At 44.8% G+C, this 72,089-nt stretch overlaps 1 protein-coding gene across 1 annotated transcript; it reads right to left on the bottom strand.

Annotated features, from left to right (window-relative positions):
* Positions 1–44,398: 44,398 nt before the first annotated feature.
* LOC120992329 (granzyme A-like) lies at positions 44,399–54,560 on the bottom strand. The gene is made up of 5 exons (XM_040421245.1): positions 54,480–54,560; positions 52,408–52,555; positions 48,188–48,338; positions 46,758–47,015; positions 44,399–44,676 (listed from the first exon to the last, which is right to left on the bottom strand). The coding sequence occupies exons 1-5, from the start codon at positions 54,532–54,534 to the stop codon at positions 44,518–44,520; spliced, it is 771 nt and encodes a 256-aa protein (XP_040277179.1). The 5' UTR covers positions 54,535–54,560; the 3' UTR covers positions 44,399–44,517.
* Between the last annotated feature and the right edge of the window lie 17,529 nt (positions 54,561–72,089).

Below are 72,089 nucleotides of genomic sequence, written 5' to 3'. Positions count from 1 at the left end.
ATGCAATGTCTTTGGCTATACGGTTGGATAGACGTATCAGAGAGAGGTGTAAGGGTCCCTCGGTGCAAGGGATCCCTTCTGCATGTGGTTTTGTCTCACCTGCTGCCCAGGGTGATATTACTTATAATTCTGGGGTAGGGGAGGAACCCAAGCAGTTGGGTCAGATATCTTTTCGTTCTGGTAGGAGAAACTTTAGGAGATTACATAAACTATGTTACTACTGTGGTAAAAGTGACCATCTTGTTTTTGCTTGTCCTTTTGTTAAATCACGTGATGATATGAAAGAAAGAGAAACCGTCCTGACTCTTGGAAGCGTGAATGGAGTAGTGGAACAAGCAAATATGCAAGCTCCCTGTAATTCTCGTTTTCTCCTTCCAGCCATGGTGGTGCTAGACTCAAGAAAATTCTTTGTTGAGGTATTCATTGACTGTGGTGCTGGGCTAAACCTTATTGACTTTCTTTTCCTTCAAAATCTGGGTCTAAGTACATGCACTTTGGAAAGGGAGATTCCGGTGTTTGCAATAGATTCTTCATCTCTTTCTCAAAGGAGTCTCACTCATATTTCTTGTTTTGTCATGAGGAATTTGCCTGCTCCTTTAGTCCTAGGTTTACCTTGGTTGACAAAACATAATCCAATTATTGATTGGCAGGCAAGACAAATTATTGGTTGGGGAGAGTTTTGTTCGGAGAATTGTCTTGGCACATCTATCTCAGGGGTGTCCACTGCGGTTCTACCTCAATATCTCTCAGACTTTGCAGATGTCTTTTCGGAGGGTGGGACCCAGGAATTGCCCCCTCATCGTGACTATGATTGTCCAGTTAATCTCATCCCAGGAGCTAAGTTGCCAAAGTCTCGCCTTTACAATCTTTCCCAACCTGAAAGAGAGGTCATGCGAAAGTATATCGCCGAGAGTTTGGCAAAAGGTCATATTAGGCCATCTAAGTCTCCGGTGGCAGTAGGTTTTTTCTTTGTCAAGAAAAAGGATGGATCACTGAGACCGTGTTTGGATTTTTGGGAATTGAACCGTATTACGGTTCGGGATCCGTATCCCCTTCCTTTGATCTCCGATCTTTTTGATCAGATTGTTGGTGCCAGGGTGTTCTCCAAGTTGGATTTGAGAGGGGCCTACAATCTGATCAGAATCAAGGAAGGGGATGAGTGGAAGACGGCCTTCAACACGCACGAGGGTCATTTTGAGAATCTGGTTATGCCTTTTGGGTTGACGAACGCGCCAGCGGTATTTCAGCGATTTGTCAATGACATTTTTCATCACTTGGTGGGGAGGTTCGTGGTGGTTTACTTGGATGACATTTTTATTTGCTCTCCTGATCTGAAGACCCATCAGGATCATGTGAGACAGGTTTTGACGATCCTTCAGGAGAATAAGTTATATGCCAAATTGGAAAAATATGTGTTTTCTGTGCAGGAGCTTCCGTTTTTGGGATATCTGCTTTCCGACTCTGGTTTTCCTATGGACCCCGAAAAAGTCCGGGCGGTTCTGGAATGGGACCGACCAGAGAATCAGAAAGCTGTTTGGTCGGAGGAGGCATTGCAGGCCTTTTCGACTATTAAGGAGTGTTTTGCGTCTGCTCCCATTCTGGTGCAGCCCGATGTGTCTCAACCATTCGTGGTGGAGGTGGATGCATCAGAAGTGGGGGTGGGAGCGGTGCTGTCGCAGGGTTCATCTCCTGGCAAATGGGTCCCGTGTGCTTTCTTTTCCAAGAAGCTCTCGGTCGCCGAGAGGAACTATGATGTGGGAGATAGAGAGTTGCTGGCTATAAAATTGGCCTTTGAGGAATGGTGTCACTGGTTGGAGGGGGCTTCTCACCCCATTACTGTTTATACAGATCATAAGAATTTGGCTTACCTACAATCTGCCAAGCGTCTGAACCCTAGACAGACTAGATGGTCACTGTTTTTTACCAGGTTCAATTTTGTTGTCACTTTTCGTCCGGGGGTCAAAAATATCAAGGCAGATGCGTTGTCTCGCAGTTTTCCTGGGGGAGGTGATTCAGAGGATCCTGCTCCGATTTTGGCCGACGGGGTTGTGGTTTCTGATCTGTATCCCGAATTGGAGATAGAGGTGTTAGGAGCCCAGGAGGGGGCTCCTAGTTCCTGTCCCCCAGGGAGGTTATTTGTTCCCGAAGAACTGCGATACAAGGTTTTCAAGGAACATCACGATACTGTCCTTGCCGGACATCCTGGTGGTAAGTCCACCTGTGACCTTGTGTCCCGGAGGTTCTGGTGGCCCGGGTTACGTAGGAGCATTGAGGATTACGTGGCAGCTTGTGAGACCTGTGCACGATCTAAGGTTGCTCATACTCGACCGGCTGGTTCACTCCTTCCTTTATCTATTCCGTCTCGTCCTTGGACGCACTTGTCCATGGACTTTATTACGGATCTGCCGAGTTCCTCGGGGAAAACAGTAATTTTGGTGGTAGTTGATCGTTTTAGCAAGATGACTCATTTTATATCGTTAACTGGTCTGCCTAATGCCAAGACTCTTGTGCAAATTTTTGTTGACAATATCGTGAGATTGCATGGTATTCCTTCGGATGTGGTTTCTGATAGGGGCACGCAGTTTGTCTCCAGGTTCTGGAGGGCGTTCTGCTCTCAGCTTGGCATTCAACTTTCGTTCTCTTCGGCTTTCCATCCACAGTCGAATGGACAGACGGAGCGTACTAATCAGAACCTGGATACCTACTTGAGGTGCTTTGTGGCGGAAAATCAGGAGGACTGGTCCTCATTCCTGCCCTTAGCGGAGTTTGCTTTGAATAACCGTAGACAGGAATCCATGGGTTGGTCGCCATTTTTTGGCGCATATGGTTTTCATCCTCAGTTTGGTACCTTTTCTGGGAATAGTTCCTCTGGGATGCCAGAGGAGGAAAGGTTTTCTTCTACCTTATCCTCTATATGGCGAAGGATACAAGTGAATTTGGAGATGATGGGTGAGAGATATAAGCGAATGGCTGACAGGAGACGTGTGACTGGTCTGGACCTGTGTGTGGGTGATCTGGTGTGGTTGTCCACTAAAAACATTAAATTGAGAGTGCCATCTTGGAAACTGGGTCCAAGATTTATCGGCCCGTACAAAATATCTGCGCTGATCAATCCAGTAGCGTTTCGACTGGATCTTCTGCAGACTTGGAAGATCCATGATGTGTTCCATAGATCGTTATTGAAAAAATATGTGAGACCAGTGGAACCATCGCCATTGCCCCCTCCTTCTGTTCTGGTCGATGGGAATTTAGAGTTCGAGATCTCCAGGATTCTTGACTCTAGAGTTCTTCGGGGTTCCCTTCAGTATCTGGTACACTGGAGGGGATACGGCCCCGAGGAGAGGATGTGGGTTTCCGGCACTGGAGGTCAACGCCAGCCGACTGGTTAGGGCTTTTCACAGAGCCCACCCGGATAAGGTTGGTCCAGGGTGCCCGGAGGTCACCCGTAGAAGCGGGGGTACTGTCATGCCCGGCTCAGACAGTGTGCGGAGGTCTGTCAGATTGGCAGCACGTGTCTAACCTTTTGTTTGTTTTGGAATCATGCTGGATCCGCCTTCCTTCAGGTGCTCTGGGTGGGGTCATTGGCTTAAATTGCCTTCAATCCCAGAGGGCCGTGCGGGTTATAGCTTTCAGTCTGGCCTTGGATTCAAGGAAGGAAGGATTGTCTGTTCCAGCTCAGATAAGTTTGATTTCTGTTTGTGTTGTTTGCGGTCTAGGCTATTTGTGTGTCTTCTGCCCCTTCTCCCCTTTCACCATCTCATGGATTCTAGGGTGTTTGCAGTCCAGGCACGAGGACACTTCATTCCTACCATTAAGGTCTGAATGTGGGCTTAGCAGCATAGGGAGAGAAGTCAGGGATGTGCTAGGAGGTTAATTTGTCCCCAGCATCTAGCCTAGACACTTGTGTATTTGGTTGTCTGTGTATCTGAGTTCCTGTCCGCCGTGACACTATCATCATCAACTGTGCATAACATCATCCGAAGATTCAGAGAATCTGGAACAATCTCTGTGCGTAAGGGTCAAGGCCGTAAAACCATACTGGATGCCCGTGATCTCCGGGCCCGTAAACGACACTGCACCACAAACAGGAATGATACTGTAAAGGAAATCACAGAATGGGCTCAGGAATACTTCCAGAAACCATTGTCAGTGAACACAATCCACCGTGCCATCCGCCGTTGCCAGCTGAAACTCTACAGTGCAAAGAAGAAGCCATTTCTAAGCAAGATCCACAAGCTCAGGTGTTTTCACTGGGCCAGGGATCATTTAAAATGGAGTGTGGCAAAATTGAAGACTGTTCTGTGGTCAGACGAGTCACGATTCAAAGTTCTTTTTGGAAATCTGGGACGCCATGTCATCTGGACCAAAGAGGACAAGGACAACCCAAGTTGTTATCAACGCTCAGTTCAGAAGCCTGCATCTCTGATGGTATGGGGTTGCATGAGTGTGTGTGGCATGTGCAGCTTGCATGTCTGGAAAGGCACCATCAATGCAGAAAAATATATTCAGGTTCTAGAACAACATATGCTCCCATCCAGACGTCATCTCTTTCAGGGAAGACCCTGCATTTTTCAACAAGATAATAATGCCAGACCACATTCTGCATCAATCACAACATCATGGCTGCGTAGGAGAAGGATCCGGGTACTGAAATGGCCAGTCTGCAGTCCAGATCTTTCACCTATAGAGAACATTTGGCGCATCATAAAGAGGAAGGTGCAACAAAGAAGGCCCAAGACGATTGAACAGTTAGAGGCCTGTATTAGACAAGAATGGGAGAGCATTCCTATTTCTAAACTTGAGAAACTGGTCTCCTCGGTCCCCAGACGTCTGTTGAGTGTTGTAAGAAGAAGGGGAGATGCCACACAGTGGTGAAAATGGCCTTGTCCCAACTTTTTGGGGATTTGTTGACAGCATGAAATTCTGATTCAACATATTTTTCCCTTAAAATGGTACATTTTCTCAGTTTATACTTTTGTTCCGTGATTTATGTTCTATTCTGAATAAAATATTAGAAGTTGTCACCTCCACATCATTGCATTCAGTTTTTATTCACGATTTGTATAGTGTCCCAACTTTTTTGGAATCCGGTTTGTATAATAGGGACTCCTGACTTTACATTGAAAGTCAATGGGGGACGGATCCATTTGAAATTGCACCATATTGTGTCAACGTCACACGGATCCGTCCCCATTGACTTGCATTGTAATTCAGGACGGATCCGTTTTGCTCCGCACGGCCAGGCGGACACCAAAACGATCCTCCAAAAATCAAGGAAGACCCACAGACGAAAAAACGGTCACGGATCATGGACCAACGGAACCCCGTTTTGCGGACCGTGAAAAAATACGGTCGTGTGCATGAGGCCTTAGAGGGTAGAGTCCTGACCAAGTTTTCACCCCCAGTAGAAGAGGGGATGATCCCAACTGGACCCCCTCTTTCGCTGGGCCCCATAGCAGGCCCCAAGTGGACCACAATTTGCTATCATCAGATTACAATTTTTACAAAATAATGGAAATTGCTCCATTATTCTGTATAGAAATCACTATATCACAGTTCATTGCTGCCAACTAGTGGCCTGAACTGGGATATACCAATAATAAACAGGCTACGGCTCATTATCAGAATAGGGTGCTTTCCCTAATCTCCGCTAGGGGAAAGCGCGTCTGAACAGGAAGCGTCCGCTTCCGGTTTTTAACACTCTCAGATTCCATGGTGACATTTGACAATGGCATCTCAGTGGATAAATGTCCAGGGTCAGCATTACCGCAGATTGCATACATTGGCCGCAGGTGTCTGCTGTATGAAACATCCGGTTTCTATGGCACCCGCTCTGCTCCAAAGCGGGCACCGTCATTAAAGACCCAACATGCGCGGTACATTTATGGCGGATGTCGGGAAGGAGTTAATGTCACATGACCAAATGTGTCTAGGACAGAGCTTTCTTTCTGCACGGACACTGGAGCTCGTCCAGGTACTTTGGGAGAGAGGGATTATGTATGCCTGTGAGCGGCCATGTGAGGGAAGGTCTAGTGGTGTGCAGTGAAGTCCTGGGGTACATGCTGTATGATGAGCTGCTCCGTTGCTATAGCTTTTTGTGAGGGAGGAGAACTCATTGCTGTGTGGGGAGGGGGCATGTGGTGTATTTTGCCATGAGGGTGCAGATCTGTGTGTGTGGGGCTGTATAGGGTGTAAATTTGTGATGGGGGGCATTTGGTGTATTATGGGCCATGAGGGCACAGATCTGTGGGAGGAGCTGTGAGGGAGGGCCGGAATCGACAGAATGTAACTGTGTTGTTAGTACATAATTACAAGATTTGGGGAACCACTTTTGATTTTGCCCAGGGCCACATTTTGTCTAAAACCATTCCTGAACATAGGCCCTGATTCATCAAGACTGGCGTTTGCTATCCCAGTCTTGCTGAGGCCTGCATGAGGAACCATGTAATTTATGATGAGGCACAGGCCTAATCTTTGGGACTTTCTGTCAACTTTTCAAAAGATCTTCAAAGAACGTGACCAGACATCTCCTGTTGCCTGTTCAATTATGCGACTCAGCTGGAGTAAATTTAGTGTTGGACAGTTTTGTACTCTTGCCTCAGAGATGTCCTAGAACAAGGATCAGCAACCTCCGGCACTCTAGATGTTCTGAAACTACACCTCCCAAAATGCTCTATTAACTTCTATGGGAGTTGCCAGAACAGCTGACCATGTTTGCATGCTGGTAGTTGTTGTTTTAAAGCAGCTGGAGTGCCGGAGGTTGCTGATCCCTGTCCTAGAACAACAAAGCCCTGATGGCTGCCTGGGTGCATTAAAGACAAGCTTTCAGGTCGGGATGTACAGGCAACTCTGGATGATCTGATTTCTCTGGTTACCATATGACCTTCAGTTTAGGGAGCACCTCACGGAGACAGCACTAATGAAGGTAACCCCTAGACTGGCGCCCACATTCCATAGGTCCATGCTTGCTTCTACTTCAACTCCTGCCAAGGAGTCCATGCAACTGGACAGTTAAACTGTCTGAAGAGGAATGTCAGTGTAGCGGTCAGGGGAGGAAGAGACTGAAGGGCAGGGTTCAAATACAGTACAGCAGACGAGGAGGCTGAAGCAGATACCGGCTTTATTAAATAAAAAAGTATAACGGCCGGAATATCGGTTTAACAGTTTTGTGCCGATGCACCAGGGGCGCAATCGACAAATGACAAGTTAACAAGTTTACACAAATTTACAGGAAGGGTAACTGATCCGTGATATACTAAATGCGCTCCAACCAGAAAACACATAAAAATACAGGCTACTCTCCTGTCTGACCCCTGCTACCCAGGGCACGTTTCTACAATGCTCTGACTAAAGATTCCTGCTCTATGCCCTATAGCAGGTTAGCACAGGTGCACACTCACAGTTCTGTAGATAGCTCGGCAGAGATAAGTCATGTCACATTCTCCCACGAGGTAGCTGCTTGTCTTGGTCTGGTACGTGGGGGCAGGTGTCGTCTGGCTCCTGATACAGTCGCTTACTTGTTCCAGTGCGTGGTCTTTTCCTCTCTCTCTCTAGATTGCAGGTGCAGGAATCCACATAAGTTCAGCTCTGCCAGGAGTCCCCATCCTCTGCCACGGTCCAGCTAACCTATAGCATGTTAGCCAGGCCCCATGTACTGTCACAAGTCTCTCAATTGGACAATATCACTCTTCTCAGAATCACTTTTTAGTCTCTGTGCGTCTGTCCAACCGCAGCCAGACTCTCAGCTCACCACCAGCCAGGAGGTAACACACAGCCTGCCTGGGAACTTCAAACTCCTCCTACATCCTCTGGGACCAACAACTTCATTTCTTTCTTACTCAAATACACAGTGGTCTCTTGTGGCTGGAAGAAGGCATAACAGTCAGTGTGAAATATTATCACTAGAACTGCAACTTAATAATTCGAGGGGCTGTCCCTTACATCAGCACAGGTGCAGTAAGAATTTTTGTATGTACTAAGGTGGCAAGGGCCACTACGTGACATGTCTGCTCATGGCAAGAAATTCCAGTGCCTAGAATGGAGAATGGAGAGACGACCCTAGGTGAGAATACTCTCCAAATGTAACTGTTCCTGTGATCTTGTATTGTGGTAATGTCTGGTTTACCTAACAGGCCTTCTTGGATTCTGGTTAGACAGGTTACTCCCTGCATCAGGCCTTGATTACCCACCACCAGTGCTTGGAGTAGTCTTTGGTGGTGGTGGCATCTGTCAAAGAAGTGCCTTTTCTGGAACGCATTCAGTACGCCATTGTGCCCATGGGCCTCCAGGTGGGACTTCTTCGCTCCGAGAAGATCTCATTTTACGGTCTTCCTGAACCTTACAGTCCCTGTTGAGGTTACCATGGCTATGCTTTTGCGACACTGTGACAACAGTGACGTATTGTGATGTATTGTGCCTCCTGCAACGTTCCACTATGTACACATACAGTACAGACCAAAAGTTTGGACACACCTTCTCATTCAAAGATTTTTTCTTTATTTTCATGACTTTGAAGGCATCAAAACTATGAATTAACACATGTGGAATGATATACATAACAAACAAGTGTGAAACAACTGAAAATATGTCATATTCTAGGTTCTTCAAAGTAGCCACCTTTTGCTTTGATTACTGCTTTGCACACTCTTGGCATTCTCTTGATGAGCTTCAAGAGGTAGTCCCCTGAAATGGTCTTCCAACAGTCTTGAAGGAGTTCCCAGAGATGCTTAGCACTTGTTGGCCCTTTTGCCTTCACTTTGCGGTCCAGCTCACCCCAAACCATCTTGATTGGGTTCAGGTCCGGTGACTGTGGAGGCCAGGTCATCTGGCGCAGCACCCCATCACTCTCCTTCATGGTCAAATAGCCCTTACTTTCAAAGTTTTCCCAATTTTTCAGCTGACTGACCTTCATTGCTTAAAGTAATGATGGCCACTCGTTTTTCTTTACATAGCTGCTTTTTTCTTGCCATAATACAAATTCTAACAGTCTATTCAGTAGGACTATCAGCTGTGTATCCACCTGACTTTTCCTCAACGCAACTGATGGTCCCAACCCCATTTATAAGGCAAGAAATGCCACTTATTAAACCTGACAGGGCACACCTGTGAAGTGAAAACCATTTCAGGGGACTCCCTCTTGAAGCTCATCAAGAGAATGCCAAGAGTGTGCAAGGCAGTAATCAAAGCAAAAGGTGGCTACTTTGAAGAACCTAGAATAAGACATATTTTCAGTTGTTTCACACTTGTTTGTTATGTATATAATTCCACATGTGTTAATTCATAGTTTTGATGCCTTCAGTGTGAATCTACAATTTTCATAGTCATGAAAATAAAGAAAACTCTTTGAATGAGAAGGTGTGTCCAAACTTTTGGTCTGTACTGTATATGGTACATAAAGCAGTGTACTGACATGTGAGGTATGAGGTATAACAGATGCACTACACAGCACGTGACACTACATATAGAGGGCACAAAGCATATGGCACTATATACAGAGGGCACAGAGCATATGGAGCTATATAAAGAGGGAACAGAGTATATAGCACTACCATTGGGGGCCCTGTGTTTAGCACTATTATATTCAGGGCACAGTATGTGGCACTAAGGGTGGGTTCACATCACATTTTTCCTGTCCGTTTAATGTATTCAAAAAACGTATAAGTTAAACGGATGCCTCAGACTGATGCCATACAGTGGCATCTATTCCCTATAGATTTCTATTGTAAAAAAAAACTTATATTTTTTTTTTACAGGACTGTGCAGGATACAAGAACTTGGTGTGCTGTGTTTTTGTGTAATGTGTACGTCAAACAAAGGCATAAAAACGTGATGTGAACCCACCCTAAGATACGTTTGTGTTAGTATGTAAGGTGCCAATGTGTTGGTAAAGCGAGAAGCAGAGGACATCTTCCCGGCAAAATCTGAAGAACCGAACTGTGGCTGGGAGATGTCATCATGGTGGCCTGAACCAGATGGAGTAGAACTCAGGAGGAGATGTCTCCTGTAAGTCACTAAATGGAAACTGACTGTGCATGATGAGTGCAGTAGTCAACTGGATGATCTACATCTGTTGATGGGTGGCAGCATGCTGTTTTGTGCAACAACAACTCCCAATGGTATCTGTATCGAATTTTTAAAACCTAGTGATGTACACTCACCTAAAGAATTATTAGGAACACCTGTTCTATTTCTCATTAATGCAATTATCTAGTCAACCAATCACATGGCAGTTGCTTCAATGCATTTAGGGGTGTGGTCCTGGTCAAGACAATCTCCTGAACTCCAAACTGAATGTCAGAATGGGAAAGAAAGGTGATTTAAGCAATTTTGAGCGTGGCATGGTTGTTGGTGCCAGACGGGCCGGTATGAGTATTTCACAATCTGCTCAGTTACTGGGATTTTCACGCACAACCATTTCTAGGGTTTACAAAGAATGGTGTGAAAAGGGAAAAACATCCAGTATGCGGCAGTCCTGTGGGCAAAAATGCCTTGTGGATGCTAGAGGTCAGAGGAGAATGGGCCGACTGATTCAAGCTGATAGAAGAGCAACGTTGACTGAAATAACCACTCGTTACAACCGAGGTATGCAGCAAAGCATTTGGGAAGCCACAACACGCACAACCTTGAGACGGATGGGCTACAACAGCAGAAGACCCCACCGGGTACCACTCATCTCCACTACAAATAGGAAAAAGAGGCTACAATTTGCACGAGCTCACCAAAATTGGACTGTTGAAGACTGGAAAAATGTTGCCTGGTCTGATGAGTCTCGATTTCTGTTGAGACATTCAAATGGTAGAGTCCGAATTTGGCGTAAACAGAATGAGAACATGTATCCATCCCCTGATGGCTACTTCCAGCAGGATAATGCACCATGTCACAAAGCTCGAATCATTTCAAATTGATTTCTTGAACTTCACAATGAGTTCACTGTACTAAAATGGCCCCCACAGTCACCAGATCTCAACCCAATAGAGCATCTTTGGGATGTGGTTGAACGGGAGCTTCGTGCCCTGGATGTGCATCCCTCAAATCTCCATCAACTGCAAGATGCTATCCTATCAATATGGGCCAACATTTCTAAAGAATGCTATCAGCACCTTGTTGAATCAATGCCACGTAGAATTAAGGCAGTTCTGAAGGCAAAAGGGGGTCCAACACCGTATTAGTATGGTGTTCCTAATAATTCTTTAGGTGAGTGTATATATATATACTTAGGAGCATTGCTAGGGTCTCAAAAGATCCGGAGCCCAAGCACCAATGCATATGGCCCAATTCTCTAAGTTGAACAACCGCATAATAAGTGTCCCCATAGTAACAGTACTCCTCATAGTCCCACCAATAGTAATTCCCTTCTAGAATGCCCTCATTAGTAATACTGCCCCCTACTGGACCCAACAGTGATAATGCTCCACAAGAGTGCCTCCATTAGTAGAAGAGCCCCCAGTAGAAATAAGGCCCCCTATTATTCCCCCAGTGGTAATAAAGCTCTCTACAGACCCCTCAGTAGTAATAAGGCCCCCATAGTGCTCTTAGTAGAAATAATGCGGATCCCTCCTATAGAGCCCCCAGTAGTAATAGGAACGCCTAATGTCCCCTGGATTTAAAATGCCCCCACAGTGCCCCCAGTATTTATACTGCCCCCTACTGTTATAATGCTTGCCCTAAAGCGTCCCAAGTATTTATAATGCCGCCTGCAGTGTCCCCTGTAGTTATATCGCCCCCTACTGTTATAATGCTCGCCCTGAAGCGCCCCTAATATTTATAATGCCATCTGCAGTGGCCCCCTGTATTAACCACCTCCGGACCGCCTAACGCAGGATCGCGTTCCGGAGGTGGCAGCCCTGCGCACAGTCACGCATATATGCGTCATCTCGCGAGACGCGAGATTTCCTGTGAACGCGCGCACACAGGAGCGCGCGCTCACAGGAACGGAAGGTAAGAGAGTGGATCTCCAGCCTGCCAGCGGCGATCGTTCGCTGGCAGGCTGGAGATGTGATTTTTTTAACCCCTAACAGGTATATTAGACGCTGTTTTGATAACAGCGTCTAATATACCTGCTACCTGGTCCTCTGGTGGTCCCCTTTGTTTGGATCGACCACCAGAGGACACAGGTAGCTCAGTAATATGTTGCACCAAGCACCACTACACTACACTCCCCCCCCCTGTCACTTATTAACCCCTTATTCACCCTTGATCACCCTTGATCACCCCTGATCACCGCATATAGACTCCCTGATCACCCCCCTGTCATTGATTACCCCCCTGTCATTGATCACCCCCCTGTAAAGCTCCATTCAAACGTCCGCATGATTTTTACGGATCCACTAATAGATGGATCGGATCCGCAAAACGCATACGGACGTCTGAATGGAGCCTTACAGGGGCGTGATCAATGACTGTGGTGATCACCCCATATAGACTCCCTGATCACCCCCCTGTCATTGATCACCCCCCTGTCATTGATCACCCCCCTGTAAAGCTCCATTCAGACGTCCGCATGATTTTTACGGATCCACTGATAGATGGATCGGATCCGCAAAACGCATACGGACGTCTGAATGGAGCCTTACAGGGGCGTGATCAATGACTGTGGTGATCACCCCATATAGACTCTCTGATCACCCCCCTGTCATTGATCACCCCCCTGTAAAGCTCCATTCAGACGTCCGCATGATTTTTACGGATCCACTGATAGATGGATCGGATCCGCAAAACACATACGGACGTCTGAATGGAGCCTTACAGGGGCGTGATCAATGACTGTGGTGATCACCCCATATAGACTCCCTGATCACCCCCCTGTCATTGATCACCCCCCTGTCATTGATCACCCCCCTGTAAAGTTCCATTCAGATGTCCGCATGATTTTTACGGATCCACTGATAGATGGATTGGATCCGCAAAACGCATACGGACGTCTGAATGGAGCCTTACAGGGGCGTGATCAATGACTGTGGTGATCACCCCATATAGACCCCCTGATCACCCCCCTGTCATTGATTACCCCCCTGTAAAGCTCCATTCAGACGTCCGCATGATTTTTACGGATCCACTGATAGATGGATCGGATCCGCAAAACGCATACGGACGTCTGAATGGAGCCTTACAGGGGCGTGATCAATGACTGTGGTGATCACCCCATATAGACTCCCTGATCATCCCCCTGTCATTGATTACCCCCCTGTCATTGATAACCCCCTGTAAAGCTCCATTCAGATGTCCGCATGATTTTTACGGATCCACTGATAGATGGATCGGATCCGCAAAACGCATATGGATGTCTGAATGGAGCCTTACAGGGGCGTGATCAATGACTGTGGTGATCACCCCATATAGACTCCCTGATCACCCCCCTGTCATTGATTACCCCCCTGTCATTGATCACCCCCCCTGTCAGGCTGCATTCAGATGTCCGTATGATTTTTACGGATCCACTGATACATGGATCGGATCCGCAAAACACATACGGACATCTGAATGGAGCCTTATAGGGGGGTGATCAATGACAGGGGGGTGATCACCCCATATAGACTCCCTGATCACCCCCCTGTCATTGATCACCCCCCTGTCATTGATCACCCCCCTGTCATTGATCACCCCCCTGTCATTGATCACCCCTCTGTAAGGCTCCATTCAGACATTTTTTTGGCCCAAGTTAGCGGAAATTATTATTTTTTTCTTACAAAGTCTCATATTCCACTAACTTGTGTCAAAAAATTAAATCTCACATGAACTCACCATACCCCTCACGGAATCCAAATGCGTAAAAATTTTTAGACATTTATATTCCAGACTTCTTCTCACCCTTTAGGGCCCCTAGAATGCCAGGGCAGTATAAATACCCCACATGTGACCCCATTTCGGAAAGAAGACACCCCCAGGTATTCCGTGAGGGGCATATTGAGTCCATGAAAGATTGAAATTTTTGTCCCAAGTTAGCGGAAAGGGAGACTTTGTGAGAAAAAAATAAATAAAATCAATTGCCGCTAACTTGTGCCAAAAAAAAGAAAAATTTCTATGAACTCGCCATGCCCCTCATTGAATACCTTGGGGTGTCTTCTTTCCAAAATGGGGTCACATGTGGGGTATTTATACTGCCCTGGCATTTTAGGGGCCCCAAAGCGTGAGAAGAAGTCTGGGATCCAAATGTCTAAAAATGCCCTCATAAAAGGAATGTGGGCCCCTTTGCCCACCTAGGCTGCAAAAAAGTGCCACACATGTGGTATCGCCGTATTCAGGAGAGGTTGGGGAATGTGTTTTGGGGTGTCATTTTACATATACCCATGCTGGGTGAGATAAATATCTTGGTCAAATGCCAACTTTGTATAAAAAAATGGGAAAAGTTGTCTTTTGCCAAGATATTTCTCTCACCCAGCATGAGTATATGTAAAAAGACACCCCAAAACACATTGCCCAACTTCTCCTGAATACGGCGATACCACATGTGTGACACTTTTTTGCAGCCTAGGTGGGCAAAGGGGCCCACATTCCAAAGAGCACCTTTAGGATTTCACAGGTCATTTACCTACTTACCACACATTACGGCCCCTGGAAAATGCCAGGGCAGTATAACTACCCCACAAGTGACCCCATTTTGGAAAGAAGACACCCCAAGGTATTCCGTGAGGGGCATGGCGAGTTCCTAGAATTTTTTATTTTTTGTCACAAGTTAGTGGAAAATGATGATTTTTTATTTATTTATTTTTTTCTTACAAAGTCTCATATTCCACTAACTTGTGACAAAAAATAAAAACTTCCATGAACTCACTATGCCCATCAGCGAATACCTTGGGGTGTCTTCTTTCCAAAATGGGGTCACTTGTGGGGTAGTTATACTGCCCTGGCATTCTAGGGGCCCAAATGTGTGGTAAGGAGTTTGAAATCAAATTCTGTAAAAAATGACCAGTGAAATCCGAAAGGTGCTCTTTGGAATATGGGCCCCTTTGCCCACCTAGGCTGCAAAAAAGTGTCACACATGTGGTATCTCCGTATTCAGGAGAAGTTGGGGAATGTGTTTTGGGGTGTCATTTTACATATACCCTTGCTGGGTGAGAGAAATATCTTGGCAAAAGACAACTTTTCCCATTTTTTTATACAAAGTTGGCATTTGACCAAGATATTTATCTCACCCAGCATAGGTATATGTAAAATGACACCCCAAAACACATTCCCCAACTTCTCCTGAATACGGAGATACCACATGTGTGACACTTTTTTGCAGCCTAGGTGGGCAAAGGGGCCCACATTCCAAAGAGCACCTTTCGGATTTCACAGGCCATTTATTACAGAATTTGATTTCAAACTCCTTACCACACATTTGGGCCCCTAGAATGCCAGGGCAGTATAACTACCCCACAAGTGACCCCATTTTGGAAAGAAGACACCCCAAGGTATTCGCTGATGGGCATAGTGAGTTCATGGAAGTTTTTATTTTTTGTCACAAGTTAGTGGAATATGAGACTTTGTAAGAAAAAAAAAAAAAATAAATCATCATTTTCCGCTAACTTGTGACAAAAAATAAAAAGTTCTATGAACTCACTATACCCATAAGCGAATACCTTAGGGTGTCTACTTTCCGAAATGGGGTCATTTGTGGGGTGTTTGTACTGTCTGGCCATTGTAGAACCTCAGGAAACATGACAGGTGCTCAGAAAGTCAGAGCTGCTTCAAAAAGCGGAAATTCACATTTTTGTACCATAGTTTGTAAACGCTATAACTTTTACCCAAACCATTTTTTTTTTTTACCCAAACATTTTTTTTTTATCAAAGACATGTAGAACAATAAATTTAGAGAAAAATTTATATATGGATCTCGTTTTTTTTGCAAAATTTTACAACTGAAAGTGAAAAATGTCATTTTTTTGCAAAAAAAATCGTTAAATTTCGATTAATAACAAAAGTAAAAATGTCAGCAGCAATGAAATACCACCAAATGAAAGCTCTATTAGTGAGAAGAAAAGGAGGTAAAATTCATTTGGGTGGTAAGTTGCATGACCGAGCAATAAACGGTGAAAGTAGTGTAGTGCAGAAGTGTAAAAAGTCGCCTGGTCATTAAGGGTGTTTAAGCCATAGGGGCTGAGGTGGTTAAATATTCCTCTGTTTAGTGTCCTCAGAAATTATAATTCCTCAGCACCTCCGCAATACAGTCCCATGTAAATAACACTATTTCCCTCCCTCCGCCATAGAGTCCCATATAAATACCATCACACCATCTCTCCAGCCCCCTCCAATATACAGTCCCATGCAAATAACATCCCTCTCTATCTACAGCCCCCTCCAAAATACAGTCCCATGTAAATAACATCACACTATCTCTCCTGCCCCTTCCAACATACAGTCCCATGTAAATAACATCACCCCCTCCCCAGCAGATATCACCTCAGCTTCTGCCCAGGGCTTCTCTTCAGGGCTTCCCTTCAGCTCTTGCAAGGCATTAGAGTCAATTGTATTGCCGCCCCTGTTTGTACTTCACATGGTTCTGGTGCTGTATTTATGTAGTGAACTTAGTACTGGCAAGTGCCCCCCAGTAATATCCCCACATTGTGCCCCCAGTAATATGCCCACATTGTGCCCCCAGTAATATGCCCACATTTTGCCCCCCAGTAATATGCCCACATTGTGCCCCCAGTAATATGCCCACATTGTGACCCCAATAATATGCCCACATTGTTCCCCCAATAATATGCCCACATTGTTCCCCCCATAATGTTCCCTCATTGTCCCCGTAATATGCCCACATTGTGCCCCCCAGTAATATGCCCGCATTGTGCCCCCAGTAATATGCCCGCATTGTGCCCTCAGTAATATGCCCACATTGTGCCCCCCAGTAATATGCCCACATTGTGCCCCCAGTAATATGTCCATATTGTGCCCCCTAGTAATAGCCCCACATTGTGCCCCTCACAGAATGTAAAAAAACCCACCACATACTTACCTTGTTCCTTGCTGCAGCAGCAGCAGCAGCAGCAGCAGCAGCAGGACATCGGCTGCTCTAGTCTGTGAAGGAGGCGGACATTTTTCTAGATGGTTGAGAATCAGATAAGGGTGCATTCACACGTCAGTATTTTTACCTTTCCAGATAAACGTTCCTGTTTTTTGCGGATCCGTAAATCTGGATGACATGAGGATGCTTTTAGCATGTCATCCGATTTTTTGACGGATCCATTGACTAGAATGGGATGACGGAACGCAAAATCGGACAAATAGTAGGACAGGGAACGGAATTCTCCGAATTTTTGCGGATTCCATTGAAAATGAATGGATCCGCATAACATTCCGTTTTTAATCGGAACGGATGTGGAACACCAAAACGGACGTGTGAATGGACCCTAAGGTGGTGCTTGAAAGACAGTAAGGCCCCTTTCACACGAACGATACGGATTAGGTCCGGATGCGTTCAGGGTGCGTTCAGTGAAACTCGCACCATTTTGCAAGCAAGTTCAGTCAGTTTTGTCTGCAATTGCATTCAGTTGTTCAGTTTTTTCCACGCGGGTGCAATGTATTTTAATGCGTTTTTTTTTCACACGCGTGATATAAAACTGAAGGTTTAAAAACAACATCTCTTAACAACCATCAGTGAAAAACACATTGCATCCGCACTTGCTTGCAGATGCAATGCGTTATTCACGCAGCTCCATTCATTTCTATGGAGCCTGGGCTGCGTGAAAAAACGCAGAATATAGAACATGCTGCGATTTTCACGCAACGCAGAAGTGATGCATGAAAAACAACGCTCATGTATACAGACCCATTGAAATGAATGGGTCAGGATTCAGTGCAGGTGCTATGCGTTCACGTCACGCATTGCACCAGTGCGGAAAACTCACTCGTGTGAAAGGGGCCTAAGGTATTTGCTTGTTTATGGCAAAGGGACTTTACTGCTAGAGGAAAGGGCATGTTGCTTCAGCCCCCACCACAGTTTGAGATAGAATGGCCATCCAGATCTAAGATCATCTGCACTCTGCTGCCTGGGCATTGCAGAAAGAGTTAATGAGAATGGAATCGCATGCCTGTGGTTATCTGGAAAGATTGAATAGTTTACTTGGAGTGAGACTCAGGGAGGATTACTACCATCATTGCTACAGCCCATACACAGCTATTGGGAAAATCTGACTCTGTGTTTTGAAGTGGGACCTTCACTATTTACATCAGGGATCAGCAACCTCCAGCACTCCAGCTGTTCTGAAACTACAAATCCCAGAATCTTCCATTCACTTCTATGGGAGTTTAAAAAAAAATAGCCAAGTAATTGTGCATCCTGAGAGTTGTAGTTCACAGCTGCTAGAGTGCCGAAGGATGCTGACCACTGATTTAAATCATTTAACCAGATACCCCAGAATAGGGTACTTGCAATGCGCTTCCTGTTCCGGCCCGGCGGTCATGTGACCGCCGTGACCGGAGTGTGCAGGAGCTGTGTGAGGTCTCTCAGAGACCTCGATCAGCCCTGCTCTGAGGCTGTACAGCGCTGGATTGCTGCTGTACAGCCTCTCTAGGGGTGCATTTGTCCTGTAACTGGGGCTATTATGTCAGCCCCAGTTACAGGAGAAATCAACAGTGAAAAAAAAAAGAAAAAGTGAAGTAAATGTCCCCCAGAGGTCTTGTATGACCTTATGGGGGACGAAAAGTGTAAAATAAAAAAAATAAAAATAAAAGGTTGAAAATAAAAAAATAAAAAAAAGTTTCACTTGTAAAAAAAAAAAAAGTCCCCAAGTAAGGAATGAAAAAAAAAAGTTAAAAATAGAAAAAAAAAAAAAAAAGTATACATATTAGGTTTCGCCTCGTCCGTATAAACCAGCTCTATAAAAATATCACATGAACTAACCCCTCGGGTGAACACCGTAAAAAAAAAAAAAAAAAACTGTGTCAAAACAAGCAATTTTTGTCACCTTGCATCACAAAAGGTGCAACACCAAGTGATCAAAAACGCGTATGTCCCACAAAATAGTACCAATAAAACCGTCACCTCATCCCGCAAAAAATGAGCCCCTACATAAGAAAATCTCTCAAAAAATAAAAAAACTATAGCTCTTAGAACATGGAGACACTAAAACATCATTTTCTTTGGTTTCAAAAATGCTATTATTGTGTTAAAGTGAAACAAATAAAAAAAAGTATACATATTAGGTATTGCCGCGTCCGTAAAAACCAGCTCTATAAAAATATCACATGACCTAACCCCTCGGGTGAACACCGTAAAAAAAACAAAAAAAAAACGGTGTCAAAACAAGCAATTTTTGTCACCTTGCATCACAAAAGGTGCAACACCAAGTGATCAAAAACGCGTATGTCCCACAAAATAGTACCAATAAAACCGTCACCTCATCCCGCAAAAAATGAGCCCCTACATAAGAAAATCTCTCAAAAAATAAAAAAACTATAGCTCTCAGAACATGGACACATTAAAACATAATTTTTTTGTTTCAAAAATGCTATTATTGTGTAAAACTTTAATAAATGAGAAAAAGTATACATATTAGGTATCGCCACGTCCGTAACAATCTGCTCTATAAAAATGTCACTTGACTGAACCCCTCAGGTGAACGCTGTAAAAATAAATAAATAGAAACTGTGCTAAAACAACCAATTTTTTGGTCACCTTGCCCCATAAAGTGTTATAATGTACCCAAAAATAGTACTAATAAAACTGGCACCTTATCCCCTAGTTTCCAAAATGGGGTCACTTCTTGGGAGTTTCTACTGTAAGGGTGCATCAGGGGGCTTCAAATGGGACATGGCATCTAAAAACCATGTGGAGTTCCTTTTCTTCTGCGCCCTGCCGTGTGCCCATACAGCAGTTTATGACCACATGTGGGGTGTTTCTGTAAACCGCAGAATCTGGGTAATAAATATTGAGTTTTGTTTGGCTGTTAACCATCGATGTGTTAAAGAAAAAAATTGATTCAAATGGAAAATCTGCCCAAAAAGTGAAATTTAAAAATTTGATCTCCATTTTCCTTTAATTCTTGTGGAACGCCTAAAGAGTTAACAAAGTTTGTAAAATCGGTTTTGAATACCTTGAGGGGTGTAGTTTCTACAATGGGGTCATTTATGGGGGTATCCACTATGTAGGCCCCACAAAGTGACTTCAGACCTGAACTGGTCCTTATAAAGTGGATTTTGGCAATTTTCTTAAAAATTTGAAGAATTCCTTCTAAACTTCTAAGCCTTCTAACGTCCTAAAAAAATAAAATGACATTTCCAAAATGATGCCAACATAAAGTAGACATATGGGGAATGTTAAATAATAAATATTTTATGAGGTATCACTTTCTGTTTTAAAAGCAGAGAAATTGAAATTTAGAAAATTGCGAATTTTTCAAATTTTTGGGTAAATTTGGGATTTTTTCATAAATAAAGGTGAAATATTTTGACTCAAATTTATGACTATCATGAAGTACAATGTGTCACGAGAAAACAATCTCTGAATGACTTGGATAAATAAAGGCGTTCCAAAGTTATTACCACATAAAGTGAGATATGTCAGTTTTGCAAAATTTGGCCTGGTCAGGAAGGGGGCAAATGGCCCAGATGGGAAGTGGTTAATGTTCTGACATATTGCAACCGACATAGTCTTGTATGGATAAGTCAGGATTAACAATCCTGACTCTTGTAGGAGACATGGAGTTGGACCTAGGTCTGCCCCTAGTTTAGTGCGAGTCTAGAATTAGCTGAGGAAGAGAGAGGAGCTACAAGTGCTCACTTAATCTCTGAGATATTTGCATTAAGAAAACCATCTCTACTTCACAGTGCTCCAGAGAGAAAAGGAAGAACTAGAAGATCAATAATCTCCATGGCCGAGCACTGGAGTCAGTCAGTAAAGCATTCCCTGTTTAAGGCTGATAGAGACTTCACTGTAGTGAGAGGAACATTGCTAAGACACTCTTCCACACATTGACACGGTCCTGGCCCCCTGTTCCCCTCAGCCTGGGAATTACAGACAAGTTTTGGCAAGAACCTTATTGCCAGCCTTAGATTCTGCAAATAGAGAATTTGGAAGGATAGAGAGGAGGAGTGCTACAACCCCCATCATTGCTCATATCCATACATTGCTATAGGGGGAGATTTGCACTGTGAATTGTTTGAAACTGTGTTTTGATACTGTTGAATGTACTACAACTCTTATTCTGCACTTTAGTAAAGAGAGACTTATCTATTTTCTACAACTGGACTGGTTACAGACTCCAGCACCATTCAGCGGCCACAGCACCTACATCTCCTGCCCTGCACCAAACTCATGACCTCAAGGGCACCCCAACTACCATCAGGCAGGAGCCTCAGCATTACGGTGTTCCCCGAGGGAACAAATGGTGTGCCCTCCTGTCACTGCCTGACCCCGAGGAGCATCGGTGTGCCTATTGACACTGTGATTTATGTGAATAACTGCCTCTGCTTTGCTTCTCCTGGGTTTGTGACATTACAAATAAAAAAACAAAACTAAGAAAACATTTTTTAATGACGTCAATATGATTCATGATGGTTTCTGATAGTGCAGGTCACACGGCAGGAACAGAAGAGATCTTTCCATCTTCATCAGATTCTTATATTTTAGACATAAGGGGAGTTTCCAGCTAAAGACAAATCATGAAACTATATCTGGTCTATCTTCTCATCCGTCTGCAGTTAGAAGATTGCACTTTAGCATCTTACACCGGATGAGTCTGTGATGGAGATGTCTGTGGATAATTATTATGTCTTTTAAAGGGACATTGCAAGTAGAACTAGCCTGAAGCCCTGTCAGCTTGTTTAAATCGGTTTTCTGGGGGTTAAAAATGAATGGCCTGTCTTCAGGATAGGTCATTAATGTCTGGGGTTCGTCTCTGAGCACTGCTGCTGATGAGCCAATTGAAGAGTCCACGTCATGTCCATAGGTCACATGGCAGAATGCAGCTCAGTCTCACTCAAGTGAATGCGTTGGAGCTGCAGTACCCAGCACAGCCACTATACAATGTATGGTGCTGTGCTCATTCTAGCACTGTGGGGTCTTCATACAGCTGATCAGTGAAAGTGTTGGGAGTTGGACCTCCACCAATCAAACACTGATGACCTATCCCAGTGATGGCTAACCTCCGGCACTCCAGGTGTGGTGTAACTTCGACTCCCAGCATACTCCATTCATTTCTATGGATATCTAAGAACAGCCAAGCAAGTGTACATTTTGAGAGTCGTAGTTTTACCACAGCTGGAGTGCCGGAGGTTAGCCATCACAGGCCTATCCTGAAGATTGGTGATCAGTATTTAACATCCAGAAAACTCCTTTAAATCTGGCAAAATTGTGTAAACTAGAGGTTACAGGCAGGGGTGTAGCTAAAGGCTCATGGGCCCTTGTGCAAAAGTTCAGCTTGGGTCCCCCTTCCCTCAATGCTTTGTGGACAGGGGCAGGGAAGCACATAGCCTTCATGCTGCCTGAGGAAAAAATTGAAACGGAATCCCCCCCCCATGCCATCTTCTTGACCTAATCTAAAGCCAGAGATTTGGCTGGCTCACCAGCTGGGGCATCTAAGCACTGCACTTTATTTTTTAGGTCACTATGTGCTCTAAAGTTCTACACATTTGGCACTTTGTAACTTGTTGTTCAGGGTGCAGTACCGGTGTGTTTCAGGCAGAAGCCAAGGTTGGTTCGTTCTAAGCTTTGAAGAGAGGAGGCCACTGATCGCCAAATTTTGCATGGCCTTCTGGGATGGGCTATACATTTACAGAGGCATTGATTTTTTTGCAAAGGGCATGTGATGGATTGCATCCTTGTGAGCACTTTTTGTGTGACACAAAAAAAAGCAAAAATTGAAACGGAATCCCCCCATGCCATCTTCTTGACCTAATCTCCTAAAGCCAGAGGTGTAACTTGACCAGCATGCACTTTCTATAATACCAGTGCCTTATGTTCCAGCACACGGGTCTTTGTGCCCCCTCAGGCTTCTAGGCCCAGTAGCGACTGCTACCTCTACACCCCCTATAGCTACGCCCCTGGTTACAGGCCTCTTGTGAGAAGAGATTTTCTCACCTGTGCTAAAGAAAAGTAAGGGGGAAGCATTGTCATGGGCACACAGATACAAAACAACTTTTTTCAACGAATAATTAGTCTAAGGCTACTTATACACTAGCGTTGTTTTAATCCGGCGTTCAATTCCGACACCGGAACTGCCCGCCGGATCCGGAAAAACGTGTGAAAACGGATTACATTTGAATCCTGATCAGGATTTTGATCACAATGAAAAAATGCATTGGAAAAAACTGATCCGCCATTTATGGACTTTAACTTTTTTCGGGTTTAACATGCAAAAGCCGGATCCGGTTTGACTGAACACACAGCGCCGGCGTTAATGCAAGTCAATGGGAAAAAGACCGGATCCGGCGTTCAGTCAAAGTGTTCAGGATTTTTGGCCGGAGGTAAAAATACAACATACTACGTTTTTCTGAAAAGCCTGATCAGTCAAAAAGACTGAACTGAAGACATCCTGATGCATCCTGAACGGATTACTCTCCATTCAGAATGCATTAGGATAAAACTGATCAGTTCTTTTCCGGATTTGAGCCCCTAGGACGGAACTCAGCACCGGAAAAGAAAAACGCTAGTGTGAAAGTACCCTTACATATACTGTAGATGTCCACTTTAAAGGCTATGTACACCTTTGGGGGCAATTTTTTTTTTTAATTATTGCATTGTACTAATTTTGAGCTAATAATCTTTTTTTCATTTGGTCTTTATTAATAGCATGGGATCCTTTTTTGTATACATAGCTGAGAAGCTGCAGTAGCAGCCTGTGGATTTTCTGTCTTTTCCGTCACTTGGGTAGCTGACAGACTCCTTATCTCTGCTCTCTGACATTATAAACACTCATTAAAGCTCAATCCTTATCTTACTGATAAGAATGTGGCTTAAATAAGTGTTTATGACCTCTTAGAACTTTAGAGCTAAGGTTTATTAGATGACCGGCACAAAGTCAAAGTACCAGCCACACAGCTGGAAAAACAGTTAACCCTTTGTGACAAAACGGCTCAATATTTTTAATAAAGGCCAATTGAAAATATGATTTTTAGCCAAAAATGAGTAAAATGCAATCAAACAAAAATTTCCTCCGAAGGTGTACTTAGTCTTTAAACGTTTGTCCATCCTTGCAACTAATTTTGTATTGTATGCATCTGTAATAAAAATGGAAAATAGTCTTGATGCTGCAAACATACTCCCTTACATTGTCTTCTACTAATTACTAATGCACTTAGCTGATTAACTGGAAGCAGGGAACAGATGTAAATGAGCAGGACCAGACTACACCAGGTTTGTTTGTAGTCTGTAACCATGGAAACACATTACAAAAAAATGTGGAAGGGCTCCAGCTTCTAAATTTCGGAGTCTTTATTGACAAATAACTTAAAATCCAGTACAGCAAACATGTACAGTTGTCGCATTTCGGCTAACACAGGCAGGGGCAGATTGGTCATAGACCTTGCAGGGAAATATCCTGGTGGGCTTTTGCCCAAGAGCCACCTGAGCCCGCCTCACTGTCGGCCAGTGGAAGTTTGAGGGAATGTATTTAGTGCTGCTGGGAGCAGTATTTTGTGATGAACTGTGGTATTTTGCTCTGTTGGGGTGGTATAATAAGCTACAATATGGTTGGCCCTGCCTTCCATCAATTTGGACCTGGCTACAAAACGGGGCCACTTTTAGAATTTTTTCCAGGGCCACTTCAAGTTCCCAGTCCGCCCCTGAACGCAGGTAGCCTTAGTCATAACATGAAGGTACCTGGTGAACAAGTCAATATTAAAAGGAGCCAGGAACCAATCATAGCCCTCTAAAATAGCACAGGACTGAATAATTGATTGGTTCCTGGCTCCTTTTAATATTCACTTGTTCACCATGTAACTTCATATATGCAACATAGTTTGGGACTTTTTTATACCGCAAAAGTAAAAGCATAAAAGCTTTAATAAACGTCCCCCCATTGTCTTAAAGGTGTTGTACACCTTTGATCATTGAGGAAATAGAAGTAAAATTGGAACCTCTATATTGGCGCTGTCAGCAGGGATGCAGTACCAGGTAAGTATTGGTAAAAGCAGATAGTAGTTTATTTACAGTCAACGCGTTTTAAGGGCAGAGCGCCCCCTTCACCAGGAAAGTAGTACAAGTGACACACACATTCAGGGATTTAAAAAACACTTTTGGTGCGCAGGTTGAGGGGTGAGAGGGGAACAGTCAGGGGTTTGTTTTTGCATAATTACATATGCTAATAATATATTAAAATATTTAAAATGCCCAGAGAAGCTTTATATACATCAAGCATATTTAATTGGTTTTCCTATTTGGTTTGTAGTTTGGCGGTATGCGCTCACAATAAATGTCTAGCGTAAGGAATCAAACTGAGTGGCTATTCCTATTTCATCGCAGCAGCGCTGGGTTTAACTCACTGGCGAGAACGAGCAACAAATATAATATACTGTTGCTCCTATATACAGTCACGTCCAAAAATATTGGGACCGACACAATTCTAACATTTTTGGCTCTATACACCACCACAATGGATTTGAAATTAAACGAACAAGATGTGCTTTAACTGCAGACTGTCAGCTTTAATTTGAGGGTATTTACATCCAAATCAGGTGAACGGTGTAGGAATTACAACAGTTTGCATATGTGCCTCCAATTTGTTAAGGAACCAAAAGTAATGGGACAGAATAATAATCATAAATCAAACATTCACTTTTTAATACTTGGTTGCAAATCCTTTGCAGTCAATTACAGCCTGAAGTCTGGAACGCTGGGTTTCATCCTTGGTGATGCTCTGCCAGGCCTCTACTGCAACTGTCTTCAGTTCCTGCTTGTTCTTGGGGCATTTTCCCTTCAGTTTTGTCTTCAGCAAGTGAAATGCATGCTCAATCGGATTCAGGTCAGGTCAGGTGATTGACTTGGCCATTGCATAACATTCCACTTCTTTCCCTTAAAAAAAAACTCTTTGGTTGCTTTTGCGGTATGCTTTGGGTCATTGTCCATCAGCACTGTGAAGCGCCGTCCAGTGAGTTCTGAAGCATTTGGCTGAATATGAGCAGATAATATTGCCCGAAACACTTCAGAATTCATCCTGCTGCTTTTGTCAGCAGTCACATCATCAATAAATACAAGAGAACCAGTTCCATTGGCAGCCATACATGCCCACGCCATGACACTACCACCACCACTATGCTTCACTGATGAGGTGGTATGCTTAAGATCATGAGCAGTTCCTTTCCTTCTCCATACTCTTCTCTTCCCATCATTGTGGTACAAGTTGATCTTGGTCTCATCTGTCCATAGGATGTTGTTCCAGAACTGTGAAGGCTTTTTTAGATGTCGTTTGGCAAACTCTAATCTGGCCTTCCTGTTTTTGAGGCTCACCAATGGTTTACATCTTGTGGTGAACCCTCTGTATTCACTCTGGTGAAGTCTTCTCTTGATTGTTTACTTTCACACACATACACCTACCTCTTTTTGGATCTCATCTTGATTCCAAATGCAAATAGCACACTTGAAATGAACTCTGGACCTTTTATCTGCTCATTGTAATTAGGATAATGAGGGAAAAACAAACACTTGGCCATGGAACAGCTGAGAAGCCAATTGTCCCATTACTTTTGGTTCCTTAACAAGTGGGAGGCACATATGCAAACTGTTGTAATTTCTACACCGTTCACCTGATTTAGATGTAAATACCCTCAAATTAACCCCTTAGTGACCAAGCCTGTTTGGGCCTTTATGACCAAGCGTTTTTCTTCCTTTTTTCATGGTCTCGTTCGAAGAGCTATAACTTTTGTATTTTTTCGTCTATATAGCTTTATGAGGGCTTGTTTTTTACGGGACAAGTTGTAGTTTTTAATGGCGCCATTTTGGGGTACACATAACTTTCTGATTAACTTTTATTAACTCTTTCTGGGAGGGAGATGGGGAAAAATAGCAATACTGCCACTGCGTTTTTACATTATAAATTTTATGGCGTTCATTTTTCGGTACAAATAACATAATATGTTTATTCTCTGAGTCAGTACGATTACAGTGATACTAAATACTTATAATTTTGTTTACGTTTTACTACATTTTTTGCAATAAAACCCCTTTTATTACTAAAAAAATTATTTTGCATTGCCACTTCACAAGACCCATAACTTCTTTTTTTTTGTATGGAATTGTGTGAGGGCTTGATTTTTGAAAGACGACTTGTATTTTTCATTGGTATGATTTTGGAGTAAATGCCGCTTTTTGATCGCTTGTTATTACGTTTTTTTCAGTGGAAACTATGAATAAATTCGAAATTCTGTCTTTTTTTTTACGGCGTTCACCATAGGGGATAATTTATGTAATATTTATGTAGTCCCGGTCAGTACGGACGCGGCAATACCAAACATATGGGGGATATTTTCTTTTTGCTATTTTTTTCATTGAAAAGCGTATTTTCAATGGAAAAAAAAGCATATTTTTTTATTTAATGGAATTTTTTTTATTTAATAAATGTGTATTTTTTTTCTATTTTTTTTACTACTTAATAGTCCCACAAGGGGACTATAATATACAGTCCCAATGCTATTCAAACATTGACCAGCAGGCTGCGCCAGAGAGGCACAGCCTGCTGGAGGTAACGGAAGACAGGCTCGGGGCCCTGATCGGAAGCAAGGTAAGCTTCCCAACACATCAGCACCCCGCGATCGCATTTTTGGGGTGCTGATGGGAGACAGCTCCCTCTGTCACCACTTTACATGCAGCGGGTGCCATTGCGCCCGGCATGTAAAGGGTTAAACAGCCCGGATCGGCACTCCTGCCAGTCCGGGCTGTTAGAGCAGGGACCCTGCTCTCATGTGAGAGCCAGGTCTGCGCTCCCCGCTGCACGGGGGAGCCGTGCAGCGCTTAGACTGGGCCGCCGTAAAAACTGGGCCGCCTAAGGCCCCTTAGTGACCGCCGTAAAAACACGTATGGGTGGTCACTAAGGGGTTAAAGCTGACAGTCTGCAGGTAAAGCACATCTTGTTTGTTTCATTTCAAATCCATTGTGGTGGTGTATAGAGCCAAAGATGTTAGAATTGTGTCGATGTCCCAATATTTATGGACCTGACTGTAGATATATACATATCCATATATCTCACATCTAACTGTCCCTCCCCCAGTATCCACATCTCTATCTATGTATACACGCTTTACCTAGATGTCGGCATCGCCACATCAGTCCCTCTATAGTTCGGTCCATATGAATATGCTGAACATACACCCAAAAAGGGACACCTTACCCCGCTTTCTCCATATAGAACCTCCTCCCCACACAGATTTTATATGCTAGGTCCCGGCTCCATCAGAGATCCGCTCGTTCTCGTCAGTGAGCTAAACCGAGCGCTGCTGCGATGAAATAATTATAGCCACTCAGTTTGCTTCCTTACACACGGCTCTATCCAACATAGTAACTTTTTTTGAGACAAACACTAAACACAACACAAATCTAGCAATTAGCATAGATCTCCTGCACACAGCCGATCGCACATGCCTCCTGCTAAATGAATGAGGCAGGAGATCACACTAGACATTTATTATGAGAGCATACCGCCGAACTACAAACCAAATAGGAAAACCAATTAAATATGATTGATGTATATAAAGCTTCTCTGAGAAAAATAGGGCATTTTTAAATATTTGAATGTATTATTAACATATGTAATTATGTAAAAACACACCCCTGACTGTTCCCCTCTCACCCCTCAACCTGCGCGTCAAAAGTGTTTTTTAAATTCCTAAGGCCCCCTGCACACGATCAGGATTGCGTGCGGATTTTCCGCGCGGATTTGCGCGCGGAAAATCCGCACCGTAAGTCATGTCCATTGTATTCTATGAGAATTTGAAATTCTCAATGCACACGATGCGGATTTTTTCCGTGCGGATTTTGACCTGCGGTGCGGATTTTAAAATCCGCGACATGTCAATAAATTTTTTTTTTCCTGACCGGATTTTCTTCATTCACTTAGTGAAATCCGCATGCGGAAAATCCGCACCGAATCCGCACGCAAATCTGTATGCAAATCCGCACCAATTAATGCGGATTGACCGCACAGATTTGCCTGCGAACACCTGCGGATTTCAGTGCGGATTCTCCGCACATGAATCCTGAACGTGTGCATGTACCCTGAATGTGTGTGTCACTTGTACTACTGTCCTGATGAAGGGGGCGCTCCGCCCTTGAAACGTGTTGACTCTAAATAAACTACTATCTGCTTTTACCAATACTTACCTGGTACTGCATCCCTGCTGACAGCGCCAATATAGAGGTTCCAATTTTCCTTCTATTTCCTCAATGATCATTTTACCCTGACGGCCGCATCCCCGGCACGGGTAGGAACCAAGGCGACAGCGCAGGCACTCCGTGTGCTGTTCGGACAATACCAGCGAAGCGAGATACAGCTGTTGTGACTCCTCACAACAGCAGAGGGTAAGCGCAACTATTTTAGATATATCCTAATACCAAACAGCACCACACATGAGGCGCTGCCTCCTGTCTCTTTTTCCTCTTTTGTACACCTTTGAGGCAGACTTGCAAAGGGAAGCCTGCTTACCTGCTTCCCGGTGCTGGCTCCCCACTCCTTCTCTTCTAGGCCTCTGCGCTCAAAGGATGTCAACTTCTGTTTTGAGGCCACTGCAGCCAATCGCAGGCTGCAGTGGCGGTGACCTGCTCCCCTTGTGTCATGTCAAATAGTCAGGTGATGCAAGGGGAGCAGGTCACCGCTGTGGCCAGTGATTGGCTGCAGTGGCGTCAAAACGGAAGTTGACATCCTTGGAACGCAGTGGAGCAGCTGAGGATGGGTAAAGAAGAAAGCGGGAGCCAGAGCTGGGAAGCAGGTAAGTAGGCTTCCCTTTGCAGGCCTGCCAAAGGAATGGGTGGGTTTGCCAACCCTCTCCCAAAGTGCACAACTAAAGTTAAGTATAGAAGTGTTATTCCTTACCTTTACTCAACATATACAGAGGTGCGTGGCGCAAGATAAAAAAAAAAAAAAACATGATATGGCGAGATAACTAACATATATAAATATAAGGGTTGTGATGTAGATTGCAGCCTGTCAAGGGTTTGGGTAGCATGTTGGGAGTGCAAACATTTTTGGAAGAACTGTGATTTCTTGAAGAGCGGATATCAGCAGGATCAACCCCATTCAACAAATCAAACCAATCAGCTACACGCTGTGGTTTTTGTCTGGCCACCTCTCGGCATGTTTGCTGTACTGCGGCCGGATCTCTGGCAGGTCCCCATTATAGAGAATGGGGCTGGGCGGACTTCCGGCAGCACATGTTTGCAAACGGTAGTACGGATCCGGCAGACTGTTCTTCTGTCGGAACAGCCTGCCGGATAAGCTTAAAGTCAGTGTGAAAGTAACCTAATATGATAAGCATATATTAGGTATCACTGTGTCTATAGGAAACATCTCTATAAAAATATCACATGAGCTACTTTGTCAGGTGAACACCCAAAAAAAAAAAATGGGCCAGAATAGCCAATTTTTGGTCACCTCGCCTCACAAAAATCTTACTATTGAGGGATCAAAAAGTCATATGTACTCTAAAATGGTACCAATGAAAACGTCATCTATGAGTAAGGACCCGGAGGGGTCGGAGACGTGTTAGATGGTGTGCTACCTCTGCACTTGGACATGCATCACATTTTAACAAGTATGAAATAAATGTTACCTTTTAATACATTTTTCTGGGGTGTTGGATTTGCTCTCTTTTCCTGAATATCCTGGAAAGCTGAAGTGACCTTAATCCTGTGCACCCACTGGAGGTGACAAATTCTATATAATTGCAATGAAAACGTCATCTCATCCCGCAAAAAAACAAAACCTCACACAAGGCCATTACCAGAAAAGTAAAAAAACAACAACATATGGCTGACACGAAAACATGATTTTTTTCTTTTCAAAAATGTTTTTATTGTGTAAGTGAACAAAAATAAAAATAATTGACATATTTGTTATTGCCACGTCTGTAACGACCTGCTCTATAAGAATATCACATGATCTATCCTGTCAGATGAAAGCTGTAAAAAAAAAAAAACCTTCCCGACCTTTGACGTACTGTTACGTCATGGGAACCACTGAGTTCCCGCAATTTGACGTAATAGTACGTCATAGTGATCGCGCAGGCACCGGAGCGGTGCACGCGCGATCACTGCAGGGGCCCGGCAGTCCGTGGTAGCCGGGCCCCTGCAGTATCCGCCAGCATCGCTGTAAAAGCTGATGCCGGCGGATTAACCCCTTCTATGTCGCGGTCCCCGCTGACCGCGACATAGAAGAGGTTTGTGTCGGGTGAGGGAGAGCATCGAGTCCCCGTGCTGCTGTGGCGGGGACCCGATGCGACACAAGGCAGCCTGATGCCGTGCAGAGGCTGCCCAATGCCTTGCACGGCATCGGGAACTGCCTTCTACGGGAGCCGAGGAGATCCAGCCTCAGGCCCGGTCTCCTAGGCAACCTGTTAGTGTATGACTCAGTGTCATACACTAACAGGCAATGCATTACAATACAGATGTATTGTAATGCATTGCAAAGGGGATCAGACCCCCAAAAGAGTGGGACAGAAATAAAGTAAAGTAAAAAAAAGTAAAAAAAAGTGTTTTTAATAAAATTAATAAAGTAATAAAATTAATAAAGTGAAAAAGAAAAGAAACGCCCCTTTCCCCTTATTTTATAATAAAAAACAGAGAAAACAAACAAAACCCACACATATTAGGTATTGCCGTGTCCGTAATGACCGGCTCTATAAATATATCACATGATAATCACACCATAAAAAAATATAAATAAAAACATTTTTTTTTTCATGTTCTACTACTTTTATATCATAAAATCACTTTTTTTAAACATATATTTTTTTTGCATGCATCATTTATTTTTCCGTCAACATAGTTATATGAGGGCTTATTTTTTTTGCGGGATAGCCTGTAGTTTTTATTTATATCATTTTGGTATGCATAACATTTTTTGATCACTTTTTATTCATTTTTTTGGGGAGGTGAGGCAAAAAAACAGCAATTCCGCCATAGTTTATTGTTTTTATTTTTACAGCATTTTCCATGCGGGATTAGTACCATAATAATTTTTTTAGATCAGGTTAGGGGTGGGCGATATAGACGATATAGGCGATATGCGATATAAATTTGTGCCACGATATGGATTTTGAGCATATCGCCTATATCGCCGGACCGCGATATGATCCTGAGCCGGCACAGTGGAGAAGGAGAGAGTCCCTCCCTCCCCACTGTGCGCGGCTGCCGCTGACCACCAATGACAAAAGAGGAGGAGGGGAGGGACTGACAGTAAATCATTGAGTTTTCACGATCTCAGTGAGCGCGTGAAAACTCAAATCCGATGGTATATTCTAACCCCCAGGCGTTCCAATGGTGACAGGGACGCTTGCCTGGGGGTTAGACTATACAGGGCCACGCCGCTGACAGTAGAACATTTAAAAACTAATCAGTAACTTTAACTTTATTCATTGGTGATCTCTTTACTGTATACCTTACTAGGTCTTAGCTCCGATAACAGCAGGCAGTGCGGGCGGGCGGCGCTCACTCACTGACGTCACGCGCCTGCTCCTCCCACTAGGCGGCGCAGGCGCGTGACGTCAGTGAGTGAGCGCCGCCCCGCGCACTGCCTGCTGTTATCGGAGCTAAGACCTAGTAAGGTATACAGTAAAGAGATCACCAATGAATAAAGTTAAAGTTACTGATTAGTTTTTAAATGTATTCCTGTGAGCGTCGGGGAGGGGGGATCTGTGGATGGCACCGTTTAGGGGAGGGGGGTGTCTGTGGATGGCACCGTTTAGGGGGGGGGGAAATCTGTGGATGGCACCGTTTAGGGAGGGGGGGGGAATCTGTGGATGGCACCGTTTAGGGGGGGGGAATCTGTGGATGGCACCGTTTAGGGGAGGGGGGGGGGATCTGTGGATGGCACCGTTTAGGGGAGGGGGGGGATCTGTGGATGGCACCGTTTAGGGGAGGGGGGGGATCTGTGGATGGCACCGTTTAGGGGAGGGGGGGGGGATCTGTGGATGGCACCGTTTAGGGGGGGGGATCTGTGGATGGCACCGTTTAGGGGAGGGGGGGGATCTGGGGATGGCACCGTTTAGGGGAGGGGGGAGGGATCTGGGGATGGCACCGTTTAGGGGGGGGGATCTGGGGATGGCACCGTTTAGGGGGGGGGGATCTGGGGATGGCACCGTTTAGGGGAGGGGGGGGATCTGTGGGTGGCACCGTTTAGGGGAGGGGGGGATCTGTGGATGGCACCGGTTTGGGGAAGGGGGGGGGATCTGTGGATGGCACCGTTTAGGGGAGGGGGGGGATCTGTGGATGGCACCGTTTAGGGGAGGGGGGATCTGTGGATGGCACCGTTTAGGGGAGGGGGGGATCTGGGGATGGCACCATTTAGGGGAGGGGGGGATCTGGGGATGGCACCATTTAGGGGGGGGATCTGGGGATGGCACCATTTAGGGGAGGGGGATCAGCTCCCTGCTGCTGTGTGCACAAAGCACAGGGCAGCAGGGAGAGTGTAAAGTCCTATTCACCCTAATAGAGCTCTATTAGGGTGAATATGACAAGGGTTCTACGTTCTAGCCCTTAAGGAGACTAATAGTTATTAAATAAAAAGTAAAAAAAAGTTTAAACCCGCCCCCCAAATATAGAAAACAATATATCGCGATATATATCGCATATCGCACATGCTTAAAATTATATCGCAATATAGATTTTAGGCCATATCGCCCACCCCTAGATCAGGTCATTATGGACGCAGCGATACCAATCATGAGTATTTCTTTTTATTTTTTAATCTCTTATAAATGAGTGGATATGTAAAAGGTTATTTATTTTCTTTTTCATTTACATTTTTATTTATTTGTTTGCATTTTTTTTTTACTTTTCTTTATTCTCACACTTTTTTTTTAAGTCCCACTTGGATCTTGAAAATCCAGTGGGGCTGATGGTTATACTATACTTTGCAATGCTCTTGCATTGCAAAGTATAGTACTATCAGGTTTCCTGGTAGATGGCAACACAGGACTCCTTTGCTAGGCGACCGGTTGCCATGGCAGCCATTGGGCCGCTGCCATTGAGGCGCGGCAGCCCGATGGTTGAGAGAGGGAGCCCCCTCCCTCTATTAACCCCATGCATGCCACTGACACTTAGTGCTGATGGCGGCGGCTCAGGAACTGAGCTGCTGCCTTGACATTCAGGAGGACCGCAACAGGGGGGGCAGATGGGGGCAGGGGGCTCATATGGGGGCACAGACTGGCACAGTTAGGGACACAGGTGGCACAGTTGTAGACAGGGGCCGCCGCGTGCAGAGCACGGCCGGCAAAATTAAAGGTACTGCGCACAGATTGTGCACAGGGTACAGACCGGGGAGGCAGGAGATATTAGGGAACACATCAGGGGGCACAGATCGGGGAAGAGGACACATCAGGGGGCACAGATCAGCTAATGCCTGAAACCGGCATTTTAACACTGCCGCGCTCCGATTGGTTAGTCTGCACAGACTAACCAATCGGAGCAATTGTCGGCAACAAACCACTCTAATTAGTCCCTTGCTGGCATTACTGGGCTCTGCACTGTCCCTGACAGCAGCAGTGCAGGGGCAGAAGCTTTAATCCAAGCGCTTTGCAAATTACGTTGGACTGATGAACAGCAAGGCTTTTGGAGATACTTTTATAACCCTTTCCAGCTTTATGCAAGTCCGCAATTCTTAATCGTAGGTCTTCTGAGAGCTCTTTTTTGCGAGGCATCATTCACATCAGGCAATTATTCTTGTGAAAAGCAAACCCAGAACTGGTGTGTGTTTTTTATAGGGCAGGGGAGCTGTAACCAACACCTCCAATCTCATCTCATTGATTGGACTCCAATTGGCTGACACCTCACTCCAATTAGCTCTTGGAGATGTCATTAGATTAGAGGTTCACATACGTTTTCCACCTGCACTGTGAGTGTTTACATGGTGTGTTCAATAAAAACATGGTAACATTTAATTCTTTGTGTGATTGTCTATTGTTGTGACTTAGATGAAGATCAGATCACATTTTATGACCAATTTGTGCAGAAATCCATACCATTCCAAAGGGTTCACATACTTTTTCTTGCAATTGTATACCCTGCTTATCAATAGAGGATGCCCGGCAGACAAAATCAATTCTATTATGAACTAGAACTGACACAACTCTGGAATAACTAGAATAGGTAGAATGATACGTCTGCATGGCCAGACCTCTATCGAGCCGAGCAACTGTCTCGCCCATAAGGCGAGTCTCCAGTAGGCACACAATCGCTGGTAAATGTCTCTGAACCAAGTCAAGAACCGCTTGTCTTTTAAGCCTATCCCCCAGGCCCCAAGCATTCCAGGTTAATATTTTAATAGGTCTCCAGGAAAGAAGAAAAAAATTTAAGTAACTAGTAAACCTCTCCCTTCCCCCTCCCCTCCTCCTGAGAGACACATCGCAAACCCTCCCGTAAACCCCCTCAATCCTCTTGATCTGCTACATTAATGCACCATATCTCTTAACTCTGACCACACCTCCCCCTCTCCTCTCACCCCACCCGTATCAAAAATGGAAATTACAAATACAGAACACCAATGCTTAACCCCATCATGACTGCCCACTGTGTATATACAGTGGATATTAAAAGTCTGCACACCCCTGTTAAAATGTCAGGTTTCTGTGATGTAAAAAAAGAGACAAAGATAAATAATTTCAGAACTTTTTCCACCTTTAATGTGACCTATAAACTGTACAACTCAATTGAAAAACAAACTGAAATCTTTTAGGTGGAGGGAAGAAAAAAATTAAAAATAAAATAATGTGGTTGCATAAGTGTGCACATCCTATTATAACTGGGGATGTAGCTGTGTTCAGAATTAAGCAATCACATTCAAAATCCTGTTAAATAGGAGTCAGCATACACCTGCCATCATTTAAAGTGCCTCTGATTAACCCCAAATAAAGTTCAGCTGCTCTAGTTGGTCTTTCCTGAAATGTTCTTAGTCGCATCCCACAGCAAAAGCAATGGTCCACAGAGAGCTTCCAAAGCATCAGAGGGATCTCATTGTTAAAAGGTATCAGTCAGGAGAAGGGCACAAAAGAATTTCCAAGGCATTAGATATATCATGGAACACAGTGAAGACACTGAACGAGCGCATGGTGGGGGGAGCAGAGCCGCTTCCTCTGTTAGTCCCATCGGTCACGTGACCACCGGGGGTGTCTGGAGCAGGGGCAGGAGCAGAGCTGCAGGGTCTAAGGAGACCCTCTGACTGCGTGTCATGCCCCAGTTACAGTGAAAACAGTAAAAAATTAATAAAAAAAAAAGATCAGTGTCCTCCAGAGGTCTAATTTAATGACCTCCTGGGTGACATATTATGTTCAAAAAATATTAATATAAGTAAAAAAAATAATAATATAAAAAATACAAATTAAAAAAAGTTAAAATGCAGTCGCTAACAGAAACCATCATCATAGTCGCCCCGTTTTCTCGAACCTATACATGTTATATATGAAAACGATCGTCACAAAATAGGGTACCCATTGCAATAATAAATTTTTGTGTCAGTTTTAATATTTAAGAAATAAAAAGCTATAATAAAAAAATACGTTTTAATAATAATTAGCGGTTTTCCTCCAAATTAAACCTATAAAAAGAAAAAAAAAACTCTAAAAAAACATTCTAATAAAAAGTCCTACGTGTCAAGTGAAAAAAAAATTCACAAAAAAGGATTTTTGTAGTCAAACAAATAAAAAAGGTACGGTCACTAAACCACCAGGTGCACCAAATCACAAAAAGTTGCCTGGACATTCAGGCCTTTTTTGGACCCGGTCATGAAAGGGTTAAATATTAATTCCGATCCAACCAGTCCGACAAGTGATCAGGGGTATCAAAAAAAAGAGTTTCCCCCTTAAAAATTATCCGGAATTTAGCTGGATAAACAAACAAGTATTTAATGTCCCTTTCTTGTAAACGTTTTTTTTACCGCCGTAAAACTGCGTCTCTTTTCTTGAATCTCTTTGGAAAAATCTGGGAAAAAGGACACTTTACTCCCATGGTATACGATAGGGGGACATTCACGGGCCCTTCTCAAAATCATATCCCTGTCATGTGAAACAAGTATCTTCGCCATTATTATCCATGGAGGCCTTCCAGGAATTGGTTTGCCCCCTGGAACCCGATGTGCTCTTTCTACCAAAAACAGTGGCGAAAATTTTTATTCTCCAAATTTCTCAGTGATTAGGGACTGTATCATTTCAACGATGTTCTGTACTTCTGCGCCCTCTGGCAGACCCATGATTCTTACATTACATTGCCTCGACCTATCCTCCAAATCCACCGCCTTTCTTTTAAGGATATTAACATCCATCCTTGGGGAGAAAATTTGGGTTTTAAATATTTTGGCTTCACTTTCCAAATCCCCCACAGATTTTTCTATAATTGTGAGTCGATCCCGAATCTTGGAGACATCATCCCTTATCAGGGTCACATCGGACTGGATTGCACCAAGTTGCATTGAAATGTCCTGTATCAACTCTCTTTTTTTTTTTTTTACTGCCAACAGAATTTTTTTTTGTGGGGAAAATTCAGCAATAGACAGATCAGAAATATCCTCTCTCTCCCCCCCCCCCATTCTCATGAGTACACTCCTCCACCACCTCCTCCATTCTAGAAACATTGGCATCATAGCTCCCTTTTTGACCTGCTCCTGCTCTTGTATTGGGAGATTTCCAAAGCTGGTAAATTTTTGCTGTTTCAGTAGGCTTCTGCCCTGTTTTAGAGTAGTCCAATGATCGCCTATTCTGCTTAGGACTCCCTTTTTTTCCCTTTTTTTTCCCCTTTCCTTTTTTTTTCCTTTCCCTCCTCTTTCCTCCCCTCTCTTTTTTTCCTACTTTCCTTCTTTCAAAACAGAAGCTGCAAAAAGGAAACAAGACCAAACCAAAAATATGTCCAGTATGGGCAAATCTCACCAGTCTTCATATGACATCAGAATTAGAGCCACAGTTCATTCAGCCAACACAGGCACATTTCAGGTGTGCATCTCAAGGAGGCCCGAGCAGGACACCATGGCAAGGAGGGTGTATAAGAAATCAAAAGCTATCAATAGCTTAATGACAGTGCAGTGCTCCTTCCTCAGAGGCCAACACAGACGGACTGCGGGGGGAGGCGGGGAGAGCCAAAGGGCATCAGGCGCACATACATCTCGGAACACTGACCAGGTATCTGTAATTCAGGGCCCTTCACCCCCGCAAGCATCCACCAAGTCAGACCAGGGCGCAGCACCTCCGGCGCTTAGAAACCAGTCCAGTCGGCTAACGGGCTCGAGCACAACATGGCGAGGTAAGGAGAGGAGGAGCACGCACCTACGTCATCATGTCAACGCATTAGATGCCGGTTTTAATAAGCCCCTGTAGCTGGTGGTGGATCGACGAAGTCATGTAGAGATGCCGGGCCCTACATAACTTCAGCGCATCTGACGCCAGTTCTTAATGTAAGACAGCTTTAGACCATTTTCTATGCAAAAAAATGATGAATGAGACGGGCCTGCCGACCTGTCCCCTTCCCCACCCACAATTTTAAAACTGGTGTGAGCGGAGCAAAGTTGCAGATGGCGGCACAACTAACCGTTGTGCTGCCATCTGCGCCTGAAGTGCACCTAATCTAGGCGTATTTCAGAATAGGAAATGACCCCAATAGTGTATTGTAATGCATTTTCATTGTCAGTATTACTCTTAAAAGTAGCGAATGAGACCCAGCCTGGGGGCTGGCCTCATAGGCATCAGTACCTGGCAGGCCCTGAGGCCTTTGTATGGCCTCAGGCTGCCTTAGCAGTGCAACGTCCGAACGTGCGACTAGGGTCCTTTTAAGATGTGGCAATTGCAATTTTTCGTGACGCCAGTTGCATTTCAGAAACAAGGGAATAAGTCACCCTATGTAGAAGGTGATGGTGGAACCCAGGTGAAGGAATGACAGAGTGGTATAAGGGTGGTCTATAATGTCCCTTTAGGTGTTGTGGCTGTGCACTTGTCACGGTGCTCCTACCTGGATATCCGGGAACCCCAGGCGTCGCCGGACGAAGCAGAGCAAATAGGGTGAATAGGTGATTGGGAGGATGATGAAAGAGATTGAGTCCAGACTTTGTATTTAGTTTAACTGCAGCTTTACTTTGCATAAACGTTTCTTCAAACAGTTTACAGACTTGGTCTTGGTTTCCAGCAAGCTTTAGCATGGAAATGGCAGGCAAACACTCTCGGCTCTGCTACATCTGCTACTCTTTGGCTCTGCTGTGCTGACAGGATTAAATAGGAACTTTTCCTTTTGCTTTCTGTTGCAACTTCTCACTTGTCTGACTCTATGGCAAGGCACAGGGCAACTTCTTCCTGGCTAATGAGACTTCTAGAAGTGGTCTCTCTGCACCAGCAAAACTAGAGGTGTTCTGGCTGGTGTGGGCAGCACACGTCCAGGAGGGACGCAGCACTGCAGACCTGCTCCCTTAGCAGGGGTCAGCTAGCACTTAACTACTAAACTGGAACTAACTGGTGCCCACCCTTCCTGCAGGACCTGGGACTTGCTCACTCCTCCACAGGGGAGGGAGTGTTAGAATGGACTGGAAGGTTCCATTCTATTCTATCTACTGCTCTCCCGTATTCGCTGCCACCTGCTGGTAAACCAGGCACATTACATTTGAACATAAACAGATGCATAACAGGAAATGCACAATATATGGGACCTGGAATAAATGTATAAAATGGCATTGAGATTGCATACCCAGATAGAAACAGGGTGTAGGTGTGGGAATGCCACTCGGGGGGGAGGTGACAGCAGCCATCGGCACTCTTTGATCGCGATGGGTAGAGAGAGGGAGCTTCCTCCCTCTGTAAACCCCTTAAATGCGACAGTCAGCATTGACAGGGGCATCTATGGGGTAAATCCGCTGGCATACAGCAGGGGCCTGGCTATCAGTAAGAGCCGGGTCCCTGACGCTGATCTGGCTCCTGTGTTCCCCCGATAAGTGTGCTGTACATTTACCCATAGCTATATATGCTGGGGTCACTCTGACATTATTTGCTATTGCTGTCATTGTGTTAAAGAGTTTAAAAAGAAGGGTGGGGGGGGGAGCAAAAATGTGCAAAAAAGTGATAAAAAAGAGATAACAAAAAGATATTAAAAAAAATCTAAAACTTAGGAAACCTCAGGGTGTCATATTCTCAGTCCAGTTGGAAAATATTTCATTCATGTGCAATCGATTCGTGTGCAAATCAAATTTTTGGAAGAATCTGACAAAGGAGACGCAAAACCAATTTCAAGAAGTTCACTCATCCTTGTGTCACTTCAGCAAGTGGTATTTATCATGTAGAGAAAGTTAATACAGAGCACTTACTAATGTATTGTGATTGTCCATATTGCCTCCTTTGCCGGCTGGATTCATTTTTCCATCACATTATACATTGCTCGTTTACATGGTTATGACCACCCTGCAATCCAGCAATGGTGGTCATGCTTGCACACTATAGGAAAAAGTATTAGCCTATGTGCACTCCCATGGTTCCAGCCACCAGAGAGGCCGATGCTTTTTCCTATAGTGGGCAAGCACGACCACCGTTTCTGGATTGCAGGGTGGTCGTAACCAGTGTTCTGATTCTGGTGGCCCACCATAGGGCTCCTGCACACAAAAAACGGAAATGACTCCATGTGCATTCCGTGTCTGTATGTCCGCATGGCCGTTACACAAAATGATAGAACATCCTATTATTGCCGGCATTACAGACAATGATAGAACTGTTCTATTAGAGGCCGGCCGTTCTGTTCCGCATAATGTGGAATGCACACACCCGGTATCCATGTTTTGTAGATCCGCAATTTGTGGACTGCAAAACATCCAACAATCATGTTCATGAGCCCTTACAGTGATAACAGAAATATTAAAGATGAAGTATGATGGTAGACATTCACAGCAAAATGCACAAACATACATGTGGCAGAATTTAGGCTACTTTCACACTTGCAGTAGGAGGGTCCGGCGGGGGAACAGCCTGCCGCATCCGTGCTAACGTTAGCCCACCGTGCCGCCAGAAGTCCGCTGTAGTTTTTGTCCAGCTTGGCATGTTATAGTGAATGGGGCCGGCACGGACCTCCGGTGGCACGGTGGGCTAGCGTAAGCACTCATCCGGCAGGCTGTTCCCCCACTGGAACAGCCTGCTGGACCCTGCTACCACAAGTGTGAACGAAGCCTTACACATATATGGATATCCTGCACTTAAGTCAGTCAGAAACAAGACACATGCAGTTCCTATCACGCATAGGAAACACACAATGCATGAACCAAGACATTTTTTGCCTAACCCTATTAAGTGTAGCACCCTTAAAGGGGCTGCCTCACTTCAACAAATGGCATTTATTATGTAGAGAAAGTTAATACAAGGCACTTACTAATGTATTGTGATGTATTGTGATTCTCCATACTGGCTCTTTTCCATCACATTATACACTGCACGTATCCATGGTTTTGACCACTGTAATCCAGCAGCGGTGGCCGTGCTTGCACACTATAGGTAAAGGTGTTGGCCTATGCTCACTTCCAGCCTTTCCCTATGGTGTGTAAGCACGGCCACCGCAGTGGGATTGCAGGGTGGTCCTAACCACTGATACGTATTGTGTATAATGTGATGGAAAGGAGGCAATATGGATAATAACAATACATTAGTAAGTGCCTTGTATTAACTTTCTCTACATGATAAATGCCATTTACTGAAGTTAGTCAACCCCTTTAACCCCTTTAAGCATAAATGTCTGGCATGAAATTTATCAAATCGTTACCTCCTCAGATTGCACATAATCTACCGTATATTTAAAAGGGTTGTCCTACCATGATGACCTATTGCCTTTCTATAGGATAGGTGATGAATATTAGATTGCTGGGGTCTGACTGCTGGAACACCCACTGATCATAAAAAAAGGGGTCCTGAGACATTCAATTACATTACCGCCAATCACATAATTTATCATGTAGAGAAAGTTAATACGAGCAACTTACTAATGTAGTGTGATTGTCCATATTGCTTCCTTTGCCGGCTGGATTCATTTTTCCATCACATTATGCACTGCTCGTTTCCATGGTTACAGACCACACTGCAATCCAGCAGTGGTGGTCATGCTTGTACACTATAGACAAAAACGCTAGCCTCTCTGGTGGCCGGGACCATGGGAGCACACATAGGCTAGTGCTTTATCCTATAGTGTGCAAGCACGACCACCACTGATGGATTGCAGGGTGGTCGTAACCATGGAAATGAGCAGTGTATAATGTGATGGAAAAAGGAATCCAGGCAGCAAAGGAAGCAATGTGGACAATTACAATACATTAGTAAGTGGCTTGTATTAACTTTCTCTACATGATAAATCTGACTTACTGAAGTAAGACAACCCCTTTAAGACCATGTTCCCTTGATCTTGGGGGTCCCAGCAGTCAGACCCTCACCAATCAGACTCTTATCACCTGTCGTGTCATAGCTGTTTCACCTTTCACATTCCCTATCCTTAAAGGTTTTCTTTGGGTGTAAAAAAAATGTTTTAATAAAATTTTTAAATCTGGCCCAAAATATATGTCCAACTAAAATAGAAATGCTGGCCTGTTAAAGGGCTAGTGTCCACTTTTCTAGTTACCCTCTATCCACAGGATCGGGGATAACTAAGTGATCCGTGGGGGTCTGAACGCTGGAGCCCCCACTGATCCCCCTTCTTGACTGAGTGGCAGGTTGAGCTTATGCCCTGCCTCTCCATCCATTCTCTATGGGGTCACCGGAGATGGCGGAGTACAGCGCTGGCTATTTCCAGTGGTCCCAAAGAGAATAAATGGAGCAGCAGGGCATATGTGTGGCCTGTCACACCATAACAAGGGGGAACAGCACCTGTTCCTGGGATCAGTGGGGGTTGCAGAATCGGACCCCACTAATCATATAGTTATGCGATATGGTGTGGAGAGGATAACTTGAAAACCTGCACAACCCCCTTTAAATCCTCCACCACTTTATTACCAGTATCTCTTTACATGACAGCAGTGATGCCTGTAAATACGGAATATCATCACTGCCGCCATGTAAACCATATGTGTCAATATTGGAGAATATGACGCACTGTGCAGAATTTTTCGGGCATAAGTCCAACCCCCTTTGCAGGTCACAACCTTTAACAAAGCCCAAGCAAAGGCGCTAAAGGAGCAACGTGAGCAAAGGGCACAAATGGAGGGTCATAACTCAAACAGTGGCATTAGGGTCACCTGAGGCAGGGTAGTAGTGTGGATCCTGGAGCAGGGGTAACTGGAGAAGAGGCAATATTAGCGGTGCATTTTGAGTGGGGGCATCTGGAGCTGGGGCACTAATGGGGGGGACCTAGGGCAGAGTCATTAGGGTCAACTGAGGCAGGGTAATAGTGGTGATCCTGGAGCAGCTGCAGGGATATTAGGGGGGAAACTGGAGAAGATTCAATATTAGGGGTGCTTTTAGAGTGGGAGCATTGGGGGCATCTGGAGCTGGGGCACTTATAGGGGTGCACCTAAACTAGAGGCATTGGGGGGACCTAGGGCAGAGTCCCCCCAATGCCATCTGAACTCTGCAGAGAGCAGCACACATACACAGATCTGTGTCGGCTATAAACAAATCCCCCATTTCCCCCTTACAGTCTCCTACAGCTCACTACTGTCACACACCTGAGAAATCAGCCCAGCGCCGCAGAGGAGTCCTTCTCTCCAGCAGCCACAGTTTCCACAGCAGGGAGGGCAGGAGGAGGCAGACTAGAAGATACTGCGAGGCCTCCTGTACAATGTACACCAGTAGGAGGCTGCATCACTGTGCGATACTGCCACCTAGTGGCTACAATAATTATCTCTCCTGACAAAGGAGAAATAATTACTCCTCCATCTTATCTCGGGCGCAGGAGACTGGGGGCCTACCGAGGAATCCTCCGCCTCCCCGGTGGGCCAGTCCGAGCCTGGTCGTAACCATGGAAATAAGCAGTGTATAATATGAATCTATCCAGTAAAGGAGGCAATATGGACAATCACAATACATTAGTAAGTGCCTTGTATTCACTTTCTCTACATGATAAATGCGAGACAACCCCTTTAAGGAACATCCGTCAGCAGATTTGTACCTATGAAAATGGCTGACCTGTTGCGCGAGCGCTTGGCATGAGAGAGTGGAGCCTCTAGGAGTAACGGTAACGCCCCCGTTGCTCCTAGAGGCTCATTTGCATATATTAAAACATCACTTTTCTCAGTAACGCGGGCACAGATGAACATGGGACCGACACAGATGCCTTCAGCTGCCAAGCGCACATGTAACAGGTCAGCCAGCGTCATAGGGACAAATCTGCTGACAGATGTGCTTTAAAATCTCAACTACTACTCAAAGCTTTTTTGTCAAAGGTGACCTATCGGATCCCAGTTTATTAAAAAATTTGGCTTTAGGAATGTGATAAAATGAAACAGGAGTAAAAAACATGATGGTGATGATTTATAGTTGATGCCCTGTTTTCTTATTTATCCAGTCTACGTATTCCTTAGTCAGGCGAGTATACACGGCCACTCCGTTTTGCTTCCCACATGGATCAGTTCCAAAAGAAATGAGTCCTCTGAAGACGCCATTGCATATTAAAGGACCACCCGAATCCCCCTGTGAAAGTAAAATGAACACAGCTGTAATAGTGATTTCATGCTTTTTTGGCTCTCAGTATGCAGTGCGCTTTGAGCACTATGTTGACTAGTGTTGAGCAAATCAAAATCCATGAAAATTCCAGGGAAAATTTGATTCGCCGCAAAGCCGAATTTCCTCTTGCTTCGTGGTAACAAATCGATTTTCCCTGAAAGGCGGTAAAAAACAAAACAAAACCATACTTACCTCATTCGTTTGAGTGTGAATAGCTGGACGCTGCCATCTTGATTGAAGATCCCGCACAAAATATTGCGCGCAGTGATGACGCCGACGTGGTGACATCATCATGGGCCGCATGAGATTTCGCGGTGGATCTTCAATCAAGATGACGGCAGCCAGCTCTTCATGATGAAATGGATGAGGTAAGTATGATTTTTTCATTTTTATTTTACACTTTAATGCTAATGTCAGATGCCGCGATCAGCTATAAACGCGGCATCTGAGGGGTACAATGATGGGGAGCAGCGCAATCACCGATCCCTGTCATTGCACCCACTACTTACAAAGAAATGCACTTCGCAACGAAGTAATTCGTCACAAAGCAAATTTTTGTGTAAAATTTGGCAAAGTAGCCAAATCGAATTTTCCAATACTTTGCATTTCTCCAATGTTGACCTTTTTAGTTGGAGGTTTTGTTCATATCAGCGCCGGGAGCCTCCATCATAGATCCCATCCTAAATGTTGTAAAGAATATTTTTTTTGCAGTAATATGATGGACACCATGAGAGAAACCAGACAGAGGCACTATAAGTCAATAGGGCCCATCGGGCAATGTTGATAACTGGCATTTAACGGATTTGGGCCGTCAGTTAAGGCTACTTTCACACTTGCGTTGTTAATTCCTTTATTGAGATCCGGCAGAGAATCCTAATACCGGAATTAAGCGTTTTGATTTTGCACATCAGGATGCATCCGTTCCATTAGGATGCGGTTGTGTGAAATCAAAACGGAAAAAAATGTATCCGTCACTAAATAAATTGAAATTCAATGGGTGACAGTTCCGGTTTTTTAGACTCCTAAAAAATGGATCAGTCATCATTGACTTTGTGTTCAGTGCTGAATCTGTTTTTTTCCCGTTATTATGACCGGACACAAAACTGCAGCTTGCAGTGGTTTTGTGTCCGGTCACAAAACAGAAAGCTGCTGGAACGGAAGACGTCCTGATGCATCCTGAACGCATCTCTTCCAATCAGAGGACTTAACGGAAATTTTTTTTTCTGGTATTGAGATCCTCTGCCGAATCTCAATAACAGAAAACAACAACGCAAGTGTGAAAGTAGCCTTAGGGTCCATTCACATGTCCATAACGTGTTTTGCGGATCTGCGGATCCGAAAAACACTGACACAGCAAATGTGCGTTCCACATTTTGCGGACCGCACATCGCCGGCACTAATAGAATAGGCCTATTCTTGTCCGCCATTGCGGACAAGAATAGGACATGTTCTATTTTTTTTTTGGGAATGGAAATGCGGAGCCGGAAGTGCGAATGGACCCTTAGTCGTTCTGCTCCTGTGACCGAGCAGGACAATGGAATTGAAAAACGCAGATGTGAACGGAACCTAAGTCGTTTACATAAGAAGGTGAGAAGTTTGTAAATACGGTGCATTCGTTCTGTTCTGCTGATCATGAGCAGTGATGGCCAGTTCGCCCGCGAACACATGCGGGCTGCCATCTTAACTCACAAGTCCGGCGATGCACAGGTAAGTCCTTACCTGTGCCTGTGCGCGAGCCGGTCTGAAATCAAATGCGGTCACCAGGAGCAGGCAGTTCCGAGAACAGCCAGATGAAGGCCCCCGACGGCTGTTCTCAGAACTGCCTGTTCCCGGTGACCGCATTTGTGCACAGGCAGAGGTAAGGACTTACCTGTGCATCGCCGGACTTGTGAGTCAAGATGGCAGCCTGCATGTGTTCGCGGGTGAACTGGCCATCACAAACAAGAATTTGGCTTTGCTTGGTTCTTGTAAGCAACTCCACCACGTTTCTCCTACATTTTCTCGTTTGATCTCTCAGTTACCAAAGGAAATCATCTTCACAATCTTACATTACAGGAGTCTTGTCCTCCAGGCCCCACATTGGTGCACATCATGTTCTCTGTAATGTACACTTCGTTTTTCAGATTTCTCTGACATGTTCTTCTGTTCAAAACGGTGACATTTACTTCCATGAGACGGTCGGCAAATTGATCTCCTGTCCATCCCCATCCGGCTGTCTCACAAACTGTTCCTTCTTCAACATCTTCATACGTTTGCGGTAAGGACTTCTTTTGGACATATTTTCCAAACCCCGCTGAAGCATTTAGCTGCAATTAAGCATAGTAATGAGCATTTAACATGGTACACAGTGCGTTCCTACAGTGACAAATGGTTGGCCTAGAAACCTAAAGGATGTAAAAGGGTTCTGTGAGACATCAAAGACCTTTTCATATTTACAGGCAGTGTGGAGCTGGGGAGCCCAGGGCCCATCAGTAAAATTCCTTCTGTAAAGCTACATGCAAATACTAGCTGCTCACACAGCGGCAGGCAGCAGAAAGGTCCCTGGGGAAAGAAGATACTGGCCGGCGGCCTCTGTGCCTCGAAGACTTCTCCACCACCTGATGCATCTGTAATAATATACTGGGTGGTCTCTTAACTACCCAGTTTTTTTTTCTGGATGCATAGACGGGATGGGATGCCTATCTGTATGTAGCGCAATCTGCTGTGCCATGTGCCATGTGCCACTTGTGCTAGGGTTGGGAGACTGGGACCCCACCTTTGCTGAGGGGCTCTCAGGGGGATTCACCTGGTCCCCTCTGGACCAGTTAGAGACTGGGTGCAGAGGTTAAAAAAAAAGAAGAAAAATAGACCCACTGCTCCCCGCTGCTCTAGTTCCAGAACCAAGCTCCCTTTTTCTTTGCTTCTAGTTCCTATTTGACCAAAAGTGTGACATGCCATTCAGGGCTCATTCAGACGACTGTACGTGTTTTGCGGTCTGCAAATTGCGGATCCGCAAAACATAGATACTGGCCATGTGCTTTCTGCATTTTGCGGAGCACACAGGGCCAGCCCTATGATTAAAATGCCTATTCTTGCCCGCAATTGTGGACAATAATAGGACACGTCACTGCTGCTGCCATTTTCTCTTAACCCCTGCACTCTACAATCTATCTATCTATCTATCTATCTATAGAAAAAATGGCAGCACTGGATAAAAGTAAATGAAAATAATGCCAGAGGTGCAAGCCTAAATGGACCAGTAAACAAAACAACAAAAAGTAAAACTAGAGGAAGATTTATTCACCCTCGCGTCCATGGGAAAACAACAACGCGAGTGTGAAAGTAGCCTAAGTCACTCAGATTCTAGAATCTAGATATTATGGCGGAGCTTTGGTGGCATTCAGCGGTGACTGTCTAAAACCTTCCTGTTAATGGCTATCACACCATATACGATAAAAGATAAAACGTACACAACATAACAGAACTTTTTTTTCCTTACTCTCATCAGCAGGATGTCGTTCTTCCTATTTATGTCATTGTACTGCGGGTGCTGGAGAATCTCAGTAACATTGAATTTCTGCCTCCCCTCTTCTGCCGCATTGTCATCACTCGAATGGGCTCCAAGAATAACCATCACTGTGCCCCCAGGGCTACATGAAAGAAATGAAAGGTGCAAGCTGAATGTCTGCCGGATAGTTGATATTACATGTTGCACCAAGTGACCCAGAATTATTTTAGGTCTTAAAGAGGACCTTTCACAGTTTTTTTCAAAACTAAGTACATTTACAAGTGCAGTACGTTCTGCTGATGCTGCTATAACTTTTTTTTTTTTTCAAACACCCCTCGGCTGCCCCGCTGTGCATCAGGACAGGGGGGAGGAGACGCCATCGCTTCTCGGGGGGGGGGGGTCGGGGGGGGGGTCTCCTTCTCTCTGGCTGTGAGCTCTCCAATCGCAGCCAGGGAGAAGGAGACACCCCCTGAGAAGCGCTGGCATCGCCTCCCTCCTGTGCCGATGCTATCTATTAGCATACAGGGTGCAAAAACAGAGCAGGGGCACAGCGGGGCAGCCAAGGGGCGTTGAAAAAAAAAAAAGTTATAGCAGCATCAGCAGAGCGTACTGCGCTTGTAAAGGTACCAGGATTAACATAATAAAGTGAAAGATCCTCTTTAAACTAAATGTCCCCCTTTTAAAGGGGTTGTCCACTTGTTACAATCCCCATTTGTTGAAAGGGTCCCTGAAAAATAAGCTGATCCCCTGTGATCAATGGAAATCTGCAAGAGAACTAGGCAGCAACTATTCACCTGCTTGGCAGCGCCCCCACGGGAGAATTGAAGCATAACATTATAACTGTTTGTTAAAGTCAGTAGGTTGCTGTGTAATGATCCAGGGTCCTCCTCTTTATATCTCTTCTCTTTTTCATATATTGGATGAGATACTCCTGATTAAATGACTCATTTCTTAAGTTCCAAATATTGACCTTAAGGCTTTTAGGAGATTTTTTTTTTAAATGTTGCCTCTTTGAATCCTAGCGATTCATTTTTATTTGAGGTTAATGTAGAAGCGTGAGGTTTTATTTTTTTGTAGAAGGAGCTGTATTTTCTCTTTCACTGGAAAAGTAGCCGTTGGCATAACAGCAGCGACCATCCAAATAGCTGACTCCATGTAATTCTGAGCATTTTATCATGGGACACAATGAGGTTGATATATCTTTTTAGTGTTCTAATCTCAATATTTTTTGGAATACAGTACTTTAGATTGCCTACATGAACATAATGGTATATGATAAAATTGTCGCCACTAGGTGGAGCTTTAGAACCTACTGCATACTGTGTAATTATTAACTGTATTCTTTAACTCTATGTGTGTGGGGCTCAGTCTCTTAAGCTTATTATCAGGGGACCATTCTGAAAAAGGATTGTCAAAAGATTCTTAAAGGTCCAGAAAACAGTACATCCATCTTGTTTGAAGAATTAAAAAAATTTGAACTCCCACAATCACATTTTCTATACCCTGCTGTGGTCAGTGTAATGAAAAGACAAATCAACGACACCTAGATTTTTTTCTGCCAGTTAATAACAGATTTTTTTTATCAGTTTTATTTTCTGATTATAGATTTTATTATTCTGTTCTCTGAACATGATTATGCGGGCGGTCAGAACTCTCCAACATTTAGAGATATGCTTTACGGCTCCCACATGGGCCACAGGCACAATGGACAGGAGCTAACCCCGCTGACTTCTATGAGAGAGCCTGTGGATCCTGTGTTGTCTATATCTAGAGGTAATATCTGTCATTGTAATTCTGTATGTGATGATAATGATGAAAAGTGATCTGTACAGACGAAGACGTGACTTTGTGGCCAGTGATAGGTTTTATACTGCTAATCTTGCCCGCAGTTTAACTTCGAGCTGCTGGGCTGACAAGATGCTACTTCAGCATTAACCCCTCAAGTATAAGAGCACTTTAGCCCAGCTTTTCCATTGCATTTGGGCTTCCGTGTTCCTGCTGTAGTGGTACTTTGGGTTGTTCGCTCCAAGCAGGGAGCACAGGGTTAAGGCAGGAATCTATTCACAGCTGTCTCATTTGCTGTTGAGTTCTACCAGTATCCTAGTGTTAACCCTCTGCTCCACCATTGTGCAGGGGCCTGCATGTGTTGCTGGATCAAAGTACCACAGTGCCGTTTAATAGATGGATCCATGATTATTATATGAGCCAGATCCTCGGTACATTCGACCTATGGATACACTGTGCTTGGCTAATCCTGGACCCACTGCACTTTCCACTATCAGGGACGTCTAAGGGGCCATCTGGGTCTGTCAGAAAGACATTCCCCAAGGGTCTTTCACATTTTACCGTACAGGGTTTCCTGTTTCACAGGGTCTTCTGACATCTTGTCCCTCCTTTTAGACCCCTTTCAGACGAGCGAGTTGCACACTCTGGACTAAGCAGTGTGAGTATGCAGCAGCTCCCGTCCTGATCTCCCAGCACTGACGGGGTAACATAGCATTATATTGATTTATGATGCTCTATAACCCTTAGAGGTCTGGAATGTATTGGATAACACTGACATAATGCTGTCACTGTTATCCAATACATTCCAGAACTGTAAGGGTTACATAGCATCATAAAGCAATATAATGCTACATGACTCCATCAGTGCTGGGAGGTCAGGACGGGAGCTGCTGCATACTCACACTGCGAGTCCAATGCGTGGAACTCACTCGTCTGAAAGGGGCCTTTCTATTCTATTCAATTACCTGTTTTTAATTATAAGATTAAGGCTACATTCACACAAAGGTATTTTGTTTCCGTGTCCGTTCCGGTTTTTATTGCGGATTGGATGAGGACCCATTCATTTCAATGGGTCCGCAAAAAATGCGGACAGCACACCGTGTGCTGTCCGCATCCGTATGTCCGTTCTGTAGCCCCGCAAAAAATATAGAGCATGTCCTATTCTTGTCTGTTTTGCAGACAAGGCTAGGCATTGTTACAATAGATCAGCAAAAAAAAAAAAACAGACGCAACACGGATGTGACACGGACGTCATCCGTATTTTTTGAGGATCAGCATTTTGCAAAATACATACGGTCGTGTAAATGTAGCCTAAAGGTTAAGTTTTAACTCTGCACATCTCAGTTATGTCCAAATGCGTGAAGGGGTTAAAAAATGAATTTCTGTCTGTCTTTTCTTTTTTCACGCCCAACCAGCTGGACCAATCTGCACCAGATATGGCAGGTACATTAGGTGCTCAGGCTCAGAAAGGTTTTAGACTGGGTCTCAGCTCTTTAGGACCTACCGTTCTTGAGATATTCACTAGGGATGAGCGAATCGACTTTGGATGAAACATCCGAAGTTGATTCGCATAAAACTTTGTTCCAATACTGTACGGAGCGAGGTACGGAGGTACTGTATAGTGCGGAGGTACCACTTGGAACCGAGCCAGAGTTCAGGAAATGTTTTTTTACAGTAGAAATCAATTTATGAAGTTATTATGCAAAGTCTCGCGAGACTTCGCAAAGTAATAACTTCCGCTCATCGGAGCCAATACATTCTAATACTGTACGGAGCGCTTGCTCCGTACAGTATCGAAACAGTTTTATGTGAATCGTCTTTGAATGTTTCATCCGAAGTCGATTCGCTCATCTCTAATATTCGCAAAAAAAATAAACAATATGGCACCATCACATGACCCATTAAAAACTTGCAGGACCTTAATTCTTAGCCACTGACATACACACAGTTTTACACCCGATTTCTATAACAACCCAGCCATTTTTCTTCGGTGTTGTAGGGACACTCTGGATGGGTGCACTGCGGAGGTCACTGTTATGTTGTCGCTGTAGATGATATTGTTATGGCGGCACTGTACATGTCACTTATAGGGGCATTGTGGATGTCACTGTTATGGGGCTGCTGTTTTTGTCATTGTAATGGGGTCACTATGGATGATGCTGTCATGGAGGCACTGTGGATGTCACTGTTGTAGGGTCACTATTGATGACGCTGTCATGGTTGTAATGTGGATATCTTTTAACCAGACCTACAAACAACAAAATGAAATAGAGCTGTGCGAAGATGAGTAGTTACGCCACTGTATATATATTTCCTAGAATTAGTACAGCACCTTGACTATTCTAATCATGCCGGTCTACCTGGACACGATAACCATAAAATCTTTGTAATATCTTTGTACAACAGTCTTGATATGGCATACTTACATCCCACAATGAGCAGCAGTTACCACCCATTCTGAGTCTATCAAAGTTCCTCCACATATAGAGTTATATGTTCCTTTTTGGACTTTTATGTAAGCCATGTAGGGTCTGGAATGAGGCTTAGCGATGCGGCCATTAATGATCTCTGCACCTGTGTGGGATAAGGTAGACATGTATCATGGTGGAACTGATAAAGACATCCATGTTGGTTGATTTATATCTAATATTGATGGGTAGCTTTAGTGAGGAGAAGTAGATGACGCTGTGAATTTGTCCATGGGAAAAAAATTATGTGTGAATCCACCCATTGGCATGCTGTTTACATCCTTATGAAGATAAGGTAAGAAACATACAGGCACTGAAAGACACTGACATTTCCAATGGAAAAGAACAAAGCATCCTCAAATATGTTCTGTTCCTATATGTATTATTATATCATTTATATTATACTGTATTTTGGTTGGTGTTAACAAATTTTTTTACACTAAGGGGGATTTACTAATCTATTTATGCCACTTTTGTGGCCTAAATAAGTTGCAAATTTTGTCGCATGCCATTTGTGCAAAGTGGTGAGAAATGGTGGTCTGGCATGGGTGGGCTAACTGGCCCAGCTCATTTATCATTTTCCACACTGGTTTTTGGTGTGAAAAATGGCTTAAATCTATGCCAGCAAGACGGCTGATGTAGAGATAAGTCTGTTGTATGGCCAAACTTTTTAGAGGCCTGCATCTCGAGGTAACTTTGGCGCTTCCTCCGGCAGCACAGAGGGACTTGATACTGGTCTGGAAAACGGCGGTCTTAATAAATATCACCTTAAATGTTTCTTATGTATATATTTTACTTTTTTAAGTATCAATATAGTCTATGGGCAGGACCTGAATATAGGAAGGACAAATAGAGCAGTTGACTTGTGGCCTCCACCACCTGGGGGCTTCCACTATCCTCCATTTAGAAATTAAAAGACTGAATATCATCACTTAGGGTCCATTCACACGTCCGCAATTCTGTTCCGCATTTTGCAGAAAGGAATTGTGGACCCATTCATTTCTATGGGGCCACACTATGTGCTGTCCGGATCCGCATTTCCGGATCCGCAATTCCGTTCCCGAAAAAAATAGAACATGTCCTATTCTTGTCCGCAATTGCGGACAGGATTAGGCATTTTCTATTATAGTGCCGGCGATGTGCGATCCGCAAAATGCGGAACGCACATTGCCGGTGTTCATGTTTTGCGGATCCGCAGATCCTTTTATCCGCAAAACACATACGGATGTGTGAATGGACCCTTAAGAACAGCAGGAAGTAGCTGCAGCCTACAAAGTTTAACCTCCTGGTCTCTACGACTAAAATTGACAACAGTTCTGTGAGTCATCTAAACCCTGTGAGTGTTAAAACCATTCAAAAGAAAACAAAAATTTCTGATAAAAAATACAATATTATGCAATTATAATCTAATGTGATTGTGGTCTTATAGTCCTAGGACAGGGATCAGCAAACTCCGGCACTCCAGCTGTTCTGAAACTGCAACATCCAGAATCCTCCTTTCACTTCTATTGGAGTTATAAGAACAGCTGAGTAAGTGTGCATGATGGGAGTTGTAGTTTCCCAGCAGCCTGAGTGCCAGAGGTTGCTGATGCCTGTCCTAGGATGAGTACTGATAGAATTGTTTCATACCTAGCAATAAAAAATAACAAGCATCTTGGTGTCTCTACCTTTTCGAGAAGTCTCTCGAGGGTTTGCTGATATGACATAGTTTTCTTCCTTCTGGAAGATAGCTCCTTTGCATTTTTTCCCCCATGTAGCACTGCCTTTAAGTCAGTCTCCATATACCAGCTGGATCTCTCCAATGAGGGCCAGTAACCCCCTAGAGTAAGATCATGATATTCGAATCAGATACTAATTGTCTGATACTGGAGATGGACAGGACCTCCCTGGGTTGTTTAGTGGACCAATATCGCTCCTGAATCCACACCTAATTCCTTCTTGATGGATGGTCCAAGAAAATGCATGGTACCAAATAGTAAATGAAAATATCAATACTACAAAGTTACAGTATAAATCATAATATGTCTTACCTTCAGAGATCAGCAGACAAGCTGCACAGAAAAGCAGGGCGTGGAAAGGTTTCATGACCGTTTCAGACGATGTGCGTTTTTCAGGCTGTGACTCTTTAAATACTGCAAGCTCCAAAAACATTTATCTACACAATCTACCACAGATACAGTGATTTTATCCAAATATAAAAATTTATCTCAGTTGCTATGCACTGGGTGGTTTCAGTAGCACGAGGCAGCTTGTGTCAGACCCTTGGACTTCCTCTGTACAGTTACAATTGCTCAGCTCTAGCCTCAGAATACCAAATATAAGATCTGATCAATGCTCAATGAATTGGATAATATGTAGCCAAATATACATTCAATTTAAGTACAATACTTTTCATCTTTTTATATACGTATGCCCTTTAGTTTCTTCAGTACAGGCTTCCCATGTCCTCCTTTTCTCTTTTGGAGGAGATAATGCTGAGGAGCCAAGGACTGAGTTTTGAAGCAGAGAGAGAGTGAGGTGAGTGAGGTTCTTATATAAGCAGAAATGCCTTTAGACTTCTCTGGCACAAGGGCCCAGGACTGACTTCTACCTTTGCACCAAGGTTGACTCAGCACCAACATGGTGGTGCCACTAGTCTATTATGTTATGCTTAGTTTTGTAGAGTTTAAGTTCTTTGGGAAAAACGACCCAAAGTCTGCTAAAAAATGACAATAAGACACATTTATTATATACAATTTATTGACAAAACCTAAACACAAGCACCACACATATAGTACAAAAACATCTTTATTGTGTTACATTTAAAGACATGCATCTACTAAATAGCAAACATAGTAAAAATCAATGCAAAGAGATGTGGAGAAAGTGATATCCCCCAGTCACTGGGTCCCCATATATGTCATACTCATACAAGAATGAATACTAGGGTAGAATATTATATCCCTCATAGATATATACATAAATGAAGTTACCCACCAAAATAGTGCTTCTATCAATACACAGTATTATGGTGTATAGCCAAATGTTCAATCATATCATGTATCAGTAAAACATGACTACATCAGGCTATCACCATATATATATATATGTATATATATATATATATACACACAGTACAGACCAAAAGTTTGGACACACCTTCTCATTCAAAGAGTTTTTTTATTTTCATGACTATGAAGGCATCAAAACTATGAATTAACACATGTGGAATTATATACATAACAAACAAGTGTGAAACAACTGAAAATATGTCATATTCTAGGTTCTTCAAAGTAGCCACCTTTTGCTTTGATTACTGCTTTGCACACTCTTGGCATTCTCTTGATGAGCTTCAAGAGGTAGTCCCCTGAAATGGTCTTCCAACAGTCTTGAAGGAGTTCCCAGAGATGCTTAGCACTTGTTGGCCCTTTTGCCTTCACTCTGCGGTCCAGCTCACCCCAAACCATCTCGATTGGGTTCAGGTCCGGTGACTGTGGAGGGTAGGTCATCTGGCGCAGCACCCCATCACTCTCCTTCATGGTCAAATAGCCCTTACTTTCAAAGTTTTCCCAATTTTTCGGCTGACTGACTGACCTTCATTTCTTAAAGTAATGATGGCCACTCGTTTTTCTTTACTTAGCTGCTTTTTTCTTGCCATAATACAAATTCTAACAGTCTATTCAGTAGTACTATCAGCTGTGTATCCACCTGACTTCTCCTCAACGCAACTGATGGTCCCAACCCCATTTATAAGGCAAGAAATCCCACTTATTAAAGGGTTTCTATCACTTTGTTTCACCTATTTAGCTTTCAGACACTAGCGATCCGCTAGTGTCTGCTTTATCTAACCATCCTAATATAAGAGCTTATTGTCCTGCCGTTTAGCTAAAAAAATAACTTATATAGATATGCAAATGAGCCTCTAGGTGCTATGGGGGCGTGATTAGCACCTAGAGGCTCCGTCTACCTTAACAAACTGCCGCCGCCCAGCGCGTCCCTCCAGCCCGCCCATCTCCTCCGGAATGCGATGCTCCTCGTATTCGGCGCATGCGCAGTGAATGTCTGATCGCTTCCCTGCACAGACATCTCCACTGCGCCTGTTCCTCGGGGCACTATGACGTCATCGGCGCAGGCGCAGTGGAGATGTCTGAGCAGGGAAGCGATCAGACATTCACTGCGCATGCGCCGAATACGAGGAGCATCGCATTCCGGAGGAGATGGGCGGGCTGGAGGGACGCGCTGGGCGGCGGCAGTTTGTTAAGGTAGACGGAGCCTCTAGGTGCTAATCACGCCCCCATAGCACCTAGAGGCTCATTTGCATATCTATATAAGTTATTTTTTTAGCTAAACGGCAGGACAATAAGCTCTTATATTAGGATGGTTAGATAGAGCAGACACTAGCGGATCGCTAGTGTCTGAAAGCTAAATAGGTGAAACGAAGTGATAGAAACCCTTTAAACCTGACAGGGCACACCTGTGAAGTGAAAACCATTTCAGGGGACTACCTCTTGAAGCTCATCAAGAGAATGCCAAGAGTGTGCAAAGCAGTAATCAAAGCAAAAGGTGGCTACTTTGAAGAACCTAGAATATGACATATTTTCAGTTGTTTCACACTTGTTTGTTATGTATATAATTCCACATGTGTTAATTCATAGTTTTGATGCCTTCATAGTCATGAAAATAAAGAAAACTCTTTGAATGAGAAGGTGTGTCTAAACTTTTGGTCTGTACTGCATATAAACCCTTTTTTTCCTTCCTTTTTTTTGTTAGATTTTTGCTTAGTATAGGCCCCAAAACATTGGGAAATGGCAAAGAGAACTCACAGAGTGTGCTGCAGTATAGCAATGGCTGGTTGCAGCCAATATACTTCTCTACTCTGCCCAAGGGATGGTCCTGTGGGATCCATGCCTGGTTCATTTTAATGAATGTGGGCTTGTCCACATTGGCGGTGGATAGGCGAAAGCGCTTGTCTGTGATCACCCCTCCTGCGTGCTAAACACACGTTCGGACAATACACTTGCCGCAGGGCATGCCAGCACCTCCAAGCGTAAAGGGCAAGCTCTGGCCATGTGCCCTGTTTGGAGAGCCAGAAGTTGAATGGGGCAGACTCATCAGTCAGTACGTGCAGGCGTGTGCACACATACTGTTCCACCATGTTGCTGAAACACTGCCTCCTGCTAAGGCGACCCATATCAGATGGTGGTTCTGGATGTTGTGGCGTGCTGACAAAGCTTTTACACATTTCGGCCATGCTAACTGTTAGTGATGAGCGGCATAGGCAATATTAATCATTTTTGGCCGAATATTCGCCATAAATTTGCAAATTCGAGAATTCGTGATCTCCAGTCATTATTTACTTGATTGCAAAAATCGTCGATGTAATATATTCGCGATAAAAATTTGCGATTAGAATATTCGCGATCAACACTATTTCCAAATATTAATATATAGCACTATATTAAAAACATTTGCGAATTCTCGAAGTGGCGATATTCGCGATTAAAATTTGCAATTCGAATATTCACACTCAACAATACTAACCATCCCTTCTGGGGTGCTGGTGGTGCCCCAGCTGCGTTGGAGACTTCTTCCTTCACCTCTTCCTCCTCTTCTGTCTTCTCCTTGTGCTTCCACTGAGCCCCCGCTGTCAGGTGGGGATGCCATCAGTAGCTCGTCTACCAGCGTGCTCTTGTACTCGCGCATCTTCCGATCACACTCAAGTGATAGAAGTAAGGATGGCACTTTGTCCTTGTACAGGGGATCCAGCAGGGTGGCCACCCAATAATCAGCACTCGTAAAAAAGAGAGCAACTCAGTGGTCGTTGCATAGGCACTGGAGCATGTAGTTGCTCATGTGTGCCAGGCTGCCAAAAGGCAACGACAAGCTGTCCTCGGAGGTGTATTGTCTGTGTCCCCTATATCCCCCCATCCACGCTTCAATGATGCCTGCAAGCTAATGTAGTACAGTTGATATGAACCACATGAAGTTTCACCAAATATCCAGTCTGCAGATTTGCAATAGGGTCATACCAAGATACAGGAGCTGCAGCAATGAGCACTTGTTCAATATAGTTCCATATATTCATAAGCTGTTAGCAGAGAGTCAGGACATGCTAAATAAACCTCTTCAAATGTGCTATTAGATAACTGAGGAAAGTTTTAACAGACAGAGTCTTTACAGTGGACTCTTCCAGAAAGCCCCCTGTGTATTCTGCTACTTGGTTTGGTCTCCTCAGTGCAGATATTTACTGTGAAGGAGGTAGGATCTCTGTCTAAGTTCTCTAAAGCTAAAGTTCATGTATCTATTGTAAAAAGTTATAATATATACCCAAAATAGTTCTGTAGAATGTAAAGAGGTGACTGTATGTTTTTTTTAGCAACCTTGAAGCCCTGCAGCACATGCTAGGCTGAGTAGATGATGTACAGTTAGAGAGCCATGTGCTCTTCCTAAAATGGCTGTAAGACATGCTGTATTGCAGGTCACCCAGCTGCAATATCTTTGTAAATGATTTTCTCTTGTTCATTTTTCTGTATGCTTTGTTATATCCTGTAACACTAATGTGGGAATATAATATAATGACTGCCTGTTATGATATAGGTGGGCTGGTGACCTGGCTGTATACCACATAGTGGCAGTGTTTCCCTGTTGTATTACAGGCTCCAGCCAAGTGCACTCCACCTCAATAAAGCTTTAAACCACAGAAGACCTGAGTGTCGTCCCTTAGAGTCCACTTAGAGTTTATGCCTGGAGGAGCTGGTGACCGAGCAAGTGTGAAAGCTGGAGGTGTCGCAGATGGTGCAAGGAAAAGAGGGTTACATTTGGTGCCGTGACTCGGATCCATCATTCTGCTCAAAGTGACCAGTGAAGATACCTAAAGTCATCAGCAGCGATCCAGACAAGTGGACACGTGTAATAAGCGGACTGCATCTGAAAGGTTTGACTAAGAGACTGCTTTCTTCTGGAACTTTCTAAAATGAAAAATATATCAGTACACCGCAGACCTCCCCCAGGATATTACTACTCCACCCCCTTGGTACTAGGGAGGGGTTCTCCATGGTATAAACAGTCACAGAATATGAATGCATCTGATAGCCATGATGTTAATGCAGGTTTTTCCACAACGGTAGACCAGACTGGGGGCTTATTTACAAGGTCTAAGTTATTTGCATCTAATGATTCTGGTGTACCAGGAGTGTCAGACCAGAACAGGATATATGCAGAAAACATGAGCCATGTTACTGACTCCCATGATAGACGTACATCCAGCGATATGCAGAACGCATTTCAGAATTCGCAGGTTCTGTCAAATGTAATAAGGGAGGTTGGGCAGCAGATTAGCCACTCTATAATAGAAGGTCTGTCAGCTCATAATAGCAAACAGGATTCCTTCACACCAGAGAGTTACCAGCAAACTCAGGATTGGGCTAAATTAAATTTTGTACTAAAAGCAAATGTAAAAGAACCACCAATATTCCGGGGAGATGAGAGTGATAAGTGTAGTGTGTATGAGTGGGAGGAGATGATGCAGTCTTTTCTTGATAAGAAAGGTTACCAAACTGTTGAGCGTGGTAAAGAGATCATGGATAAATTGATGGGCCGTGCAAAAGAACTAGTGAAAATTGGGGTGAGGAATAATCCAACTATTGATATAAAGAAGGACCCAAGTGCTATTTACAATATACTGAAACAACATTTTGGGGAAGTTATCTCCACCGTGACTCCCTTGGCAGACTTTTATTCCACACTGCCTAAACCTGGTGAGAGTAGCCTAGATTACTGGATTCATTTAAACCGTGTCATTGATCTCGCTAATGAATGTCTAAAAGGGCGGGGAAAGTGTGTGGAGGACCCAGGGCATGAGGTAGCAATGATGTTTATCCGACACTGTCCAGAATCAGAATTGCAAAGCGTGCTTAGGTGTAAACCTGCCGAGAGATGGACAGTCAGTGAGGTACAGGAGATGATGGATAGTTACCACAGAGACAAAAGGTTGAGGGCTGAGAATAAGATGACCCAGAGTCTTGTAACAAAAAAATGAGAAATTTCTGAAGACTTAACCCCTACAGAACCTAAGGTAAAGAACATAGTCCCCTTATGCAGTAAGGGGGAAGAAGATTCGAATATTAACAAATTAATTGCATTGCTTGAAAAGGTTGTACCAGTTCAATATACTTGCCAACATCCTGGGGCACCAGCAGCAGGTTTTTCAGTTCCTGGAAAAAGGCCTGCTGCTTGTCACATCTGTAAAAACAGTAACCACTCTACCAAGGCGCATTGCATGATGAACAACCTGTGCTTCCTCTGCTGGCAACCTGGCCACCAGAGGCAGGCATGTCCAATGAAAAGGTCGCAACAGTTAAACTAAAAAGCCTGCACTTAGAGGGGTATGGTGTAGGCCCAAGTTCCCAGACCCCATCTACTGATGAATCTGGAGATATGGAAGTGTTATATAATCAGTGTGTTCAGGAAAGGCCAAAAGGAACACAGGTGATATTTCAACACTTGCAGAAAATTGCTCCCTATGACAACTTGTTCCATACTACTGTTACGGTTCAAGAAAAGTGTAAGTTAACTGCTATGATTGACAGTGGCTCAATGGTGTGTAGCATCAGTGAGCAAACTGAGCAGCAACTTATACAGTCCAAATTGCTGAAACCATGCTTTGCCATACTAAATGATATTGTACTTGTGGGTTGTGGTGGTATTAAAGTAAAGCCAAAGTCCGTTTATGACATACACCTAGAAATGTTTGACTGTAAAATGATTGTTCCAATGCTAGTAGTACCAGGACAAGTAGATGATATAATTATTGGAACAAATGTGATTAGGCATATTACTCACCAGTTTAAGAAAGATGAGAGTTTTTGGGCAATGTTAGCTACTCCTGAGGAGGGTAGTGAAGCCAGGCCGAGCTCTTTCATGAATTTACTAGCCAATGTGACCTGATGGAGAGGTGATAGGATCCCAGAGAAAGTGGGCACTGTCAAGCTTAATTCCTGCATTACTATGCAACCATTTCAAGAGCATTTAGTGTGGGGAAAACTTGAAAAGAAGGCAACGTTATCAGTTGGTAGTACAGTTATTGTGGAGCCCACTACATCCAAGACATGTCCAAGAAATGTCCTGATAGGGCGTACAGTCACACCACTATGGGGCGACAGATGGATCCCTGTAAAATTGATTAATACAACCAACAAGCAAATCACAATTAGAAGAAACTCAAAAATAGCTGATGTACACCCTTGTATAGCTTTAGAAGATCTTGATCTTGGTGGCAAAAAAGAAGTACTGCTATCCCAGCAATGCCCAGCACAAGAAGATACTCTTAATAGCATAAAAGGAAAGATAAGCGTTCTACATTAGATGATTCTGAATGTAAAAATATAAGAGCAATGCTGAAAAATCTTGGATTAGAGGAAGTGAATATAGACTCATGTGAAGTGTCAGAATACTGGAAGCAAAAGTTAGGTGAGCTGATTGTTTCTAATGAACAGATCTTTTCTAGAGGAAGGCTGGATTGTGGAGAAGCCGAGGGCTTTTGTCATCGAATACGTCTAACTGACGACAGACCCTTTAGTCTCCCTTATAGAAGAGTCCCTCCGGCACACTTTCAAAAAATGCGTGAAGTTTTGAATAAAATGGAAGAAAAGCAAATTATCCGTAAGTCTAGCAGTGAATGGGCATCACCACTTGTGTTGGCATGGAAACCATCAGGAGAACCCAGAATCTGTACAGATTTCCGATGGCTGAATGCAAGAACAATTAAGGATGCCTATCCTTTACCAAATCAGGCTGATGCTCTGGCATCCCTTAGTGGAAACTGTTGGTTCAGTACAATGGATTTAACATCGGGTTTTTACAACATTCCAATCCATGAGGATGATAAAAAGTACACAGCTTGTATCACACCTGTTGGGCTATTTGAGTACAACCGTATGGCACAAGGGTTATGCAACAGTCCTGCAACTTTTGCTCGAATGATGATGTCAATTTTTGGTGACCAAAACTATCTGGGATTGTTATGCTATCTAGATGATTTGCTGGTGTTCGGCAAGAATGAACAAGAAGCTCTTGAGAGAATCCAGATGGTCTTCAGCCGATTACGTGAATACAATTTAAAGTTAGCACCAAAGAAATGCAAATTTTTAAGAAGCACTGTGAAGTTTTTGGGCCATATCATAAGACCAGAAGGAATTGCCACAGATCCAGATAAGGTATCAGCGATAACAAGCGTCGCTGCAAATGACCTGATGGAAGAAGATGGCAAAACACCATCGGTAAAGAAGGTCAGATCATTTCTGGTATTGGTGAATTATTATTCTCACTTCATACCAGGGTTTTCAAGAATAGCAAAACCACTGTACAACCTAACATCAGAGCCAACACAAGGAAAAGGGAAGTCAAAACATTTCAAGCGAAATCAGGCGATGACAAGAAAGCTGAGTCCGGAAAGTTGGAATGAAGAATGTCAGAATGCGTTTAAAAATTTGAAAGATGCTTTTCAGAAGACAGTGACATTGAAGCATCCAGACTTTAACAAGCCCTTTATTTTGGCTACTGATGCCTCTATGGGTGGACTTGGAGCAGTACTCAGTCAACTATCGGAATGTGGAAAGAAAGTATGGTATGGTTCGCTTCCTATCTTGCTGTTGATACTTTGTCTGACAAATGGCTCTTGACTCAGAAGATCAGCTGGAATATTCTGTGTTCCTGGCACATATTTTAAAGGGATTCTGTCACCAGTTTTTTACCCCCCCCCCCCATTTAAAAATATGGTTATGTTCATGGAGCTCTAGCGATTCCTAATGTGGTCATATAACCGAAATCTGTAGGCTCATTTTGTCTAAAAAACGTTTTAACTAACCTGTCATTCATCTCACAAAGGTGCCCAAGGGGATGCTCATGTCTTCCAGATGCCGCCCGCACCCGCCGCCGTTAGTGCCCAGCTCCTCCTTTGCTGTCATCAGTGCCGCCTCAGAATCCTTTGCTACGCCTCCGGCTCTCCCTCACTCCCCCCTCCTTCTTCTCTAACATCCCGCGCGTGCGCACAGGCCTCTGACAGTCTGGCGCCAGTGTTCAGGTCATCGGGAGGTTGAGCGAAGTGCCGGCACATGCGCACTTCGCTCCATGAAGCCGAACGGAGAAGTCCGCACGAGCGCATCAGGCACAGGCCTGTGCGCACGCACGGGATGTTAGAGAAAAAGGAGGGGGGAGTGAGGGAGAGCCGGAGGCGTAGCAAAGGATTCTGAGGCGGCGCTGATGACAGCAAAGAAGGAGCTGGGCACTAACGGCGGCGGGTGCGGGCGGCATCTGGAAGACATGAGCATCCCCTTGGGCACCTTTGTGAGATGAATGACAGGTTAGTTATAACTTTTTTTAGACAAAATGAGCCTACAGATTTCGGTTATATGACCACATTAGGAATCGCTAGAGCTCCATGAACATAACCATATTTTTAAATGGGGGGAGGGGGTAAAAAACTGGTGACAGAATCCCTTTAAAATATGTGCCAGGAACACAGAATATTCCAGCTGATCTTCTGAGTCAAGAGCCATTTGTCAGACAAAGTATCAACAGCAAGATAGGAAGCGAACCATACCAAGATTTACTGAAGTTGTGTACAACTGTTGAGAAGGACTCTATTCAGGAGTCATTTAAGCTATCAGTGAACCACCAGGGAGTTTCAATTACGAACAATGAAGTTAAAGCTATGTTTGAAAATCATTTGCGACCAGGAGATGTTACCAAACCATATACAGTCCTGCTAGGACAACATGTGAATGCTGTGCTGCAGAAGGGAATTGTCCCACTCCCCAAATTTTCGTTGGGAGACCTTCAGAGGAAACAAAATGAAGATGATGAACTGGCAAGGGCCATATATTTTGTTCAAAGGAGAAGAAGACCATCCAGAAGAGAACGCCGTTTTGAATCTCAAAACACTTTGCGGTTGTTGAAGCACTGGGATAAATTGAAGTTAAATAATGAAATTCTTTATAGGATTTCAAAACATAGATCAAGAAGCAAAATTTATCAATTTGTTGTCCCTCATTCACTTAGGAGTAATGTTCTAAAGGGTATTCATGATGACGCTGGACATCAAGGTCAGGACAGAACGATCTCTTTGGCCCGAGAACGATTTTTTTGGATTCACATGGAAGCAGACATCAAAAACTATGTGAGACAGTGCAAGAGATGCGTAGTGAGCAAGACTCCAGAGCCAGAAGGAAGAGCCCCTCTTGAATCCATAGTTACAAATCATCCATTAGAACTTGTATGCATTGATTTTTGGTCCGCAGAGAACAGCAGAAATGAAAGTGTTGATGTGTTAGTGGTTACAGACCACTTTACAAAACTATCTCATGCATTCCAATGTCAGAACCAAACTGCAAAGCAAGTGGCACGCAAACTTTGGGACAATTTCTTCTGCATCTATGGATTTCCAGAAAGATTGCATTCTGATAGAGGAGCTAACTTTGAAAGTGAACTAATTAGTGAACTTTTACAGATTGCTGGTATTGAGAAATCTCACACAACACCATACCATCCTATGGGAAATGGTCAAGTAGAGCGTTTCAACCGTACACTAGGAAGCATGCTGCGATCTCTACCGCCAAGATCAAAGAATAAGTGGCCACAGATGATTCAAGCGCTAACCTTTGCGTATAACTGTACTGTACATGAAACCACGGGTTATCCACCTTTTTTCCTCATGTTTGGAAGAACTCCTAGACTGCCTGTTGACATAATGTTCAGGAATGTGTTAAGAGATGAAACAGTCAAGGACTATGATGAATTTGTTGCTGCTCTAGGAAAAGACTTGAAGGAAGCAATTGAAATAGCACAGAAGCATTCTAGCAAAGAGCAAAACAAACAGACCAGAGGATATAACCAAAGGATCAAGGGTTTACCAATCAGTATTGGAGACCACGTTCTTCTTGTGAATAAGAAAGAGAGAGGAAAACGTAAACTTGCTGATATTTGGGAGTCAACTGTTTACAGAGTTGTTAACACCAACCCAAAGACTCATATCTTCCAGATACATAACTTAAAGACTGGAGAAGTCCGAGTAGTTCATCGCAACTTGATCTTACCAGTTAACTTTTTGCCCATTGATTTGGGAGAAGAAGAAGAATTATCTGAGGTGGCTTCCGCTTTATCGGATTATGAGGTGGAAGAACAGATTGATGAAGAACAAGTAGATTCCTTCAGTTATAATCACAATAGAATGACTTACTAGGATGGAAGAATTATCCTCCGGCTGGCCTTACCAAACCCCTTCCTTTCCAATAACCACACAGAAACCTTCTTGGTTTGGTAAAATGACCATTACGGCCAACTTTATTATACACACACAATAATAATAATAACAATAATACTAACAAGCATTTTAACACATACTTCAACCTTATGAGCCACTATACCGTAACAAGGATCCTGGAGGGCAACCCAAACAAGCGGTATCTTCCTTAAACATCTCTCCTTATACTTCAAGGTTACCCTTGGCCGCACTCACCGACCCAAGGGCACCAAATCCTTGAAGTATCCATGTATCTCCTCCTGTAGGCCTTTTAGCCCAAACAGGAGCCCCATCCTCGGCAATCACCATCCACATGAGACACAGGCTCCAACATGTCCTGCATCTCTTAAACCATTGTATTGCTCCTCCAGGATCCCATATCAATCAGCCACAGACGACCACCGATGACACCTCACCTGTGGGCGTCCCGCCACACCCTCAGGGCCGTTTCCAGACCCTCCTGAATGCCTAACGCCCACATATCAATCCCCACATCATTAAGATGCACACCATCGGGTCTCAGCCTCCAATTCCTGATGTCGGACCACCAGACCACCCTGTCTGCGAACAAAACGACCCACCTCTTTGTTCAACTTGGCCCGCGCTTTATTGAGCCGCTCCACCGACCTGGCAAACCGCCAACTGCTCCTCGCAACCACCTCTGACCACACCACCAGCAAATCCGGAAAATCCGACATCAAACGCAAAACGTCTAACTTGATATCCCGTATCACATCACGGGACCGCCGAACCCCCAAATCATTACCCCCCGCATGAAGAACTAAGATATCAGGCGGGCGATCTAACAGTACATTGGTATGGATCTCGGGCAAAACGCGCCCCCAAAGAAGCCCCCTCAAACCAATCCACCTGACCAGCAAATCCTCCATCGGAAAACCTAACTGACGACCGTTCCGCCGCACATCCGCTCGTAAGGCCCCCCAGTAGACATACGAATGCCCGAAAATCCATGCCAAGCAAGGCGCCGCCCCTGTAAAAAACAAACAGAGTCAAAATAGCACTGCAAACTCCCAATCAATAGAGAACAGACACCGACTAACTCCACGTTGCAACATTATAACAGATGAGGCCTAACATATGACCGAAAACAATCGGACTCCCAACGCCCGATACGTTTTATAACCTCCTCCCCCAAACCCCACCTGGAAGCCTCGGTCGCAGCGCCAATCCTGAATGAGTGAGATGCAAAATCCTTAGCCGGAAGACCCGCGGCAGACAAACATTTCCTGAAGACAGCCACAAATTGGAAACGCGACAACCGCGAACCGTCCCTATGAACCAGCAACGCACCCGCACCGCCAGGACGCAACTCCAAAAACTCCTTCACACAATGCACAGGACAAAAAACTGACCCCAATAACGGCCTAAGCCACAAGACCACACCCTTACCCTCCTGATCAGTCTTAGACTTACGAAGCATACATCTCAAAGCACCGTCTACAATCCAAACATCCTCCCACAACAAACCACCACCGCCCATGCGACTCGCTGCCACCAATTCCGATATACGAAAAGCCCCGAAAAAGGCCAACGCAAAGGCAGCCCTAAACAAACACACTTCATACTCCGACACACAAACGGACTCAGCCACCCTCCATAGCATCTGCAACACACTAAACGAAACCGGCCTACGACTATCCTTTCGCAACGCACAGCGACGGTAACCCTTTAAAGCTTGCCGCACCATAAAACATTTAGACACGTCAGCCAGTCCACGCAAGCGCAACCAGAAGGCAACAGCCGCCACCCTCTTAGATGCTACCGAAAATGACAAACCCGCTGCATAAGACTGACCTACCCAAAAAACCAATAACGTCTTAAAATCCTCTACTGAACTACTACCACCTACCTGCTCGATCAACTCCTCCCACAACGCCCACACTGATGAATAAGCCGACAACGTACCTCCACTAAGAGACTGCCTAATCAAGCCTGCCGATACCCCAAGGCCACGCTCCAGAGCCACTGGGGGCAAGGCAACCCCTGTAACTCGGCACCCGGCGCCAAACTGCGGAAACGATCCCACTGAAAACGAGAAAGGGAATCGGCGAGTGAGTTATCAACTCCAGGAACATGAACCGCAACAAAAAATGCATTCAACTGCAAACCCCGCAATACAAGATGCCTCAGTAAATTCAACACCGGAGGCGAGTTCGCCGTTTGGCTATTGATCGCCTGCACCACACCCATATTGTCACCGTAAAAGCAAACACGCCGATTCCTGAGCCAGTCCCCCCACAACTCAGTAGCCAAAACAATAGGAAAAAGCTCCAACAACGCCAAGTTCGTAAGAAAACCCGCCTCCCTCCATTCAGCCGGCCACGCCCCAGCACTCCATTGTCCCCTGCAAAAAACACCATATCTACACGAACCTGATGCATCAGAGAACAATTCCAAATCCACATTACTAATTACTGCCTCCATCCACATAGACCGCCCATTGTACTCTGCCAGGAATGTCTCCCATACCGCCAAATCATCCTTCACTGCTGCTGGCAAACGCAAGTAGTAAAACGGGGCAGTAACCCCCGCAGTCGCAAGCGCCAAACGACGACAAAAAACCCGCCCCATCGGCAGGATGCGACACGCGAAGTTCAATTTACCCAAAACCGATTGAACCCGCTTAAGCTGAACCTTCTTCACCTTCCGCAAGAGCACAACCTCATCCAACAAATCCGACACCTTGTTCTCCGGCAAACGACATTCCATAGCCACACTATCAATCTCGATACCCAAAAACTTTATCACCGTGGAAGGGCCTTCCGTCTTATCCGCAGCCAGCGGAATACCGAAGCGCGCAGCCACCCTTTCCATGGTATGCAACAAAACAGCACACACTCTGGAACCAGCCGGACCCAGAAACAAGAAATCATCCAGGTAGTGCAAAACCGAACTCCATCCCGCCTCCTGTTTCACCACCCATTCCAGAAAAGAACTAAAAGATTCAAACAATGAACACGAAATCGCACAACCCATCGGCAAACAACAATCAACGTAATAACTGCCATCCCACTGAAAACCAAGTAAATGCACGCTATCGGGATGAGTAGGCAGCAAACGAAAAGCAGCCTCGATGTCCGTTTTCGCAAGCAGGGCGCCTTGCCCAAAACGCCGGACCCACCGTACTGCCTCATCAAAAGACGCGTACGAAATGGAGCACAACTCATCCGCTATACCGTCATTAACTGACCCCCCTAACGGATAGGACAAGTGATGGATAAGCCGAAATTTATTAGGCTCCTTCTTAGGGACTAAGCCCAAAGGGGAAACCCACAAATCCGGCAAAGGGCACGCGGAAAAAGGACCCACGACCCTTCCGGCAGAGACCTCCCCATCAATCTTACTCCTCACAACTGCCGGATGACTCAGCGCCGATGACAAATTCCGGAGTGCCCGTTTCGGCCCTACCAAACCACACGGAATAACAAAACCCTCCGTAAACCCAGCCAACAACAACTGCGCCACATCCTTATCTGGATACTTCTTTAAATAGGGCACCATCTCTTCCACCCTCACCGGCGTCACCCCTCTTCTGCACAACCTTGGGTCCCTTACCCTTGCCACGCTTAAAACATCGCGACAAACTATGGGAGCCGCCGCAACCGGAGCATTCATGCTTGTACCGGCAATCCGACAAGAACCTGCAATGCCCTTCGTTGTATTGCCAGCAACATCCCTTCCTATTACCCCCATGTGACTCCGAGGCCGAGGTGCCCCCGGCCGTTCCACGAAAGGGCTGAGGGCCCATCCTAGGTGCCGCCATCAACCGCATCCACAGACCAATGTCTTTATGGTCCCAACGAATGCTAGGCCTGACCGCCTTCCGCTGCCGGAACTGCTCGTCATACCTAAGCCACGCAACACCCCCATACGTCCGATGCGCCTCACCAATAGCATCCATATAGCAAAAAAGTGCGGAGCAGTGCTCCGGCGCCTTTTCCCCAACCACGCTAGCCAGAATTGCAAAGGCCTGCAGCCAGTTTTGAAAGGTACGCGGGATAAGCCTATACCGCCTCCTCTCCTCCTCCTCCTTCTTACTCTCGTCTGGCTTCCCCCTATCTAAATTAAATTTCTCCAATGGAAGCAGTGAAAAGATTTCCACGTATTCATCCCTCCATATCTTATCCTTCACCTCCTGCTTCAAGTGAGCCCCCAGCGGCCCCTCAAAACATACATAAATCTCCCCTTTTGCGGCATCCGCCAGCCGAACGCCATCACCCATGTCTCCCCTAACACCCGCAACCGCCCCAGATCCCTGGGTACTAGCCGCTGCACGATCTTCTACTGCCCCCAATAAACCCCGCACCGGCCCCTGTTCCAACACCCCCGCCTGCGACGGAGCCCAGACTGGCACCGGGGACGCAGCAGATCCCGTACCCAGCCGCGACAACAATGACATCATGCCTGACAACACATCCCGCACTAAAACATCAGAACCCCCCGCATTATGAGAAGCATCAACCCCACCTCCCCCAATAATATTCTGACCCGTCGATCTCTCACCTGGCCGTCCCCGGATAGCTTCTCCGGCAGCCGCAGAACTCCTCCCAGGTGTCCTCAGTAGTGCGTCCATCCTGCCCGGCACGGCGTCGTCCTCCAGAGGAAAGTCCACAGCGCCTGCCGCCAATTCTTCGTTTGAGCCGACTTCTCCCTCTTCCAGTGGTGACAGCTCCCCGTCACCCTGCAGCTGCAGTTGACCGTCTCCCGCTAGATTGACTGCCGCACTGGCCTCATCACAAGGCCGCACAATGTCTCTTCTGCCACCCATCATAATTCCAGGCCCCACAGCAGGAGGGCTGTGAGCCGCATCAAGCGACACGATGCCAGGAGACTGAGCCCCAGCCACATTCCCTGCGATGCCGCAATATCGCCGCCCCACCGCCAGGGGGCGCGACGCACGCTCGTCCATCTCAGCTTCTCCCTGCTCTCTGTTTCCAGCGCTGGCCTGCCGCCGACCGGAAGTCGCCGGCCGCGGCGCAGAAGACCTCTCTTCTCTGACCGATGCAAGGCCCCGATTACCGGACCGCCCGACCGCGCTTCTCCTCCTCTCCAACGGTAAGGCCGCCTGGGTTCGCTCCTCACCACGCCGCACCTGTGAGGAGACACCCGCCTGTCTGCGCTCCCTTCCTCTCGCCGCCTGTGAGACTGGGCCGGAACCATCCCGCCCTTCTCCCGCTGACCTGCTCCGCGCCTATACACTCCTCCCGCTGCGTCTGGGCACCGGACCGGGCACAGGCTCCACAGACTGCAGCGGAGGGGACATAAGGGGGCCTCTGAGGCGACGACGTACCGGCGGCGTAGGCTCCGGACTCAGGCGCTCTGGGGGACCCGACCTCCTGGTCCTGTGTGGACGCGCCGGTAAGGCCGCCGTAGTAGGGGGGATCAGAGCCGCCTGTATGGTCTGCTGCAAGCGCTCAGCTCCATGCACTTGCACTGCAGCCCGGACCGCTTCCAATAGCTCCTCCAGCGACGACATCCTGGCCCTAAACACTCCAACTTACACTGGCAACTGACCCACAAACTCCGCCCCCAACCTATATACTGCCCGCGAACTTGCTACTCCACCCCATTCACCTGAACCCAACCCCCAACACACTTCCAACCAGTAACCCTTTCCTAGCCTGCGGTCTTCCCCCTAAGTCAAGACGCACTCCACTATGTCTGCGCCTCGTTCCATTGCTATTAATACAGAGAGAATTCTTGACCAGATATCAGGAACTGAAGAATGTAGTTCAGTATTATTTGGTTCTGATGAAGAGCTTTTGCAAAATGCCAAAGACACTGGGATATCCCTACCAGTGGACATTCTAAGAGATGGTCCATCAGACTTTGATCCTTGCCATGATAAGCAAGACTTACAAACCAGTCATAAAGGTGACTTATTCAAGACATTATCTTTGTCAGAGGGCCAAACTGCTCAAACTTGGAATTCTAAACCATCAGGTGCTGAATTGAGGAGCACAAAGTTGTATGTCTTAACAAAGGGGATTCTGTAATATTTGTTGCATTAATCATTGTGTAGAGAGGCACTTTGTAATACTTACTACGTGAGGGGAGAGCAAACCCTCCAAGTAGTCCTTAAGTGGTCCTTCAGAAGAGAGTCCAAGAAACAGTTATCCTGTATAGACATATGCTCACATACCTTAGAATGTCCAAACTGAAGTATACAATTTTGTTCTCATTGGAGTTTTCTATCACAGGGTATATTGTACTGTTTAGTGTTATATATTTGGTGAAATTCAGGAGGGGTAAAATGTAGTACAGTTGATATGAACCACATGAAGTTTCACCAAATATCCAGTCTGCAGGTTTGCAATAGGGTCATACCAAGATACAGGAGCTG

Source organism: Bufo bufo, chromosome 2 (assembly GCF_905171765.1).
Source record: "Bufo bufo chromosome 2, aBufBuf1.1, whole genome shotgun sequence".
NCBI classification, from domain to species: domain Eukaryota; kingdom Metazoa; phylum Chordata; class Amphibia; order Anura; family Bufonidae; genus Bufo; species Bufo bufo.
Note: the sequence above shows the minus strand (reverse complement) of the source record. Positions and strands in the feature narration are given on the sequence as shown.

Excerpts from the sequence above, each read along its gene's own strand:
- LOC120992329 (XM_040421245.1), bottom strand. The coding sequence starts at position 54,534 with ATGAAACCTTTCCACGCCCTGCTTTTCTGTGCAGCTTGTCTGCTGATC. Across the intron at positions 52,556-54,479 it reads TTGTCTGCTGATCTCTGAAG|GTGCAGAGATCATTAATGGC; the intron begins GTAAGACATATT and ends TATCCCACACAG. Across the intron at positions 44,677-46,757 it reads GAGGACAAGACTCCTGTAAT|GGGGATTCGGGTGGTCCTTT; the intron begins GTAAGATTGTGA and ends TTACTTTCACAG.